Source organism: Pollachius pollachius (assembly GCF_949987615.1).
Source record: "Pollachius pollachius genome assembly, chromosome: 4".
NCBI lineage: Eukaryota > Metazoa > Chordata > Actinopteri > Gadiformes > Gadidae > Pollachius > Pollachius pollachius.
In genome coordinates, this window is record NC_136937.1 from 1,674,440 (window position 1) to 1,744,439 (window position 70,000).

At 47.2% G+C, this 70,000-nt stretch overlaps 4 protein-coding genes across 5 annotated transcripts in view; 2 read left to right on the top strand and 2 right to left on the bottom strand.

Annotated features, from left to right (window-relative positions):
* Positions 1-16,791: 16,791 nt before the first annotated feature.
* Positions 16,792-18,748, bottom strand: rpl18a (ribosomal protein L18a). The gene is made up of 5 exons (XM_079734841.1): positions 18,698-18,748; positions 17,868-18,047; positions 17,600-17,729; positions 17,255-17,364; positions 16,792-16,968 (listed from the first exon to the last, which is right to left on the bottom strand). Exons 1-5 carry the CDS (start codon positions 18,713-18,715, stop codon positions 16,876-16,878), a joined length of 531 nt encoding a protein of 176 aa, XP_079590967.1. The 5' UTR covers positions 18,716-18,748; the 3' UTR covers positions 16,792-16,875.
* Positions 18,749-19,145: 397 nt separating this feature from the next.
* On the top strand, positions 19,146-39,510 carry xpot (exportin, tRNA (nuclear export receptor for tRNAs)). Of its 2 annotated transcripts, none has more exons than XM_079734828.1 (25): positions 19,146-19,275; positions 20,179-20,341; positions 20,852-20,934; positions 21,104-21,160; positions 21,267-21,336; positions 21,698-21,949; positions 22,597-22,781; positions 24,021-24,189; positions 24,808-25,044; positions 25,606-25,644; positions 25,771-25,833; positions 26,398-26,522; positions 27,856-28,000; positions 29,059-29,178; positions 29,715-29,809; positions 30,249-30,318; positions 30,789-31,027; positions 31,964-32,249; positions 33,025-33,214; positions 35,482-35,598; positions 36,250-36,365; positions 36,534-36,581; positions 36,678-36,749; positions 37,014-37,070; positions 37,312-39,510. In XM_079734828.1, the coding sequence occupies exons 2-25, from the start codon at positions 20,246-20,248 to the stop codon at positions 37,336-37,338; spliced, it is 2,958 nt and encodes a 985-aa protein (XP_079590954.1). In that variant the 5' UTR covers positions 19,146-19,275; positions 20,179-20,245; the 3' UTR covers positions 37,339-39,510. The 2 variants fall into 2 exon arrangements, with proteins under 2 accessions (XP_079590954.1, XP_079590955.1); XM_079734829.1 differs by having other exon boundaries at positions 21,698-21,916.
* A 101-nt stretch (positions 39,511-39,611) lies between these two features.
* On the bottom strand, positions 39,612-46,592 carry rtcb (RNA 2',3'-cyclic phosphate and 5'-OH ligase). The gene is made up of 12 exons (XM_079734835.1): positions 46,424-46,592; positions 46,070-46,148; positions 45,899-45,966; positions 45,696-45,795; positions 45,274-45,430; positions 44,565-44,721; positions 42,871-43,030; positions 41,927-42,102; positions 41,209-41,397; positions 40,558-40,668; positions 40,096-40,215; positions 39,612-40,004 (listed from the first exon to the last, which is right to left on the bottom strand). The coding sequence occupies exons 1-12, from the start codon at positions 46,514-46,516 to the stop codon at positions 39,897-39,899; spliced, it is 1,518 nt and encodes a 505-aa protein (XP_079590961.1). The 5' UTR covers positions 46,517-46,592; the 3' UTR covers positions 39,612-39,896.
* A 21,633-nt stretch (positions 46,593-68,225) lies between these two features.
* Positions 68,226-70,000, top strand: part of LOC307075111 (filamin-C-like) — a gene marked incomplete at both ends in the record, with an annotated part of 69,709 nt that continues 67,934 nt past the window's right edge. Inside the window, 1 exon segment of the mRNA XM_079735616.1 lies at positions 68,226-68,517. Within this exon segment, the coding sequence (XP_079591742.1) occupies positions 68,226-68,517 (292 nt within the window).

Below are 70,000 nucleotides of genomic sequence, written 5' to 3' on the forward strand. Positions count from 1 at the left end.
CTCTCTCTCTCTCTCTCTCTCTCTCTCTCTCTCTCTCTCTCTCTACCTCTACCTCTACCTCTCTCTCTCTCTCTCTCTCTCTCTCTCTGGCTCCGGTTTAGGGCCTCTTGCCTGGAAGAGGAAGCCTGATGTGCATGGTCTCTCTCTGGGCCATGTAATCGCGGTCCTCCACAAAGTATGGATGTGGAGCCCCTACCTCATGGATGTCGAACCCCCCATCTGAGCGTTGGCAGCTGCGCTGTTCATTTTCTGCCGAAGAACATAATGCTTACTGTTCTTCTTTTGATTCCGATTTTTGTATTTCTTATTTAAGCTGTTCTATTCTAAGATCGTATCGCGTTATTGCGGTGTTGTTTCCCTAGTCGAGCCCTTTGCATTGCTGCTCGCATGAAAAGCACTTTGTAAATAAAGTTTTGTTGATTGATTTGAAACCATTCGAACCTGTTTGAGTCTCGCTCTGTGGGACGGGCGAGTTTATAACGGTTATGATGATGACGGGTGGGAGGAAATTGGACAGAGGTAGTTGTGCCGTCGTGCCACTAGAGGTCAGTGCTGACAACATTTGCGGACTATCACGGATGGTCAACAGGCCTCTGACTTAGGGCTTTGACACTGAATCATGGGTACAGTGGAGCCAGGCAATATCCCGAGGGAACAGGGGCTCACATCCCATCCTGGGCAGGGACTACATTCAAATCAATCTATCTCCTCCTAATGGGCCTGTCCCATTTATTCAGCCGGGACCGGCATCAAATCCCTGCAGGTAGAGAACAGGCTGGATGGAATTTGGGAACTGAACCCAGGGTGGCGCCAACATAGAAGAAATCCCCTTCCATGCATCAAACTCAAGACAGAGAACATGTGAGGCTTTACATTTAGAAAAGGAACATAAACAACCATTAAGCAAGGTGATGTGTGTGTGTTTCACAGACACTGTCTTTCATTATTGCAAATCAGAATCAGCCAGACCTTTGGAGGGCTTGGGCCATTTAACACGTGTGTGTGTGTGTGTGTGTGTGTGTGTGTGTGTGTGTGTGTGTGTGTGTGTGTGTGTGTGTGTGTGTGTGTGCGTGCGTGTGTGTGTCAGGTTGTGGGCTTCCTTCCAGCGCTGCATGTGTGCGGGTTACATGCTTGAGAAAGTTCAGACCCCCCCCCCCCGTGTAATTATTTCCACTGCTACTCTGCAGTGGACTCTACTCGCTGCCGGACTCACTAAGGGCCTTCCTGAAATGATTTTCTTGGAGGGTGGGGGGTGAGGGGGTGGGGGTGATACCTTGATGTGCTCGGGGAACAACACAGAGCCTCTACAGTACCTGGGGTACCTCCCACCTCCTATCACTCCATGCCTCCATTTGTTTTCCTCGGGGGGTGGTGGGGGTTGATGATTACTGAAGTTCGGGGTTCGCTGTGTGGCCTGTGATTGGTCGGTTTCAGCTAAGCCACATGGTTCGCCGCTGGCGCTGACATCGCTCACCTTGACTGGGTACTCCCTCAGGAGGGAGGTGAACATGAAGGTGCCCTCCCCCCCTCCTCTAAGACCACCGGCTCCGGGAGTAAGCGATGAGCCTCGCTTGCTTCCATGTCTTGTTCTCGGCTGGTGGCAGTGGCAATCCCCCCCCCCCCCCCCCCCCCCCCCCCCATTCTGGATCTTGTTGGTTTTTCCGACGGGTCCACGGTTCTGTGACTTCCCCCTCCCACCCTGGTGGTGGTGGTGGTGGTGGTGGCGGTGGTGGTGGTGGGAGTTTCTAAGATGGATTGGGCCTGTTAAAGTCCCGGGCCGAGGATGCTAAACCGGATGACTGCAGCGTGCTCATTGTTTACGTTCCCCCCCGCGGTGGCCCCGCCGAACAGGGGCTCCATTCAGCGGCCCGACCAGCAGTGTGCGTGTGTGTGGGTGTGTGCGGGTGTGCGTGTGTGTGTGTGACTTTGGGTGTGTGTGCGTGCGTGCGTGCGTGTATGTATGTGAGTATGTGAGTGAGTGAGTGAGTGTGTGTGCGTGTGTGTGTATGTGCGTGTCTGTGTGTGCACGTGTGTGTGTGTGTGTGTGTGTTCCAACCCCTCCTTCGTCGCTCCTCCACCTCGTCTTCGCGTGAGCTCAGGGTTGCGCAGCCAAACGGTGCGAGGGTGTCTTTGATTTCGGTGTTCTCTGCGTTCCTTCGCTTTGGTTTTGCTTGTTGCTTTTAATACACAGCGGGCCTGGCCAGTCCCTTCTACTGATAATAAACTCCCATGATGCATAGCGCCTGAGAGGCTAGACCTCTCTCGGACCCGAGGCGTGGTTCTATTAAGGGAAACGTAATACAGACGCCCTGATTTCTAAACGCACGGCGTAAGGAGATTTTTCCCATTTTGAGAGGGGTTCAAATCAAGGTGTTTTGTCCTTGTGTCTCTCACCATGATTTCCTTTTCCCTAAGTTGTTATTGTTTTGGGCTTTCACCGCGAGAATCAAACAAATACGCAACTGTAAAAGTGCTTTTTATTCCACGGGTCAGAGTTTGAAATCGACTTGATACTATTAGCTTATTATGGTTGTGATGCCATTCACCCTATCCAGATCCAATCAACACGGCTTCCTCCACAGCTGCTTAAAAAAACGCTGCGATGACGTTCACTTGTTCCCGCTGGAAGGCTTACCATTACATCCCATAATATCACAACACGCTCCCATTCTCACAGCTGCCCGCAATGTTTTGTCAATTTGGCACGATCCAATCAAATCCTACCGGATCAAATCACCGTTCTCATAGGTTTTGCCCCGTGGTAATTACCGTTTTTCACCTGGAAGTACGTCACACTGTGGAAGCAATACACGGTGAAACTCCGCTACACGTTTTCTTCATGGCACTTAGGGGGAACCACTTAACTCTCTGAGAGCTTTCTCAGGTCTTTCAGACACTGCTCTGTTTATTCAGACCTTTCCCTGTGATGAGAGTGTGTGTAACTGTGATAACACGAAGCTGTGATAACAAAAGGGTAGCCCTATATGAGAAAATGCTTAGCCGGCACCATATGGGCCGGGCAGGACTCTTTGTACAAACTGGACCGAAACGAGATTCTGCTTCACCTCTTTGTTTCACTAACTCATCAGAAGGATCCACACATGGCTTCGCTGGGAACCGATGGCAACGTTGTCCACTCTCCCAGGCAGTACGGCCCCTCACAATATCAATTGTATGGTATTGTGTATGTTGGGGCCGTCCTTGCATTGATTCATTAACATGTTGATATCTTATCACTGATTGATTATTATTGCTTCCTAAACTCAACAATGAAATGTAATCATCTAAATACGTGTGCCTGTGATTAACTAATTGCGATGGCGTGTACATTGCAATTGTGAGAGTTAGGTTTAATAATACGTCCGTGGGGATATTTGAAACCCTGGAACTTGTTTGGATGCTTGCGGATCGTTTCTTTAACTGTAATGACAGCACAAATGTGCTTAACCCAAACCAACCAGTTTGATTTCAGGAGGCGTACACAGAGAACTTTATTTCTTAGTGCTGGCACACAGACTGGCTTTCCAACTCGAACTGATTCGAATAGCATGTGGTCGACCGAAATCTTTTAAATCCCACTTAATAAATACTGATTCAAGGGAAATACAAGGCTGTGTCCTGTCTTAACAAATAGGTCACGTAATCACGGAAGAATGGTCAGGCATTGGCATTCACACACAGTAGAAAATGCAATCCCCTCGCCATGAAAATCATACGCATAACCTTTCTCTAACGTTCATTCCCCCCCCGCCCCAAACCCAAAGCAGTGTTTTGGGTGGCAGCGAGGGTGTCAGCGTCGATATCGGGTAATTGAACACGAATAAGAGTTCTTAAACGCACGCATTTTTATGTAATCACTGTCATTATTGGGGCAACTAAAATAATCTGGCCCCATTAAGAGCTCTTTCGAGGCCCTCGGTCTACGCCGGGCAGCCTCCACCTCCAGAAAGCCTTTCCCCGCGGTGGATTCCTCCGCCCGCTGGCACCGTCCCCCCGTCGGTAACCGCAGGCCCCGGCGAGACCCTGTGCTCCGGGTGCAGGATGGGGGTTGGCTCGGGTGGGGGTGAAACCGCTGGGGTGGCGGGTGGGGGCCGGGGAGGGCGGGGATGATCAGCTGTCAGGACCTTGGCCGCTGGGAGGGCAAAAGCACAGGCACCACTCAAGCTCCCCCCAAAGTAAACCTGTCAGGAGAAACTCATTCTCGCTTCTTTTTTTCTTTTTTTTGCGCGCAGACAATATTTATAGTGTGCGGCGCGATGCGCTCTCTTCCACACGTCCACCTTCCCGACCCGGACGATGTCATGGGGAAGAGAAGGGGCGCCGGTGCCGTGCAGTCGTGCACTGCGTGTGTGAAGTAATGGACTCGGATCTGTTGGAAAAACATCCAACGGGAGTTGTTTTTTTTGCCGGAGTTGCGTTCGGCTGTCATCTGGTGATTTGACAGAAAGGGGGTACGTAATTTAGGAGAGGTCTTGTTCAGTCGTGCGCGCGCACACACGCGAGTACATGCGCGCGCACGCGCACGCACGCGCGCGTACGCCCACATGCGCACACACAGCGTCAGCCCTGGGCCCGAGGGTTTGCGGTGCCCGATCGCTAACCACACTCTCAGCTCGGTGGGAAAGGTAGACAGGAGGCAGCGCTACACGGCCGCAGCAGGGGCTTTCAATACCACAGGAGCGGAGGAACCCGGCGTGAAATACGACCGAGGCTGGCTTGATCATCCGTCGAGACTCCAATGTGTCCAAAGTGTTGCTCCGGGATCTGCCAAAGCGCTCTTTTCATGCACAAAAACAGAGCCAATGAAATCGTGATTATAAAAAACAAATAAAATAAAATATAATGTCCACATGAAAAGTTTCTTTGTGGGGGGAACCTTGGACCTCCAGTGTTGTTTTGGGTCATGTTTTTGGGGGGGATCCAGCTACCTCACTGGTTGTATTTGGAACATGACAGCCCCCTCACTCTGGGGTCGGTGGCGAGGGCGATCAAGTTATCGGCCCCTGGGGGGGGCTGGTGTTATCGTTCCTTAAGAGGCAGAAACCAAATTGAATTCAGGGGTTTGACCTGAATAGGAGAACAGAGGTGCAGGGGTTCTTGCGTTGCCCCCCCCCCCCTCCCGTACTTTGTCCAGTCAGGTTTATTTGTATAGGCCTTTCTCATGTGGCTCAGGAGGTAGAGCAGGACGGCTGGTAACTGAAAGGTTGCTAGTTCGAGGGTCGAGGTGTCCCTGAGCGAGGCGCCTCGCCATGACTGCTTCCGACGAGCTGGCTGTCGCCCTGCGTCGCTGACACCACCGTCGTTGTGTGAATGTGTGCATGAATGGGTGAATGTTAGGCCACATTGTAAAGCGCTTTGAGTGGCCGCTGGTTAGAAAAGCGCCGTATAAATGCAGTCCATTTACAGTTTTCCATCAGAGTTTGTCTCAAATGGGGCTTTCCCGGGCTTTGTTAGATCCATAGGGGGGATCCTTCCTTCCAGTGATGGCTCGTGGTGCCGTTTGCAGAATGAAGGTGAAAGCTGCAATAACTATTACAGTCATGGAGCCATTCATCTGAAGTCCGTCAGGACAGAGCGTGCAATTAGGAGCGGTGGATTTTCAGACCAGAGAAGCTGAAGAACAAACACAATCAGGCCCAAATCTGATAATCTGAGTAAATAGGCGTTCCTGGGCTGAGATCCACACCAGTCACATCTTCAGCGTGTGAAAATGACCCCTGTTCTTGGGTTTTAGGTGTTTTTATCTGGGTCAACAACATCGACAAATCCCTGGTATGCGCTTAAAAAACCGAACCTCCTCGGTGGTCCCGTGGCCAATAGAGAGCGCCACGGCACAGCAGGTCTGGCAATCATACCGCACTTTCTTCTAAGTGGAGCAAATTCTTCAGAGACGTCCTGTAGATTGGGTGTTCCGGGCCATAAGAGAAAAGCCTACTAAACCAGACCTGGCCAACGCGATCTGCTCCATTTGAATCCTCTGTTTGTGGTGCTTTGGCTGGCGCGGGCCGCGTTATCCATCAAGCTAGCGCTTAAATTTTAAGGTTGTATTTATTTAGTTGAGCGTAATTCACTTACTCTATGCTGAGGGTAGGAGCTCTGGGAAGTGCAATGGATGCAATGTTTGACTAATAATGTTCAACTGATGGTCATCACGTAACAATGCAAATATGCTACAGCAGTAGCAGAATTTTGTTGCCATAAACAAGTGCAAGGCTTTTCCCTCTAATTTTGGAGCACGTATTCAGAGAGGACTTGTCCAGTCCTAAGCCTGACAATGACTGATTTATGTGATTAATCCACTTTGGTTATTTAGCAGGCTTTGTTCCTACATAAATATAAACATTTACAGCGTGTCCGAATACAAAGAGTCCAACGAGGCACCTTGATTGAAACATCGATTGAAGCTGATGAAATGAGCGCATATTTGTGGTACTGGCTGAAATTTGCGTGTACTGTATTTAGATATTCATTCTTTTTTTTCTGAGACGGTTTATTTTGCCTTCTTTCAGCACCTGAAACCCAAAGAGTAAAAAAAAGTCTAAATTATCCCCCATCTCTCTTTCTCTTCACGGGGAAACGTCCTTCCACAAATCAGTTGCACAAACATCATTCTCAAAATTGGGACAAATTGAATAATTTGTCCCAATTACCTGAACAAACACACACTTCCACGCATGTAAAATGGGATTAACGAGCTGTGCTCACTGTCTGTTGACGTTTTTAAAGGGGGTCCATTTTAGCTTTCCACCTCTAAACCAACATCCTCTCGTCCTCAGGTCTGGTAAGTGGTTCCTCCACTCACAAACTCCCAGAAACCCAACCAACGAGAGCCACCGGATCCTGGTCCGACTGGGTCGCTTGGATGCTTGATGCCGCTCCTAAAACAACCTTCAGAGACTTTGAAGTCTGAGAGGACACACACACACACACTAACACACACACAACAAGATTTAGTACCTGTGGTGTCAAGCCAAGACCACCAAAGTAGACATTTACACACACGCTTCAGAACCAAAGGTCAATGCCATGCAGTGGCACTGTCTGCACACACCCAGGATACTAGGCCTACAATAAAACATGGACAACGCGTTCCTTTATTAAGAACTCAGATATATGGCTACTTTTCCGCCCTTGGTGGCAAGTTTACTGCATAACATTGTTCGATTTATGAAGCTGATTTGCAGTTTGTTTCATTATATTTTGCCAGGGTGTACCAATTTTGAGTAAGTTCTTCATTCTTGGAGCATGTCTAGACACAAATCATGGGAACAATACCACATTACAACAATGAGCATGTATGATTCAATGACATGTAGCCTGTGTTTCCTCGATCCTCGGACCATAGTCTTTGTAGAACATATTTTTGTAATCAGGGTGTTTCAACAAATAAATAAAAAGGCCTTACTTTAGAACATTTCCCTGCATAATCTTTTATGATATTCCAATTATATCTCATACTAGGTTACCGTTTCCCAGAATTCCAGAGAACTCCGGCCAACACATTAAAATATTACGGAGAAAAACGCATGCGATTAGAGAAATGACATTAAGCAAGTAGTACACACGTCAGGAGCGATAAGTCCATCACCCCACCACCCGGTCCAGTGTTCTGCTCCTCATGGCTCCTCATTAGCTATTGTTAACGTTCCACCGCTCGGCCTTATGGGAAATAAGGCAAATATTTCCAGGGCTAGGATCAAGGCCTTGTCTTTTCAACTGGCAAGGGGCATGTGAGGAAAGAAGAAGACAAAAAAAATAAAACCTTGGTACAGTGAGAAGACAAAACACATGTTGGAACCCCGGCACAGAAAGGCCGACTGTGGAGTTCCTTGATTTTTTCCTGGTAATGATTCCGCTCTGGGGACCATTCCAAAGACTAAAGACGTCGGCCATCGAGAGGGATTGTTGTATATGTGTGTGTTTGTGCGTTTGCGTGGGCGGACAGGCCCCCTTGTTTCTCATGGTGTTTACATCCTGGTGTCAAGTTCCTTCGCTCACTAACACCTAAACGCTCTCCGTTTGTTTGGCCTTCAGCCTCTCACATCGGGGCGTCCTCTGGATCCGAAGCGTCCACTCCAGACAATGATAGATGACCTTCATCACACCCCCCGGACCCCCCTGAACACCGTTCGGCTCTTCCCGTTCTCCTCTCCTTCATGATGTACTTTTTGGCCCCGTCTAAACGCGTCCAAACGCGTACCAACAGCGCGATATCTTCTGTCCAACTTTACCCCGGGGGAAATAGTGCCTGCTATTGCTCCAGGCAACGTCTGAGGCCGGGTCAAGGTGTAGGTGGCCAGAGAGAGAGAGAGAGAGAGGGATGGAGAAAGAGAGGGAGAGGGCGAGGGCGAGGGATAGAGAGAGAGAAAGAGAAAGAAGGAGGGAGAAAAAGAGAGAGAACGAGAGAGATTGAGAGAGAGAGAGAGAGAGAGAGAGAGAGAGAGAGAGAAACTGTCTCAACCTGCCTCAGGAACAACTAAAGCAAAGCCAGGGACCTCTCTGCCTCTTCTCAGCGTCTGACAGCTCTGCGTAGAGGTGGTCCCTGGGTTGCTGGAGTACACTGCGTTTTGTGACACAGCAGCGAGTACAGAAAGCCTTCTCATTTCTGCAGCGCAATATGAGCGAACCGGCAAGGTTAGTCGGTTCACTTTGTCGTGTGCTTATGGAATGAAGGGTCGGGTCTGGTGAGAGCGAGCACATGACAGAAGACCACGGAATTCATCTCCTGTGTTTTTTTCTATAGCCGCTGTGATGTGGATGCAAGTTGTGCGTGTTACGGCTTGACTTGCTTTTCCATCAGTGTGCTCAAACCCGGTCAGAGGAGTAATCGTCACCCACTGGGTGATGATGACTGCTGCTACTTCTGCCAGGAACCAATCCATGAGTCCCTGTTTGAAACATGTGTGTGTCTATGAAGTCTATAGCCAAGGGGACCAATAACTGAAGCCAGGACTAGCATGAGCTGGATATTCATTTACGTTTGTTAATTTTTGCAGATATTTGTATCAGAAGTGACTTCCAAGGAGGCGTAGCTTATCAACGCATCGATGGATACAATATGCATACTTTTAGGATTATTGAGCAGATCAATCCCAAATAATGAATAGTACATCTAGTGCATTAAGAAGATGCTTTTATGCAAAGTGACTTAAAATAAGTACATTTGTCAGAAGAAAGAGAAACAATAAATCGGTATCGCTTTTGTGTAATATAATATTGAGAATGGCTGCATCATTTTATTGATATATATTTCAGGCCAAAACCCAATACCTTAGGTTCCCATGTATTATACAGGCCAAATGTCGTCTGATTGATCTACGCTGAGGAAACAAACCAAGAAAAGAAGAAGAGAGTAAAAGAAAATAAATCGCATTCCGGAAAGAAATCACTGAAGGCCTTTCAAAGACATTGTCATCGCCTGTCTCCACAAGCAGAGCGAGCCCCAACCTCTCTACTCATCACCATTCATACATTGTTCTGTACGCCATATTTCTGAGCCAGTCTTTATTGGTCCCAAAAAAAAGCTGACACAATTGCAAATTGCGTCTGGTCCTTGTTATAGTTTGGCTCTCTGACCTATTTCAGTCCTCCCCTTGGACCGTATCCTCCTCTGAACTCGTACCCACTTTCACGTCGGAGGCTAGTTTTCGATTACAGTTTATGCGAAGATATTTCATCCTCGTATCACCACACCAAATATTTATTCAATATTTAAACCTCCAATATCTCAGGTTCAATTTCAGGATACTTTGCTGCCGTTGTTGGATTTCAACATTCACATGATTTGTCCAACATCATCCGCACGCGCCAACACGCACTTGGAGACTGGGGCGAAATGTCTTCAGACGGATAATATGGTCGCGATCCCCGGGCGCATTCGTATCAGCCCGAGAGAGGTTTGATCGATGACAACCATGTGTTACAGACCTCTGCTGTCATGAGAGCCAAACACTCGCCAGCACTTCCTGAGCGTGTGCCAATAGCAGCGATGAGAACTTCACAGGCAGTTAATAAGCAATAAATATCCGACTAAATAAAAACACATTTTGAATTTAAAGCCGCTCCCTCGTGTGTGCGTCTAAAAATACAACACAAAGCGAATATTGCAATTGTTTCTGTGGCTCTCAGAGTTTGGTTGCATTTGTGTGTGTGTGTGTGTGTGCGTGCGTGCGTGCGTGCGTGTGTGTGTGCGCGTGTGTGTGTGTGTGCGTGTGTGTGTGTGTGTGTTTGTGTGTGTGTGTGTGTGTGTGTGTGTTTGTGTGTGTGTGTGCATGTGGGTATGTTTTGCAGAGATCCATACCGTCTTTATCAACTGCATTACCAAACTGCATAAGTTCCCCTGGATAACAATGAAAGCCGTCATAGTTGGCGTTAGTATACCGTGTTATTCCTCACGTGACGGTCGCCATCTTGCCTCACATCTAGACATGTCACACAGCGTCGCTCCTTGAACACAACAAGGCCAATGTATTAGGCTAGTGTTTACACAAGGATGTGTTTTTAATGCCCCATCCAACATCCCTCCCAGCCCCATACCCACCCTCCACCTTCCTTGTCTGGGGCAGTGGAACACTTGCCATATTTCAGCCAGAGTTTGACTACTTGGCGGCCCGTCCTCCCAGCTTTCCTTCTCCGCTTCTCTGGACGAGAGACCAGAGCGGCCCTGACCATACCCCACCCCCAATCCATCTGAACTGGCGGTTTCTCCTCCCAGTTCCTCTCCAAGAATCATGGAGCATGAGCGCACTGAGCCCTAACCAAACACGACCCCCTGTGCCAAAGAGATCGGTGCTTCAATAACCCTAACTCCTACCTTCAATCCCCTTCCCTCCTCCATCTTCTTTTTTTAGGTGACTCTTGTTTGCTCGGCTACCGCTCTGAATTATGGGATCGTTTTTGAAGTGAGTGTGTGGCACAGGGAGAGACGGCCATGGTGTTCGCTCACTTCAAACCTCTCGGTCCTCAAATCATTCAAGTTATTCTTCTTGCACGGTTCTCCTCTGACCTTCGGTGTTCCGCCACCAGCCTGGTCTTTCCTTGTCTCGACTCCGTCCCTGATTTCCACCCTGGCGCCAAGGCTGAAGAGTGTTAAAAAAAAGAAAAGGCAAAAAATACCTCCTCTCCTCTCCTCTCCTGCTCCCTGACACTGCCAAAGCCACTCTCTAGAAGCTTTTGAAGCGCTGCATTGTAACAGATACAGATGGACCATGAGTTTAGAGTCGCCTCTCCTTCGTTGTGTGTGTGTGTGTGTGTGTGTGTGTGTGTGTGTGTGTGTGTGCTTGTGTGCGTGCTTGTGCACGTGTGTGTGTCTATGTGTGTGAGTGCGAGGACCCTCACAGAGAATAATGTGCTCTCTGTAGTTCCAATTTGCCACTTCATTCTGGGGTTTCTAGGAAGGCTGACAGCAGTTTTCATCAAAATTAGATTTTAGATGACAGTTGGCTGGCCTCGGCGATCCAACCCCCCACCCCCCTCGGCCAAACAGGCAATAAACGACAATCCTGAGAACTGATGAACATGGACTGACTTCAAACAAGACTTTCCATTACCCTTCTCTTCTTGTAAAAGGGTTTCGTTGTTATTTAATTTTTTTATGAATTAATGTTGACTTTAGCAGAGATATGCTAATGTATGATTCATTTTCATAATACCCGAATATCCAATACCATGTTTTGCTACAGTTCAAAAACAAATTTTAAATGTTTCATGAAAGGCCTGCAGAGATGCTGTAACTATATAGTCTCTTCTATTCTCTCAATTGCATTTCTTTATTTATTGAGAATAAAAACAAGTTGACATTTGATGGGGTGGGGTATGATGAACGCGCCTTTTTCACGAACCACAGACTCTGACGTCAACCACAACATATACGTTATGTAGAAGACAACTCCATCTTGATCGCTTGTGAGAGTTATCGAGGCTGTATTTGCCTTTGTTATAAAAACCTCACCCACACCACTGACCCTTGATATCACCTTCATCCTCATCCAAATGCCGACAGCCCAGGGAATCTTGGCTGACCGGGAGTCTTGTGAACACAAGAGGAAGGTGTTTGGCTCGTCATGAGTCAGATCTCAGCCTACTTCAAGGCGGTTGTCATAGTGCACTGGTTTGTGTCCACAATCTAGTCCTTGATACATGGGCTTATCTTAAATCCAGTGAACCGTCAAAGTCTAAATTTAAATGAGTGTGAGTAGTTTGCTTCCAAGGTGATTAACCACCATGAGGGGGCTCCTGGAAGCTGTGCTTGGATTCTTGGTCTTTCGATCAAAGGAAGGTTAAGATCTGCCAAAAAAACGAATTTGACAATTCCGCAAAGTTTCTTGCTGATGGTCCCAATCGCTCATAATACTTTTCTTCAATGCATTCCCAGAATCCGATTAGACTTCCCTGTATGTGCTTGCACTTACTATTGTTTCAATTTACTTATTTAGCGGACGTAAGGAAGTTAAGAGACACACATCTTGCTTTAGGGCCCCACACGCAGGGTGCAGACTTTGACAATCGAACCCGTGCATTTCGGCTTTGAGTCTTACAACCTCGGCACGCCGCTACAGCGCTTCTGTACTAATTAAAAACAACCTTTATTGACTCGCCAACCGCTGGACCCCAGCGACCCGACACTAACAGCCCTGTGGACGCTGTGGCTTGAGGCTTGGTCGGCGGGTGGGGAGGCCACATCTCGGTAAACATGGCCTGGGCCCCACTGTGGTCATGTCTGCAGCACCGCTGTGGCTCTGGCTCACGTCTCCCAGACCGGTTGTAGATCAAGCCATGCTCGACTCATGCATGAGCCTTCCTCTCTGGAAACTCTGTTTCAGACCCAACCCTAGTCTTTACAGGACACAGAATTGCCGATTTGTAAATTCGCAAAAAATGCAATACTTTTACAATATCATAGCAACACAAATGTCTTTAATCACATCCCAGTCTGTTATTTTTCTCTCCTGCTAACATTGACTTTATTGAACATTGAACCATAGCATCACACAACGGCACCCAGTTAGTTTACAACGACGTTCCCCACTTAGTCTCTGAGCAACCTCTATGAGTCAAGAGACAAAAGTAGTCGACAGCAGTCGCCATGGCAGTGAGAGTGCATAAATAGTATAACTTTACTTTGTCTGCTATAATTTCCCCATGCTCATCATGCAGTAAAAAAGTAGTATATTAAAAATGATTGCCTGCGGTGTTGGTATAATGTTGCTTTGAACATCCGGCCATACAGTTCCCATCGCATTTGTTAGCACATGCACATGTTGCATTGCACACATACAAATGTGTTCGTACCCTTTTTGCTTGAAAGTGGGTACCCTACGTTTAGTAAGGATTGTATACAAGTCCGACATAAAAGTACAACAATTTATTGAAGTTAATGTAAGAGTCATCAACATCATTCATTTATTTTGTCAACCTTTCATCCAGAGAGACAGAGAGAGAGAGAAAGAGAGAGAGGGACTCGAGTGTAACATTAACTACATCAATACACGCCAATTATACTCAATAACCTCCACGCACATGGCCATGGCCTTTGTGGTGACCAAGACGCACGGGTGCCGGGTTAACGCCAACGAGCTCCTTTTGTTCTGGGAAATATTCCCGACACACAAATCCTATCCTCTGCTTTAATACTGGAGATCTTAATAGATCACAAATGACGGAAAATGGTTACAGTGGGTCCTCTCTCGTAAAGTTGTGGCTCCGCATTAATGTTTTGATTTACCATCTCTCCTTTTTCTATGTGTAACCCCCCCCCCCCCAAAAAAAAAATCCCCCTTCCCTACGTTATTTAATTTAAGTCTTGTTCATGGGATTTTCCTATTGGGTTAATGATAGATGAGCGAATATAAATGTTCTGTGACTCATTGAAAAAAATGCAATTCATAATTAGGTCCATCAGGAGGGTTGTCTCTTGCTCTCTGACCTGTGTGACAGACACACACACACACACACACACTGTACACAATTGCACGCACACACACATACATATACTGTACACGCTTAAACACACACACACACACAAAAACATACTGTACAAGCTTACACACACATACTGTACAAGCACACACACACACACACACACACGACACGCACAAACACACAGATACACTCACAGACACAGGTTTTCTTATGTCCAGCCCATATACTATTCATTGTCCCACCTTGTCAACAGGCACAGCATGTGGTCGATTAATGAGTGAACCGAGCAGTCATAACGAACAGGCCCTGCTTTATATCTTTATTCTGTCCACTTGGAGCAGAATGAGGCAGAGAACATAGTAAAAACCTAACTCTAATAAACAGGGACATGCTCTTAAATATCACTTTTGTACGTAGCTGCCTAGCTGTCTGCCGTACTTGATTGTTTTTGTATATTTTGGGAAAGCTGTTGAATGTGGTTGACTATTACACATATACTATACTTTAGATACATCAGCCGACATATACAGAAAAACAAACATAGTTGACAGTTGTCACCAAAAGTCATGATTAAAAGAGGCCTGTATTCTCCTAACTGATTGCTAGTAACATTGTTCGATAAAAAATTTCTCCACAAAAAAAGAATAGACTATAAAGTGTCAAAAAGACGCAATAAAATCAACTTAACTGGATTGATTTAACCTCAAATACATATTGTTCTGGAATGGAAGACTACTGTTAACAATGATTTGTGGGCTATAAATCTAGCCTTGTGGGAATCTTAACAAATCGGCCAGTGTTTGTGCAATGGACAAGAAACATATGAATTAAATTAAGATAGTGTGTCTCCTTTAGTGATAGTGTGTTTCCTTTTCTGTGTCTATTTGAACATGAATGAACCTAACTGTAACTGTTTATTGTCTAATAACAAATGGTCGTATGGGGAGGATATGGGTTGTTTCGGTGTGAGGGAGAGTTTTTGTCTGTCCCCTCGAAACCGAGATGTTTCATCTCAAGGGGTTTCCTCTGAATAACATTGAACATAAATTGAACATAGGATAAAACAATCATGCATAAAACAATAGTGTCAGATATTCAATCCATTAAAGGATAAGAAAAATTGGCCGGAGCGAATTGAATCAACTGTTAAGTGCTGGACCACCTAGTTTACTAAGCTCATGCAAAGATGAAAGTCAGAGAGCCATCTGGAATATGCTTTGGTGTTTGTGACTAAGGATTCATGGAATGTGCTTGCTAATTGGCCAGCGTCTGGAGACCCATTTATATAGTGTATACAGAAACTTAAGTATGCTCACGTACTGGGGCTCATGCTCTGTGTATACGTTGGCAATGTTAATCAGTATTATCTCCAAGTACCCCAACACATACAGGAATATGGCTCCTAGATTGTACCATTCACTTTTGGTTTAGACTGTAAAGGAGCATTTAAGCGCACTGAGAACACATCTGTATATAAACAGGGGATTGCGTCCCGCTTGGGTTAGTCAATTTCTCCTCATTTTTCAGATGCTTTAATCCAAAGTGACCGAATTAATTCAGACACAGCTCATTAAGGAGCGGTAGAGGATATCAAAGTATATTACTCAAGGATGCATGCATGGTAGACTCTGGACATTAGGGATAACTTCTGTTCTCTCTCCAGGATGAAATCTCTGTATGAGTACAATCAGCTGCACAACTTATCTAGGTCTGAGCATGGCCTTTTCAGCAAGTTTAATGTTTGAGGAACCTGTGCTCCGAAAGGCTTTCAAAGGGAAGAGTTGTTTTTTAAGCAATTACACAATGAAATGGAGTGACTAGGAGTAATCAATTGTAGGACTCTTTGACTCATCTTAATTTAATTGAGGGAGGCGTTCCCCCTTTTTGGTATTTACGGTGTGAGAAGGCAGGGAAAATGCCATGTCTTAGGGAAGACTGCCATCGTGTGGTCCAAAATTCCTGGTCGACGATTTTTCCTAATGGCCTAAGATTGGCTGTTCCTCGGTGGAAATCTTTTTCCTGTAGACCAGGCAAGAGCATTTTGTGCTACAAAAATATATGCACAATGAGGGAAGTGGAGTCTCAGGATTTTACCATAAGTAAATATGCAATACAATGTTATTAATTTAAGTATACCCACATTTAAAACCACACCACGAAAAATGACAAATCACAGAAATGCACTAAAATTCTTTATTCTCTTCATTTCAAATTACAGCCATTGGATTAAAATTCTGCTCATTTTCCACAAAATGCAGACCCCAATGTGGCCTTTACTGTTGGTCTTCCGTAAACTGCATAAAAGAGAATTTACTTTAATCTTGCAGAGTAGCTCTCTGGGACCGGTATTGCCAATGTGAGGTACATCAATAAATCTCATCCATATTCCTAACCACTGATCAACTTCTGCTTTATGCCCACCTACCTTGTGAGAATCACACAGAAGCTCACCCTATATCAAAATAGGGGTAAACCGTACAAACGTAATGACTGTCCGTTATTGCTTTAATGAATCCGATGTACAGACAACGCCCATAGCGCATGTATTCGTCAGGGTGACCAACAGGATTCAAATGGAACCGAGCGTTCTATGAATGTTTAGGCCACGTTTGTTGGACCTTGGATTCACTTTCAACGGCACTGCAGCATCAGAGAAAGGCGACAAGATTCAATGATTGCTTTTTGCACAACGCATTAAGAGCCTGCCACTTGTTAGACAGGGCCTTGGGTTTGTGTGCATACGAGCCTAGAACTACAAGCCTAGAACCTCAGGGATTCATCGAAAACCTGGGGGTTCTCTACAGACAAATCTTGGACGAGAGAACGCTTGTTACTTCTGTGTTTCAGGAAGAAGAAAGATTCGAAAGGCCATTTGTTTTCAACAAGTTTTTATTATATAGATATAACAAAAACGCAAAGTTTTTATGTTCCCGCACAATGTGATAGACAATTCCTCTAGAAGAAGGTGTTTGGCCTCTTGGTGGTGAAGCGGGGAGCATGCTGGCGACGCAGAACTCTGTGGGGCAGAGGGAACTTGATCTTGGAGTCCTGCAGACAAGAAGTTCAGGGGAAACCACTGGTTACGGTCGGGCCAAAGATTTACACTAGGAACAGTACATCGACAGCAACACCCGTAGTTTACTAGACAACATTGACAGGCAGCTGTGCATTAAGACTACATTTAGTCGACATAAGACACACGGAAACCCAGTTAAGGCAGACCCCATGCACTTATGATCCAGGACCAGCCTAGTCCGCCATCATTGTCCTCCAAGAAGAGGAGAAGAAGACGGTGGCTTGGAAAACCCGCGAGTGTGAATGGGGGAGAACTCACGTGGAACTGCTTGATTGCCGGTCTGCGACATTTGTTGGCGGCAATTTCTTGGACCTTCATGATCTGGATGGCGTGAGCACGGGCACGATGACGGGCTCCCATGTCGCGGTCTTAAAGAAAAAGAGAACACGTATAAAAAACAAAAAACATGGCAGCTGGACACTTCTACCGACAGGAACTCTTTACATGGCCATAATCCAATTCACAAATGATTAAAACACCTGCGTTTTAACTCGAGTCAAACTATTCATGAATACTGCACAATAACCGGATGATAGGCGAAAACAATTTGAAGATGGGATGGCACTTTGAACAGTGGTAGATATTTAGGTTGCTTCTACTCACAGCACTGTGTGACAGCTCCAGAGGTGGTCAGATCCCTGTACTCTCTGTACATGTTGTGGGTGCCACTGCGGGAGTCATAACGCAGCCAGATACCGAAGTTCTTCACCTTCAGCGGGGTCTTCTCGTGTACCTGATGACACAGACAGAAGTCTCTTAAGCAACAATGGGATAACGGATAATTGACGAGACTTGCAACAACGCATCCCGCATGGCTCATCAAGTGGTCCCATCACGGTCACCCGTTGACGTGAAGGAGTCGTTCTCTTACCAGGCCACAGTAGACTGTCTCGCCGGAGGCCTTCTTCATCTTCCTCAGCTGGGAGACGAAGTACCAGAAGCGGGACTTGGCCACCACATGATTGGGGGCGAAGATCCTCATGCGGTACAGAGGAGGAGCGATGAGCTTGGCCGAGGGCAAGAGGCGCCCGACCACTTTATATTCCCTCAACTGTCAAAGTGAAGAAAAACCAAAAAGTTAATTCATGCAAGGGCATAGGAGTTACAACGTTGTTCGGTTAGGGCGACGTGTTAAACCTTGGATTCACTTTCAACGGCACAACAGCTTCAGAGAAAGGCGACAAGATTCAAAGATTACTTTTTGCACAACGTATTAAGAGCATGTCACTGGTTGGACAGGGCCTTGGGTTTGTGTGCATTAGAGTTTAGTATAGAGTTGAGTGTCCGGCCGACATCAACACAAAACGAAGCGCTTGTAGCGCGAATGAGGCCACGCAGCTCACGTTAGCATTATCGCTAAAGCAGCTACCGGCTGATCGGGCTCAATAGGTTACAGTGGTATTTTGCTGAATATAGCATTTTCGAGATGCCAGTTGGGCACCAGTAATAACTTGTATAAAGTCATCTCGCATGTGATCGTGATGTGGAGTATAATTTAAGAGCTCCCATCGTCCACATGGCAGAAGAGACGCCATGTTGTGTCGGCAGGAGCCTGGACGCGTTTAACGTTATAAATCTAAAATTAACTTTAAATGTCCATACAAGTCAGCCCCAAACCACCACTGTATCGTTACTCAGCGATATTCTTCCAAAAGAGCCGTGTGAAACACATTTAAAACCACAAATATAACGTTTACGTACTGTTCCCGACGCCTTCATGGTGTCTCTCGCGGACTGCCACAGTAAAAGAGGAAGTAGTTGGGCGGAGACTCCGCACGTCAAGTACGAAAAGGCAGGGCTTAACGAGATGATACTATTTTTTGGCGGCGATAATAAATATATTTTTTGTATTTTTTAATGTTTGGTTGTCAAAAAAAGATATTTTTAAATGCATCATTCTAAAATACATTCATTTTTAATGTCAGTATGAAGTAGAAATGTGCAAATGAAGCCATTCTGACATCCGTTAGTTCATATAGGATTGATTCAATCGATTTATGATTAAAAGATAGGCTATAAATACAACTAAGTTGCATTTATAAACAGCTTTATATTTAAAAAAATATATATCTTTAAGATAAAGCCCAAAACTCTGATTTCTTCCGGCGGTTGTGACCCGAAAACACGTTACGTCACATCCGCTGAGTGGACACGCCGTACGAGATCCGCTCACGCATCGCCCTGGTACTCTGTAACGTACCGCAGATTTCTGGATCAATCTCCACTTCTTCACGATACCTACACGTTGTGTATACATGTGACACGGCGGCCCCACTAAGGTGAGATGTTCAGTGTGCTAGCCTTTGTCTGTATGCATTGTTTGAGAGGGGGAAAGAAACGCCATCGTGAGGTTTTTTCGCCCCACATTGATGGGATTGAGGGCGCTAAGCATGCCGTTAATTCGCAGGGATAGACCCGGTGTCGGCGGCGCCGTGGGTTGGACTGGTTCACACCTCACTCCGGGTCTAAGCACTTTGCTTTGAGGCCACCGTGGACGAGAGTGTGTTCATTTTAGCCCGACCACTCGGTGATCATCGGCTGGTATTATGAACGAGTCTGCTAACGTTAGCTTCCCAAGTAGCTCGACCCGGCTAACTCTAACGTGACAGCTAACTTAGCATTGCGGTGTCAACTTTTTAGGAGTGGCCTGCCTCGTCCCGATGGCCATGTACCCCCCACGCCGCTCACACTGAGCATCTGTCAGATCGCTTGAGAGGAAATGTCTCTTTTTCTTTCTTTTTTTTAACACATATCGACCTGGTTAATTCTAATCATGTAGATGTTGCCTATAGGACACCGTAACTACAGTGTTGAGTCCGCGTTGCATCATTCCCTATCACGGCAGGTCGTATGCACGATTCTTTGTGTGGGTTGAGATAAAGGGACTCGACTCTGTCACACTGCTTCACAAAACAACAGCTTTGGTGTGTTTCCACTCTAGGGTTCTAAGGGTCTTGGTAGTGTTTGTTTGGACCACTCATTCTAGCATGCTCATTGTTGAGCCTCGAGTCTAGTGATCACACCGTAACGTTACCACAATAAATGACTAATAACGTAACATGCAAGACTAGGTATAATTTGTGACTAGTATGTATGTTTTCGGTCGTCTTTTGGAGAGAAATACACACCAACAGCGGTGCAATTTAACTTTCCAGTACTATAACGATGTCATTGCCCTCCAGATGTATGGAGTCTGCCTGATGGTAGCAGAGTGTGGTGAACCTGTATTGGAGGAAAGCTAGTCCACGGATGGCCTGCCAGTCTGTCCAGTCTATCGCTGCAATCATGGACGAGCAGGCCCTGCTCGGGCTCAATCCAAATGCTGACGCCCGATACAGGCAGCGGGTAAGAATTTGGATTTTGTTCTGGTTTATAATCTGTGCTCAGTCACTATGCGAACTAGAGATGTTGATGAATTGTTTTATAATGGAGCTTGACTACAAGGGTTTGAATCTCGCTGTTTCTATCTTGGTGACATTTGGGTGTTGTTGTTAATGTCCGTTCATGTGGATACGACGACCACATAGGTGGAGTTAACACCTAATTTCACTCCACTGGAATGGGCCAACAGAACCAGAAAAACTTGAATATCTATTTCAATGTTTGTATTAACAAACGGTTTCACTGGTCAACATCTATGACTGCATCCTCATTTAAAATCTTCCACTGAATAGATTAGTGAGGTCATGAATCATCTATTCAATCTTCTAAAATGAGTGTTCAAATACCGTCAACCAAACAAGTCATGGCTTTGTTTCCCCTGTGTACAGAGCCGTGCTAAGGCGGAGCTTTGGTCATATCTGGTTTGATAGACTTCAATTCAGGGTTCATGTATCCCTTCTTCTTCCTCCCCAGGCCATGGCCTATTTCGAGCAGCTGAAGGAGTCGCAGGACGCCTGGGAAGTTTGCGCCGAGGCGCTGGCTAAAGGCATTTATAAGTATGTTTTCTAAGAAGACCTCAATCAAATAATATACTATCTAGAAGTCCACACCTGCATAGCACTAGGATATGTTATTGGCATAACATATCGTAAAGCTCAGTGTTTCATATTCACATTTAAATGCTGTTAACAGTACAGCGATTGTATTTTTTCCTTTTGTCTTCAGTGATGACCATGTGAAGTTCTTCTTGTTCCAAGTCCTGGAGCATCAGATCAAGTATCGGTAAGAATGGCGTCGGAGCACTCCTGCAATGGGTTCGGAAATGGATGAAGTTTTTTGATGTCTAAGCCTCTCTCTCTCTCTCTCTCTCTCTCTCTCTCTCTCTCAGACACGATGCCCTTAGCGGGCCTCAGCAGCAGCTCATCCGGGAGACGCTGATGAAATGGCTGCAGGGACAGGTAGCTGCATATAGATACTCGTGTTGTCACGTTATGAAGGGGGCCGGATCATCTAGGGCTACGGCTGTTTGACTCCCAGACGAAAGGGTTCTGGATTCAAACCCTAACGCCCGCTGTAGACTTCTCCTTGAGCAAGATGTCCCACCCCTTCCTGATCATGGTCGGCATGTAGCCAAAAAACAAATCCGCAATCGCTTTGGATTAAAGCAACTCCTAAGGACTAAACACTAACTGTTTAGCCATTCAGGAGGAGTGCTACTTGGGTCTCGGCCCAGCCTTTTCCACCCAACCCCTGAGCATCTCACCCGGCGGTGCTCCCTCCTTACCTCTCGTCTCTCTCCCCCCCCGCCCCCCCCACAAGCTGATGAACAGCCAGCCCGAGAAGCCCTTCATCCGCAACAAGGCGGCGCAGGTGTTTGCGCTGACCTTCGTCATGGAGTACCTGACCCTGTGGCCCAAGTTCTTCTTCGACATCCTGTCGCTGGTGGGGCTGAACCCAAACGGCGTGGATGTGTACCTGCGCACGCTCATGGCCATCGACGCGGAGGTGGTGGACCGCGACACGCTGCACTCAGCCGAGGCAAGGAATCTGATATACAACAGCACCTTTCAAGTAGGCACAAACGCAAACGCCCCCTCAACTCTAACCCCCTTTAAGGCTTTCGAAACCGTGTCATGGCTTGTTTTAAAGGCACGAGTCATAGCTGTACGGTGGTTGGGGTTCAAAGCTCAATGACACCTTTTTGTAACCCCTGACGAAAGTTTTGTTAAATGTTTGTAGTACTTTTAAGTGGCCCAAGTAGACAGGTGGTTAGCGGGTTTGATACCCAGCTGTAAGGTTGCTTGGTTCTAAACTTAATGGCAACTGTTCAAAGCCCTTGCAGAAATATGTATGTTATTAAATACCGATATTAACTGTTTCAAAAGCAGGATAGTCCAGTGGTTAGTCGACGTTTGACTCTAACCCAAATCTCTACCCTTTAGACTGTAGACTACCTGTCCAAACCCCAGCCTACTCATAAATGACATGTATCTAAACAGCATCACTGTAAGGCGCTTTGGATAAAAAAGTGTCTGCTATAAATGGCAGAAATACAAACAGATACATGAAAATAATAAACGTATTCCTGACCTTCAAAGAAAGAATCCACCTGTAACGGGAGGCTCAAAGCTGCTCCCGGGGCGCGTCGCGTTTTGAGTGTGCCGTCGGCCTCAGCGCGGCGTCTCTCTGACTGACGGGGCACGCCTCCTTTCCTCCAGGACACGCGCAGGAACACCCTGATCAAGGACGCCATGAGGGAGCAGTGCATCCCCAACCTGGTGGAGTCGTGGTTCCAGATCCTGCAGGCCTACCAGCAGACCCAGCCCGAGATCACCTGCCAGTGCCTGGAGGTGGTGGGGTCCTACGTGTCCTGGATCGACCTCAACCTCATCGCAAACGACCGGTGGGTTGGTCCTCCCTTCAATCCGGGGCGGATCTGTTGAACGTGGCAGGGTGTCGGTGTTGAGCCCCTGCGTGACTCGAGTTCTCAGCAAAAGCAAAGCCGTGGCACGGCATCATGCAAAGTCAATGCAAAGACGTGAACCGATGCAAATTTGCCGATGGTCAAGCAGGTTCATCGTTCGCTCGAATTGTTTGAACGTGCCCGCTAGTTTCGCTTGATGCTGAATCGCTCGCCAGAGAAAGGTTTGCCCGGGCAACCTCGCCCGAGTAGACTAGTAGCTCTCGTGTGCTAGGCTGATGTTAAACTATGTATTGACTGTTGAACATATACAGAAGGACATTGATTTGATTTTCATTGATTTAAATCAGTAATATTGAGTATTTTCTACACAAACAATCCCTCCCTGGGATTTATGACGATGTCTTCACATATTTCACCACACCTGCTTCAAGATACTAAGAAACGTGTAACTGTAATCTGTCTATATTTGGATTCCTGTATCATATTCAATACATCATCAGATGGCCTGAGGGATGCCATGTGATATCAGTATGCGGTCACCACTTTGTGTGTGAACGCTGGGGCTGTCAAACTCAGGTCCACTGCCCTGCTGTTTAATTTTTCTCTTTATGAACTTTGGGCCCCCTTCTCAAAAGCTTTCAATAGCTTTCTTTGGGGGACCCATTCATACATGCCGAAGGATCTTTGTCTCAATTGCATACGTTTACCATTTTGAGAATGTATCAGTCCCTCCAAAAAAATGCAGCTTTTATTTGTGATTGTTGCGCCCAAAAATCCTTGATTATGCGGCACGTTTTCTTAAAAAATGCGAAGAAATATGCGGCATATTTATGCAATTTTATGTGATGAAATTGCGGAAACTTGTGAATGCAGCTTTTCGATGACGTTCACGTCGCGTAATTACGTCACTTCATAACATTCCCATGGCAACAGGGGGAAATGGCCGCTCTTGTGTGAAGTAAACGCAACATTTTTCAACTTTCTGCTAAGATATATGTGACTTTTTTGCAACGAAAATGCGGGGATTATGAAATCATGCAAGCCCAGCATATTTTGCGCGGAAATCGGCAATTTATGCGGTGAAAGTGCGGCATATTTTAAAAAATGCGGCCCCCGCATGAATATGCAGACTTTGGCTGATTATACGGTGAATTATGCGATCGCATGATCAAATTTTTTCTGGAGGGACTGATGTATGAATACACTTGAAATTTGCAGGTTTGTGAACCTGCTGCTGAGTCAGATGTCCGTGGAGGAGCTCCGGGAGGAGGCCTGCGACTGCCTGTTTGAGATCGTCAACAAGGGCATGGACCCGGTGGACAAGACCAAGCTGGTGGAGTCCCTCTGCCAAGTGCTTCAGTCGGCCGGCTTCTTCCACGTCGAGCAGGTACGGCTTCCCACGCCGTTCTTCCAATCGCGATTGAGGACCAGATGCAAAGAGGCCAACATTACATTAAAGTTGCGTTCCACGGGTTAGGAGATTAGGATATATGGTTGTGAAATAGATAATGATGTAGGGTCAGCTTAGCTCAGGAAGGTAGAGAGAGCGGGTGAGTTGCTAGTTCGATCCCCGGCTCTTCCTAGCGTGTGTCGAGTGTCGAGGTGTCCCTGAGCAAGACTCCTATCCCTCACTGCTCCTGACGAGCTGGCCGTCGCCTTGCATGGTTGACTCCGCCGTCGGTGTATGAATGCCCTAAATGTAAATTGTGTCTAAGATCATGAAGTTGATCTTCTACATTGGAATGGCACTGGAGTCACTTCAATAAACACAAACCTATTTCCGATGTCGTACTTGGCAATTATTGTCGAAATACCAAGATTAAAGGTGACATATTATACCACCAGGTGTGAGTGTGATTATCCATTACAAGCCGTTTTGAAAACGGCTTGTAACGGATAATCACACTCACACCTGGTGGTATAATAAGTCACCATTAAGGCTCTGGCATCCTGTTTTCGTCTGCCCGCTGTGACTCTGACCCCCGTGACCCCTCCACCCAATCAGGAGGAGGACGTGGACTTCCTGGCCAAGTTCTCGCGGCTGGTGAACGGCATGGGCCAGAGCCTGGTGCTGAGCTGGACCAAGCTGGTGAAGGCGGGCGACGTGAAGGCAGCCAACGACACGCTGCAGGCGCTGGAGCGAAAGGTGCCGCTGCTGCTGCAGCTGCTGGTGCACGCCGACGACGACATCTCCGCCAACATCGTGGCCTTCTGCTACGACTACCTTCACGTGCTCAAACAGGTGTGGGAGGGGGGGGGGGGGGGGTCGTCTGTCTGTGTGGGATGTACGTGTCCGGCGGAGGTTAAAGGTGACATGTTATAACACCAGGTGTGAGTGTGATCAGCCGTTACAAGCCGTTTGGAATATCTGCCTCTTCTGACGTCACAAGTGGGCGTGTCCACCTAGATGTGTGAAGGATAGATGAGCAAGGCTTGCTGCAGTCCACTGGGTGGGCTGGTAGACTGATCTATCCACCACCCAGCTCGGTGGACACGCCCACTTGTGATGTCAGCAGGGGCAGGTATTCAGAACGGCTTGTAACTGCGAAACACATCTTTTTAAAAGTTGTATTTTGAGTAAATTGTTGTCGCCTTGGTAATATTCGTGTTTGTGTGAATGGTTGCGAACTATGAAGGGCTCTTTTTTTTGTGCGCACTGTTTTTAATTGTTATTGAAGGCAATTTTGACCCATTTTCATTGATTTGGAAGGATGGGCTTCTTGTATGTGGTGCTGGATGTGGGAAGGGAAGAAATGGAAGCAAGGGGTTAAAACTGTTTTGTGTTCTTTTTTTGCCTTCCTAGCTTCCACAGCTGACGGACCAGCAGAAAGCCAACATAGAGGTGAAATTGTCACGTCAACATTTCATCTGTTTTAGCATTTCAATGATGAAACCATTCAAACATCACGCAGTGTCCCGGATGAGCACCACAGGTGTTAACTGGACCTTCTGGTTTCCCCCCCGGCAGGCGATCATGCTGGCCATCATGAAGAAGCTCACCTACGACGACGAGTACAACTTTGACAACGAGGTGAGCTGTGGTTCCGAGGTCACTGTCACTGTTTCTCCCCCCCACACACACACGTGAGGTATAGGTTTGAGTCCAGAGCTGCTTGCTAATTTGGGACATCCGTGGCCTACTGGTGGAGTTTGACCGGTAACCGGCGGGTAACTGGTTCGAATCCCGACCGGTACCCAAAAAATGTGAAAAAAATTTTGTGTACCCGTCGGGATTCGAACCGGCCACCTCAGCCATGGATGAGGTGCCCTTAAGCAAGGCACCTGAAACCCCGACCGGTACACAAAAAATGTGGACGGCACCTCATCCGCGGGTGAGGTGCCGTCCACAGTTTTTGGTGTACCGGTCGGGATTCGAACCGGCAACCTCAGCCACGGATGAGGTGCCCTTGAGCAAGGCACCTGAAACCCCCACCTACTCCCTGGGTGCCGCACCGCGGCGGCCCACTGCTCTGGGTGTGCCGGTGTGCCCCCATGTGTTCACCTGCCCCCCGGATGGGTCAAAAGCAGAGAAGGAATTTCCCCCCCCCCAGAAAGGGAACTGAACCTCAACGCCGGGTCTGTACTCCTGCTCTAGGGGGAGGACGAGGCCATGTTCGTGGAGTACAGGAAGCAGCTGAAGATGCTGCTGGACCGCCTGGCGCAGGTGTCCCCCGACCTGCTGCTGGAGGCCGTGCGGAGGGTCTTCAACAACACCATGCAGTAAGACCAGCACTCGAGTTGAGGGGGGATGAGGGGGGGATGGCATCCCCCTTTGGAATTAAAATGATCAAAATCATCCCCCTTCTGAAACAGCCATCCCCCCTTCCCATCCCCTGTTATTTTATCAATTAATGTGGAACTATTACCGCTATTTCATTATAGCGGTTTCCTTTTTCAATTCGGCGCAACGTTACTTTTCCCAGGGACAGATTGGACAGCGACACTGCATTCTCGGGCAGTATGCTATTGCGCCTGCGTACTTGCGCAATAGTGCCTTCACGAGCTCTCATTCCACACCGTACGAGACAGACACTGGAAGCGTGAAGCTGTCTCTGCATCTCAGACATCGCTTCCGCAGACAACTCTGTCCCCTTCTCTCCCTTTCATTCCAACCCGTGAGCAACGCTAGTCTCCCTTCTCTGCCGAATGCATTTTTGAAAAAAAGAATAAGAATCAGTTTTTAAAATCCTTAAAAGTGATGCATGCCTCGAATCGTGTGATGCGTCCGATGAGCTGCGTTTTTGGGGATAAAATATATAATAATATAATAATAATACTACTAATAATAATAATAATTATCACACCGTTGGTCTCCCACCATATGCGCTGTTATCAGCACAAATGATCTGTCCCTAAAAGTTAAAATCCACCATCCCCCCTGGCTTTTTTTTTTACAACTCGACCACTGAGTAAGACCCCCCCCCCCCCCCGTGTTGAGTGATTCACCTCACTAGTAGCCCGTAGGCAAACGCAAGGCTCTCCTTGAGTTTGAAACTGCGTTCACAGGTGCATCTTAAGTCGGTTGTTTAGCTTTTTTTTTGGACTGGATGCCTAGCAGCTGAAACAGACGGCAGATACGATCGGGAATTTTGCGTCATAAAAATAAGAATGTAGAGATACAAGCATGCAGAGATACACTGCACTTAAGAGCTGATTATGGTCCCACGTTCACGCAACGCAATAACCACGCGGACGCTTCGACTTAGTCGTGAACCCTTTATGGTTCTGCATCGATTTTGGGGGCCGCACGTCAGGCCCTTGCAATGGACGCAAGGAGGGCCCGCAAGGACGTAAGGGGTCCGTACTAACCCCCTTGCGTTGCGTGAACGTGGGACCATAATCCGCCCTATTGGCAACTTAACGGCCACACAATCTCTCAACGCAAAGATGTTTACCTTCAGGTGCATTCCCTCTACAGCCGCGTCCATAAAGTCCCAGAGTTAAAAGTTGCCAACACCGTGACCTGTCAACTCTGTCCTGATGGCGGGGGAAGCGAGATGTTGCATGTCACGTGTGCTTGGTCCTTCCTCTAAAGTGGCGTGTGTTGCTCCAGGACCTGGCAGACGGCGTCCTTCATGGAGGTGGAGGTGGCCATCCGGCTGGTGTACATGCTGGGCGAGGCCCTGCCCGCCTCCCACGGGGCCCACTTCACGGGGGACGCCACCAAGGCCAGCGTGCTGCAGGAGATGATGCGCACGGTGGGTAACCCAGAGGCTCTCTGGATTCGAGACCCCGTGGTCCTTAGCCTGGCCCTGCCGGACTCTCGACCTTCGTTCCGTTTGCCCACAGAGAGCCTGGCCTCTCTCCATTGACCAACGGTAACTCACTTGAAGGCGGGTGTCTGTTGGAGTTTAAAACGATTGGATCTGCCCGGTGCCACACTGGATCTGCCATAGCCAATCGCTAACGTTCGACCACAACTCAAACTAGCGCACGACCTCAACGTCATTGTTCTCAGCCACTCCCTCTGTTCGCCGATTGGGCCGGCAAGATTTGGCCGGAGAAAACCCGCGGATATACCGCAAACCCAGACGTAGTACTGAAGGGAAATTCAAATTGAGCGGGAGTACGTAGGCGGGCGGAGCCAGGCTACGTTGTCCTCGGTCTACCTGTAGTACGTCCCTCGGCAGAGATAGCCTAACCGCCCAACTGCTCTTTAAAGGTGACATATCACACCACCAGGTGTGAGTGTGATCAGCCGCTACAAGCCGGTTTGAAAACCTGCCTCTTCTGACATCACAAGTTGGCGTGTCCACCTAAATGTATGACGGACAGATGAGCAACGTTTGCTACGGTCCACTGGGTAGGCCGGTAGACTGATCTATCCATCACACATCTAGGTGGACACGCCCACTTGTGATGTGAGAAGAGGCAGCTTTCAAAACGGCTTGTAACGGCTGATCACCCTCACACCTGGTGGTATAATATGTCCCCTTTAAGGATCTGAATCCATCAAGTATTTACGATTCTTCATCATAAAAGTTATTTGCATCAGATGCCTTCATTTAGAAGGGACTTGATGTGTTAGGGGGCTTGTATCCCAACTGAAGGGTCCGCAGTCATAGCAAGATGCTAAATCCCCCACCTGGTCATTAATGCCACGAGGACGATTTATCACACGGCACTTTGGATTAAAGCCTCCTGAATGGCTGACCACTTGAAAGCCTGTTTGACTCAAGCTCTAGTGCTCCTCCTGACCTGACTGTCGTCGTTCCGCCGCGCTGGGTAAAAGCCTCTCTGTTTTGGCCCCGTTCAGCTGGTGTCCTGCGGGGTGAGCGGGTACCAGCACACCTCTGTGTCCCTGGAATTCTTCGAGACGGTCGTCCGCTACGAGAAGTTCTTCCTGGTGGAGCCTCACCACATTCCATTAGTTCTGGTGAGTGGTTTTACTTTAGGGGCGTTCAGCAGACGCTTTTGTCCAGAGCGACTCACAATAAGTGCATTTGTCAGAAGAAAGAGAAACTACAACATATCGCTGTCGGTACAGTAAGGATGTTTATAGAACCAAGTGCCAAGCACTAACAATCGCTAGGTTAAACCGTTCCCCATTCACAACAAAGATAGCTAGGATTAGATGCTACACAATGCTAAGTACTTTTTTTAAGTGCCAGGGCGTACCTCATACATTAAGTACATACATCAAGTGCCAGGACGTACCACATACATTAAGTGCCAGGACGTACCACATACATTAAGTGCCAGGACGTACCATATACATTAAGTACATGCATGAAGTACCAGGACGTACCACATACATTAAGTACATAAGTTTACGAACACCATTATCATCATCAAAGAGCTGAAACACATCTACACACCGTGGGATTCATCATTCAAGGCTTGGGAACGTTTTGGTGTGCTTTCCTAACCTACCGTCTCCTGGTTTCCACCCCTGGTTCTCGTTTCTGTCAGATGGCGTTTCTGGACCAAAGGGGCCTGAGACACGGCAGCCCTAAAGTCAGGAGCAGGGTGGCCTACCTCTTCTCTAGATTCGTCAAAACCCTACAGTAAGACTCCCCATGGCTTTCTTTTGAAATCATGAACGATTATCGGTTATATATAACCTGGGGCTTTTTATCGTAGTCAATGGCTGGGAATCCATGCTTTCAAGTTTTGTAACTGTGCATCAAAGTTTCAATTACAACTAAAATTAAGGCATTTAGTAGACGCTTTTATCCAAAGCAATTAATACACACATTGACACACCGACGGCAGAGTCAACCACGCCAGGCGACAGCCAGCTCGTCAGGAGCAGTCGGGGTTAAGTGTCTTGCTCAGGGACACATCAACACTCAGCTAGGAGGAGCTGGGGATCGAACTAGCAACCTTTCGGTTAAAAGACAACCGCTCTACCTGCTGAGCTAAGCCGACCCATCAATGATGCCGATATAAAGAACCGTTCCCTTTAGTGGTACTGTAGTCACTAGCCGTCCTCTCTGTTCCCAGTAAGCACATGAACGCCTTCATCGAGGACATCCTGCAGCAGATCCAGGACCTTCTGGAACTCGCCCCGCCCGTAAGTGTCGACGCCCTATCGGAAACAGAAGACCCTTTTGTTTACTCACTGTCCCGAGCGGCATTTGATCACCAAAAGCAATGACGCACCAGTCAACACACACTTATTATTCGAACCAACCAACGGTCAACACACACTTATTATTCGAACCAACCAACGGTCAACACACACTTATTATTCAAACCAACCAATGGTCAACCAACGGTCAACACACACTTACTATTCAAACCAACCAATGGTCAACACACACTTATTATTCAAACCAACCAATGGTCAACACACATTTACTATTCAAACCAACACACACTTATTATTCGAACCAACCAACAGTCAACACACACCTATTATTCAACTGTTTTGATCAAAATCTCACAATAAAACAATAGCGCAAGTAACACAATCATCTACATAACACGGCGCACCGCACAAAACTGACTCAACTGATCAACTAACCCCCCCCACCCCCCCAGGAGAACGGCTTCCCAGCGCTGCTGACCAGCGACGACCAGCTCTTCATGTTCGAGACGGCGGGCATCCTCATCGTCCACGGCGACAGCCCGGCGGAGCGGAAGCAGGGTCTGATGCGAAGCCTCCTGGGGCCGCTCATGGAGGCCTTCGGCCTGCTGCTGGACAAGCTGTCGCGGGAGACGGAGGCGGAGCAGCAGGCGGCGCTCGGGGACTGCCTCAGCCACGCCGTGGGCTTCGCCAGGTGAGCTGGACGCGCGCGGCCCCCAGTGGGTCAGATCGTATGCCCCCAGTGGATGATGTTGACGGGGGATATTGAGGGAATCGCCGTTGGATTGGCGCGCGATGTTCGGAAGTATCTTAGTTTGGATCCGATTTGGATCCCCCCCCCCCCCCCCCAAGCAACAAGTAATGATTGGTTGAATCAAATACGAAGACCGTTCACCCAGATTTGAGCTTGTCTGCCATCAGACTTCTTCAGTCTTTTAAAATTGGATTCTTCTCATTTGTGAGACTACTGTACAGCGGACATAACATTATCCCTTAACCAATAACCACACCTGCAAACTTGTCGCTTTTCGGCGACAATCGCAGTTTTCTTGGTAAATTGGGTCATTCGCGTGAATCGCCATGAACCAGAGAGTTCTTTTTTAGGGGGGGGAGGCTGAGGCTTCATATGAAACATTATCGGATAATTGTTATAATTGACATTTCTCTGGGCCAATCGGAATCTCAGCACTTACTTCAGAATCTTGAAGCACACAGCGCCGACTGAGCTCGCCTTTGGGACGCCTGGCTACCGCGCGAGTCTGATGGAAACTCTTAACGTCAATTTGAAGCAGGGGTGTACGGTATAAACGGTATAGAAAGTACACCAGTGTGAATTTGCGCTACGGTATGGATTTTTTTTGTTACCGTGTGACCGGTAGACAGTGTTGTGTGTAAGTAAGTAACGCGTTAATACAGTAACCTAACTACTTTTTAGTGTAAAAAGTGAAGTTACGCGCAACTACTGAAAATATGGTAACGAACCATAGTTCCTTTTTCAATTCGGCGCCACGTTACTTTTCCCAGGGACAGATTTGACAGCGATACTGCCTTCTCAGGCAGTATGCAATTGCGAAAGCAGGCAGCAAGCCCTCCTGCGCTTAAACGACTCCCCCCCCCGCCCTCTGTCCAGCCGCACCAGCAAGGCGTTCAGCAACAAGCAGACGGTGAAGCACTGCGGCTGCACCCAGGTGTACCGCGACTGCCTGCAGGCCTTCCTGCCGGCGCTGGGCTGCCCCGTGCAGCGAGGGCCCCTGCGCAGCTCTGTGCGCTCCTTCCTCCACCGCATGATCATCTGCCTGGAGGAGGAGGTGCTGCCCTTTGTGCCCGCCGCCTCTGAGCACATGCTGAAGGACTGCGAGGCCAAGGACCTGCAGGAGTTCATCCCCCTCATCAGCCAGATCACCGCCAAGTTCAAGGTGAGCGCGGGGAGGCGGTGTGTGTGTGTGTGTGTGTGTGTGTGTGTGTGTGTGTGTGTGTGTGTGTGTGTGTGTGTGTGTGTGTGTGTGTGTGTGTGTGTGTTGGTCGAGGCTGCAGGCATTGGCTGGGAGTCCCGCCCACTGAACGATTCATCCGCTAGTCTTTATTCTAATGGCGAGAGACCATTTGGTGTAGAACCTTGAATGTTTTCTGAAAATGGCTCATAGAAGTACACAATTAAAGGAAATCAGTGATATAGATGCTCTGGAGGGTAGTTGCCCTCTGTTACGTCGTTGGTAGTTAACACCTGTTATATCGTTGGTATTTACAACCTGTTGCATCGTTGGTATTTACAACCTGTTGCATCGCTGGGAGTTGCAACCTGTTACATCGTTGGTATTTACAACCTGTTGCATCGTTGGGAGTTCCAACCTGTTACATCGTTGGTATTTACAACCTGTTGCATCGTTGGTAGTTTAAACCTGTTGCATCGTTGGTAGTTACAGCCTTTTGCGTCGCTGGTAGTTTAAACCTGTTGCAGATAAGTCACTTCATCGAGGAAGATGTATCTAAAAGATTTGGATGCCTCCTTTATACTCTTTGAACTGCTTGCTGCGATTTGAATTGTGGGGATAATGAAGATCTCTCTGCTCTACTTTAGGCAGTTTTGTTAATCAACTCCTTTCACCAATTCTTATTTCCAATCACATTGGGCCAGTTGTAAATATGGCAGCCTAAATCCTCCTCCTCCTCCCCCCCGGTGTGTGTGAACAGGCCCAGGTGTCCCCCTTCCTGCAGCAGGTGTTCATGCCCCTGGTGGTGGCCATCTTCGAGATCCTGGGGCGTCCGGCGGAGGACAACGACCAGACGGCGGCGCTGGAGAAGCAGATGCTGAGGAGGAGCTACTTCACCTTCATCCAGACCATCGCCAGCAGCGGCATGAACGAGGTTATGGCCAACCAGGGTGAGACGCGCCGGACAGACAATGGAAGCACATGGATGTCATGGTTGCTGCTGTCTATATGTTTTTATATGTTTTTCTGTTGTAGATGTGGGAAGAGGGTTTATCTGTGGTGTATGTGGGAAGAGGGTTTACCTGTGGTGTATGTGGGAAGAGGGTTTATCTGTGGTATATGTGGGAAGAGGGTTTATATGTGGGAACAGGGTTTATCTGTGGTATATGTGGGAAGAGGGTTTATATGTGGGAAGAGGGTTTATCTGTGGTATATGTGGGAAGAGGGTTTATCTGTGGTGTATGTGGGAAGAGGGTTTATCTGTGGTGTATGTGGGAAGAGGGTTTATCTGTGGTGTATGTGGGAAGAGGGTTTATCTATGGTGTATGTGGGAAGAGGGTTTATCTGTGGTATATGTGGGAAGAGGGTTTATCTGTGGTGTATGTGGGAAGAGGGTTTATTTGTTATTTGTGTGCTGCACAGTGTTGCCACACTGTGTCGTGCCTTTTTAAATATATTCTGCCCTGAAACCAACTTGACTGTGAACCTAACTAACTAACTAACTACATAACCTAACTGAACTGAGATTACCTTGTTGAATTTTGTGTTTATTGATGGTATGTGACTGTGAGGATTCTTAGTAGATGTGTGAATCTATAGATATCTCATTCTTGGGGACTATGCTTTGAGAAAATCGATTCTCTATCAAAGACCGATTGAAAATCGCTTCTTGATTCAGTACATATGGGGGTGCTAATTCTTGATTCAGTACATAAAGGGGGGGCTAATTCTTGATTCAGTACATATAGGGGTGCTAATTCTTGATTCAGTACATATGGGGGTGCTAATTCTTGATTCAGTACATATAGGGGGGCTCATTTCAGGATCCCCTCCAGTTTGCTCGGTGCTCAGAAAGGTGGTGTGCCAAATGATGTCATGAAAGCAGAGTTAAGTGTGTGTACAGGGTCCAAAACTAACACTCGCCACTCGCCAATTACGAGTAGATTTTGTCTCTGGCTGGTAAACTTTTAAGACCACTCGCCACTCTGGCGAGTTATTATTTTTTTTACCGGCGAAAATTTAATTTTTCCTTACTGGAGGAGAACGACGCTGGTATCTGCTAGTTTCCTGACAGAGTAATGTGTCTTTTCAGCAGAGACGATCTTTTGGCACGTAAGCGCGTGATGCCACCATTCAGCGTACCCATTGGTGTTGTTTGGCGCGCCCAGTAGAACTGCTAGTTTCCTGACAGAGTAACGTGTCTTTCCAGCAGAGTTCTCCAAGTACGTCTCGCTGCGGCCTGCGGGAAGGCGGGGCGTGACATCACGCCCCGCCCACATCACGGGCGAGTGCATTCTGGGATTGTTTGCGCCCGAATATATTAATAATATTTTAACGGTAAATTACGTAAATATATATATAAATATATATATATATATATATATAAAACGGGTGGCATAAATCAAGCGATCTGATTGGTTCCTAACTGTTGTATATTGAGCGTATAGTTGTCTGAACTGAGTGAAGTGAGTTGTCGTTCTGAGTTATCAATATTATGGCTTCGTTCGCTCGTTATCAAATGGAAACCATCCATCGTAACGTTACAACTTACTCCCTGTGATAAAATAATGTATAGACTGTGTGCTAGACCGATCTAACGGGGTCATCCCTATGTTCCCCGCTTTGTATGTGACCGGTGTTTTTCGTAGGTGGAATCCGGAAGAATGAATATTAGGGTTACGGTTATGGTTTTACATGAATTAAAAAAAAAGAACTTTCACTTAAGTCATGTCTTTGAATACTTTGTCCACCACTGGTCAGATATTCATGTTTATATAGGGCTGTTGCAGTCTGGTTGAGCTAAAATCAGAAACAGTGATTCATATTTTAACATACATTGCTACTAGTATTAGTGCATATACTATTAAAATATTGATTGAGAATCGCATATTAGACCCAAATTACATGTTAAATAATACTGATAGCAATTCACAACACTTAAAAGCAATTTTTATTTGGTTGGCTGGTAAAATATCTGCCTGGCTGGTAAAAAATTTCACTTACCAGCCAGCCTGGCTGGTAAGTGAAAAAGTTAGTTTTGGACCCTGTATGTGTATAGGGTTATGGAGTACTATCTTTGAAGAAGGTATAAATCAACAAATTGCAAAGATGTAAACACACAAAGGCACACTAAGACAAAATAGATTAAAAACAAAAAAATAGAATTTTCTGAAAAAAGGTCTCATGTGTTTGTATGTCCTAAACTGTCCGTCTGCAGGGGCGGAGAACATTGAGAAGGTTCTGTTCACCATCATCCAGGGAGCGGTGGACTTCCCTGACCCCATCGCCCAGAAGACCTGCTTCATTGTTCTGTCCCGGCTGGTGGAGCTCTGGGGTGAGAACGCAGAGGAGATGTTGAACAAAATATATTGAATCAGGCGTGTATTTAATACGATTCAAATGGAAACTAGGGCTGGGCAAGTTAACGCGTTAACGCAATCATATTTTAACGCGATAAATACAACTGGAAGCATTAACGCACTCTCTTTTCTTTTTTTGATTTTGAAAGGTTTTGCCCACAGAATGTCAACATTCATATCAGAAATCATTTCTGTTTTTAGTTCCACTTACTTTACATTCAATTACACTTGCAGTAAGTGACAGCCTGTTTACAATTCCCAAATCTGTGGCGCTACTTAACTACACTTGGAGTAACTGTTGGTTTACAATTGTACTAATTAACTACCTGTTTACAATTCCCAAAACTGTGTTGTTCTTTAAGTTTCATATTCAACCCACGCTGAGTGAGTCAATAAAACTCCCTCGAGATCACTTGGTCTAGTTTTTGCTTATGAAGTCCATTTGTTATGAGTTTTATAAGTGTGATTAATCGTGATTAAACCTTTTAATCTTTGCCCAGCCCTAATTGAAACCCATATATTTGGGAAAAGAGGCCTCAGTGTGCTGCAAAAGATTGCGTGCAGCAGTACCACCCTCGATAACGGTGTCATTGTTTTTTATTCAAATTGTATTTCCTGTACTCCAGGTGGGGAAGGTGGAATGGTCGGCTTCCCAGACTTTATCTACAAACACATCGTTCCTGCCTGCTTCCTGGCCCCCCTCAAACCGACCTTTGACCTCACAGATGCCCAGACCATCCTGGTAAGCTTTCATACATTCAAACTCGAAGTTTGTGTGGAGCCACCATTTTATTGCGTTCTACCGTTTTTTAAAGATTTGGGGATTTGCTTTATTTTTTTCCTATATTTGCCTACATTGTGTTTATGATCTTGTATGCTGTATGTAATGATGTTCTCTTCTCCCCATCAGACACTTTCAGAATGTGCACTTACATTGAAGATGATTTATAATAAGCGGGTACGTTCACTCGCGTTACGAATCATGAAAGTTGCGACCTTGGTTGAAATGTCCTGTCTTTAACCTGCTTTGCTTTTTGGCTCATTTGATTTCCAGGGGCCGGAGTTCATCCAGTTCCTGCAACAAGATTACCTCCCCTCACTGCAAGTGGCTCCAGAAATCACTCAGGTATGGCAGATCATCTGGTCAAAAGCAATACAGTAATCCCACAAATAAGGCCAAAAGCGTTGGTCAAAAGCGTTATAAAGTTATATATTCTGTGTATTTTTATCCAGAAGCTACAACTCAACCTCGCATATGGTCAGAGTCTATGATTTAAACAATTCTTTGTTGTTTTCCCGTCCGAGGCTGAAGATTGCGCACAGCAGGCATTACCGTTAGTAACCAGTAGGTGGCAGCGCTCTAACATGCGTCTTGTTGCTCTGTCCACAGGAGCTGTGTCAGGTGCTACAGCAACCAGACGTCAAAGTTTTCAAAAACTACATAAAGGTAAGCGCCAACATCTCTACTCATCTAATCTACATCTCATTGATGTATGTGGAACCTATGAATAATTCATGAAGCACATGGTCATTTAAAAATATATATAAATATCATTGTTTATTATCATTTTATTCGGAGCTGTATTGAGCAAGCTTCCTTTAGCTGGCAGGGTTGTCTCAATGCATCACATTGGAAACCGTGTCTTTTATTTATTACAATATTTATTCCTCCATCTCTCTGTCTGCAGGCATTCTTTCAGAGAGCCAAACTTTAGCTGTGCCGAGAAGGACACAGAGGACAAACGACTGGAATTCATCTGGACTTCAAAGGACACTGCCGAGAGAATAGTTGCCTGTGCCATTTACAGCGAAAACAAATGGAACTTTAGCATAGGAGCTGCTTTTTGCACTTAGAGAAGACCCCCCTCCCCCCAACACACACACACAAATACAGAGTCAAGCTGCAAAACAAAAACCTGATCTAAGTCGGTTGAGGTGGGGGGCACGCTGAAGCCAAGTCGGCCCTGGAGTGGGGGCCCCCTCCAGGGTGACCCCTCCAGAGGCCTGACCCAAAATACGACTGGTCCGTGTGTGTGTGTGTGTGTGTGTGCGTGTGCGTGTGCGTGTGCGTGCCACGGCGATGGGAACGCGCTGGATTGGTGATGAGCCACTCGGCGAGACGGAACTCCATATATTTGGAAAAAAGGGCGACCGGAAAGGAAGTAGGAAAAGGCTTCCTCAAGAGCTGGAACGCAACGGAAGGAAGCCCAGGTTATTTTTTTGTTCTGATCGCGCATCTCGGATGATGTGCTGAATATGGCCTACGGTTCGATTTTGTGAAAGCTAGCCTTATTAGTTTGAAAGTTTTTATTTAGAAATGATTAGTTTCATCCTTTTGAACTGGTTTGGTGCCACATGAATCATTTTGCATACATTTCATTTTTTCTTTTTAAGGGCTGAACTGTGTTTTATGAAATGTGTGTTCCTTTTTTTTTATGCGGATGAATGCTTGAGAAATTGTTTAGTTTCGAGTGACATAATTTGGGAGCGCCGAGCTTAATGACCCTGGGTCATTATTGTACACCGATTTACGGAAGAAACAAAAAGAAACGTTCTGTCGTGCAAATGCAGCAGCGGCCTTCTGACGTCTCATTTCCCTGGTCCGACCCCCTCGTTGATCGCTTGACAATTCTATTTTTGTTACGGGGGTCAGCTGTAGATATCCATGTGCTGTTTATCTCCTGCACGGTGTAGCCCCAGAAGGGTTCTTACCCATCAGCCACCTCATCGATCGAGTGAACGGTTCGAGACCAAACCGCACCTGGTGGTCGATGCGTTGGTCCAGGGGGAGAGGAAAACGGTAACCCAAAACGATGGAACTAAAATGTAAATAAGAGAATACGATGTACATACATTGTTGAGGTTTAGCTTTTTTAAAAAAAAGAAAGAAATGCAGGGCGATAAAGGAAGGATTCTCATCAAATGTCACTAATGCAAATAGTGTCAGAAACTTGAACCGGTTGGCCCTGTATCTAATATCCACCAAGTAGACTCAATCTCTACCGCTGTCAGGACCCTCAATGAAAGGATTATGCAATACTGTGAAGCTACCGGTCAACTTGCAGCCAATAGGAAAGGGTGCTTCATCTAACGCTACGTAGGTGTTGAGGGTCCACCAATCAGTGCTGCCTTGGGATCTAATTGTGTTTTGTTTAGATTTACTCGTCCGTAGTGTGTCACCTGCTACTCATCTACATCCTGGTTAACTTGTAAACCTTTTACTTTGTCAAAGCAGCGCTATGCTCCACTGAGGGAAAACCTCCATGCATTGCTGTGCTCACACACTCAAGTGTGTTGTCTTAATATTACATTTAAGTGCATCTGAAATAACCACACATCCATGAACTCTAATTGCATCTGAAATAACGACCTCTATTAACTGCACCCACTCCACCATCTGCACTCAACTGCTTTGGAGGGGTATTGACGGGCTATTCATATGCAGCAGTGGACTAGGCTGCTCTTAGTCATAATTTAAACTTTCAAGCACATTGTGGAATCGGATTCAAAGACTATTTCCCCCCTTCTTCGAACCATTCAATAAGCTTGTTTGAAGTCCTGTCTTACCACAGCAGGTAGATAAGTGCATCAGTGGGTACTTTGAATAGAAAGCTCTTTGCAATTTTAAAAGTCCTATGCAAACACAGGAATACTTGTCTTAACCACCTGTCTAGTTTTAAACCACCCTGGAGCGAGTGTACACAGGTTTGACTAGATTAGCCGATTTCAGTTTTCTTTCGATGGGTGCTCACTTTGCAGGGGTTCATAACGATGAGGTTACAACATGGCACGTGAATTAATTTGGACGGCAAGGTTTGGCTTGGTTTTTGATATTGCAATGAACTTTTTGCTCGACCATCTGAGTACCAATAAAGTGTTAAATAATCTGGAGGAATAAACTCATTCAACATTGATACTTATTGTAGTTCTAATTTGCGTTTGATTATATTGGAAGAACGCGAAAACTGCAATCTTTCATTGCGTCGGCTGTAACCAAGCAGTTTATTATAAGGCGTGGTCGCTCTCAATATGGCATTGATTATCTACACATACAGAAAAAAAAGGGAGGACTTCATTTTGTTCCGCTCAAATAAAATGTTTTCAAAATAAAGTTTAAGAATAAAAAGAAAAATCAAAGAACATCTCTTTGGGATGTTTGAACATCAGTCTTTAGAGGCCTTTTCCCATCCATTCATTAGTTTTCCAGCCGCTCCTCCTCCCGTACGTCCCGGTTTAAGTGCATAGAGTTCCCAGTGGAAGCGCGGCGGCCACCTTAGCCCTTAATCACCGCGATCGGCCGGAGTTTGATCGCTTTCTTGCTGATGCCGGCGTCGTGGCACGTGTTCACGACATCTGTGACGTTTTTGTACGAGTCGGGAGCCTGTGGACACACGAGTGTTACGAAAACCTTGAAAAACAGAAACGCGTGTAGAACCATCTGACTGTAAGCTGCAGTGCATCGATGCCCCTACCTCCTCCATGACGAGCTTGGGAGACGCGACCCTGATAGCGATGCCCTGGTCGGCCAGTTTGTCCAGCACGTCCTGGAAGTCGAAGTTACGACGGGCTTTCGCTCGGGATAGAGCACGACCCTTTGGAACGAAAAAGACACCACAGGTTCAATACTTCAGGTTAAAGGGTCTGTAGTGGGACACTCTTTCAACTGAGGGATCGCCTGCTTCACGATACATGGTAGAACCTCAGAGCTTTTATTAAGTTCTACCGAAACGAAGAAGGCAAGTTTATTTATTGTAATAGTAGTTGTAGTAGTACTGTTGTACTTTTCATACACGAGGCAGACTCAAAGTGCTTCACATAAAAACATTGTCATATAATCTAACATAAATAAGTAAAATAGATGCATTGTAGAAAGTGCAATGTATTTAGGATTTAGCAGAAAGCCAAAGCAAACAGAACAGTATAAAAGGCCGTACCGCTCCGTGACAGGTGGTGCCGAAGGTCTCCGTCATGCCCTTCTCCGTCCCCGTCAGCACGTAGCTGCAGGTGCCCATCGTTCCTCCGATCAGCACCGGCTGGCCCGTGAGCTGGAGGGACAACAGAACCCAGGACGGTTAGCGCCGGAGCCTCTGAGGGCCACGGGGGCGTCTCCAACCAGGGCGTCTCCAACCAGGGAGCCTCCAACCAGTGCGTCTCCAATCAGGGAGCCTCCAACCAGGGAGCCTCCAACCAGGGGGCCTCCAACCAGGGGGCCTCCCGGCAGGTACTGGTGTGCAGGGACATTTGGTGGGTTTTAAAGCATCTCCCTAACCCTTATTTACCGGTCTGGGGTAAATAAAGTACACCTCGTATAATCTGAGGTTATGACCAGGCCAGTGAACAAAGTTGTTAAAAGTACCATTTTGATTTGCTTCAATATGGTTTGTGTATTATCCGTCATTCCTTTGAAAGATCTTACTGCCGTGTGTGAACTATTTTGAATAATAAATCCAATTAACAGTTTTCCTAATCCCTAAAATATGCCCCTATGCCTTGGATTCCCGGCTGAGATGGTGGCTCAAAATGCTCAGTAACCGAGCGCCTTCCCGATGCGTGGACCCCCTGGTAATCAGAAGGTAAAGCCCCACCTGGTAGTCGACGGCGATGAGGGGGTGGTGCGGAGGGAAGGCGCGGGTGGAGCCCTTGCGGTGGACCAGAAGCGTCTTGGGCCGGCCGTCGACCATGTGCTCCTCCACCTTGGCGATGTTGTGGGACACGTCGTAGATCACGTGCATGTCCAGGTCGTCGGGCGTGGTCGCAAACACCTTGGAGAAGGCCTGCGGGCGGAGGGGTGACGGAGGAGAGCGTGGGGGCTGCTATGATTCAAGATTCAACATGGTTTATTGTCATATGCACAACAACTGCAGCAGCAGTCACTGGCAATGAAATTCTCTCAAAGGGAGTGCTTTGCCTGTTTTTGACTGCTCCTTTCCTCCTGCTTACTGACTACTAAGTGCTGCTGCTGGGAGTGCAGGGAATGAAGCAAGGCGTAGGACGTTCCACTCCCGACATGCTTTTAAAGCTAGGGTAGTTCGTTTGGAGAGTCCAGCCCGAGTGAGCTATCGTTTGAAAGTCTCCAACCGAATGCGCCATTAGTGCCTCGGCCGACGTGTGCGCGGGTCGCGATATTAAGAGGATTTCAACAAATATGACCACAAAAATACTTCCTAAATAAATTGCCTTCTCTAGCTTTAAAGTCAAACGGTGACTCATCAGTTTGAACGCTGACACAACAGATCTGTGGTGGGCATGCTGGTCTGACTCCCGCCTTTATGAGGACCTGGTCTGAGCTGTCGGGGGGTCTACCTGTCTGGTGAGGAAGGTCATGGAGGAACGGTTGACCCAGGCGTAGTTCCCGGCGGCGGCCATGCCCTTCAGGTAGTCCTGGCCCTCGGCCGAGTGGATGCGGGCGCAGGCCAGCTGCCGGTCGTTGACGACGATGTTGTCCCTCTTCATCGCCTTCTCCATGGCAACCAGGGCGTCTTCACCAATGACGGATACAAACCATTCGGTCACTTCGTGGAAGTTGATTGTGCCGTGAATGCATGCATTCTATAAATCACACATGGCTACGCAACCCCAACCTCATCTCTTACTTTAATCTCGTTACCTTTAGTGAGTTAGACTTCCATCAGCACCGATGCCGTAGGACAATACGGGTTACATAACCGAGAAACTTAAGCTCTTATTTGGTTTGTTTTGACTGTAGGCGTATGTAGATCCCTGTAACCCTTTAGTTAACCCAATAACCCTTAATTAGTTAGTAAATTAATTAATCGTGAGTAGTTAATGCAGCCTATTTCGGTAGCTTTTTTATTTAATGGACCGACTTCTTAAAAGGGGACATATCATACCACCAGGTGTGAGTGTGATTAGCCATTACAAGCAGGTTTGAAAATGTGCAGCATTGTGACATCACAGGTGGGCGTGTCCATCTAGATGTGTGCTGGATAGATCAGTCTACCAGCCTACCCAGTAGACTAGCAAACACTGCTCATCTATCTGTCACACATCTAGGTGGCCACGCCCACCTGTGATGTCACAATGCTGCACATTTTGAAAACGGCTTGTAATGGCTAATCACGCTCACACCTGGTGGTATGATATGTCCCCTTTAACCAAAGTGTCTGCATAATTGTAGTATTACGGGGAAGCTTTATATGTCCCCACCGTACTAATGTATCACCCCAAAGCATTGTGGGTAGTGCAGGTGTGGTAACGGGTCTATCGAGTGTGGTGACCACGCCCACCTGTGGCCACCTGGTGCCCGAGGCCTCGGCTGCCGCTGTGGATCATCACGCACACCTGGCCCTTGTGGTCGATGCCCATCTTCTTGGCGGCGTAGTCGTCGTAGATCTCGTCCACCACCTGGATCTCGGCGTAGTGGTTCCCCGCCCCCAGGGTGCCCAGCTGGGGGGGGGGGGGAGAAAGGGCGGATGGATCAATACTGGGGTTGCTTATAGGGACACATAGGGACATGTATCCTGATCACCGGCCTATGAATTACAAACCGCATCCATAGGCGTTTTTTTTTTTTTTTTACAATGAAGTAATACTTATTTATGTGTACACAAAACATCTCAACATATGGCATATTCATTTTGAGTTGAAGAAAAGACCATCTAAAAACGAGAGAAAACTCTTGTGTTACATTATCAACAATGATAAACTGAATGATCTGCTCCCCACTCAAGTCAGGGATCACCTTATCACTAGGGCTGGGTAAAAATATCGATTCATCAATGTACTGCAACTTATTTGTTCGCGATTCAATTTCGATTCAGAATTTTTTTTTAATCGATTATTTCCATTAGAAAAAAAGAAGCATACTCAGTCATTGTAATCTAGAAGCGGGTATGCCTAAATGTACATACTCTTTTACATTTGTCTATGTTATTATTTATTTAGTTTAGCTCAGGAACAATACTATACAATGGTGTATTCTCTTTTTGCTAGTTAAAGCACAATGAAATGGTTCATTCATTTTGAGGTATTTTTGATGTATTTTTGTCATCTGCACGCATTATTGAATCGATATCGAAGCAATTGGATCACTATCGAAATCGAATCAAAACCTAAATAATTGAATTGAATTGTGAGGTACCTGGCAATACCCAGCCCTACTTATCACCTTTCGGTTTGCTTATACTCGACTACTGGATAGAGACTTCAATATTTTTGTTTCTCTAGGTTTCATGTTGACTCTTTGGGTCAATATCCCAATTCAGTCCATAGGGGGGCTAATTTCAGAATCTAGTTCAGTCTGCTGTGGGCCACGAAAGGCATTATGGCAAATTTGAAATCAGATTATACACAGAGAAGGATGCATACGATTTCGGTCACTTGATCGCAATAATGTAAACACACAAAGGAAAAGAAACAACTCTTGAATAGATTGCTTCCTCATCTTATCCTAGCTACTTTTGTTGTATACAGAGAATGGGTTAACCTAATGATAGTTAGTGCTTGGCACTTGGTTCTATGAACATCCTTACTGTACCGACAGAGATATATCGTTGTTTCTCTTTCTTCTGACAAATGGACTTACTGTAAGTCACTTTGGAAAAAAAGCGTCTGCTAAATGCCCTGAATGTAAATGCACATGTTGTGGCGGTGTGATAGACTGGGTATCCCCAGGCCGTTCTGCCGGCGATTTGAGTTCGCCCTGCAGAAGGGTCTGGAGAAGAGCAACACATTTCTTTCTGCTTCCGATATGTTTTTGCGGGAGCCAATCACCAATTCCCCCTGGCGCGCTATTGGCTGGTCTAACACGATGACGACAGGGAAGCGACGGCAAGCAGCCAATCGAGTACAGAGTCAGTTGAACTAGTCCCGTTGATCACGGCCTATTGTGCTGAAGGAAACGACAGCAGCCTCCCCAGACCGACGTGCGATCTGCGAGTGAGCTTGGTCCGGCAGTAGCCGGGCTAGCGGTGGGGCGTACCTGTGGCAGGCCCCTCTTCTTGGCCTTGGAGGAGACCTTGTTGGGGTCGGCCTGCAGCATGCGGCCGTACTCCTCGCAGTGCTCCTTGTCCTCTGCCCAGGCATAGCCCTCCCTTAGGGACCAGTCCACGCCCATCTCCAGAGCCTCCTCCAGGTCCCTGCACACACACACACACACACACACACACACACACACACACTTTAATTATAATGCACATATTCCCAGTAGACATGCTGAACTGAATTCACTGTACATGGCTCCTCACTAAGAGGTACAGTCTCCTGCTCGTCATATCCTGTAATTATCTTAAATAAATGTGTCAGTTTGACTATAGATGTGTTGTCCTCTGAATCAGTTTCAGGGAACCAGCAGAATAGGACATAAACAACAGCTCTTACGTACAGAAAGGCCCCGAGGTGAGAGACCGCCAATCCTTCTTCTCTACTGCCCCAGCTTGGGCTGCAAGGGCTGTGATCGGTCCGCTCACTAAAACCCGACGCAGAACCGAAACGGGTCCACGACCGCGTCGGAGCGTCTGCGTGGTCGTTGCGTTGCGTCAACGTCCAACCATAACTCCACCTTTAGCCATTGTAAACTGAACCTATCATCTATCATGTTCCTATAAGACGGCTCCAACTATACCCACTATCAGAAGGCAGTCTGCCCCCCCCCGATCACCCTCCCCTCCCCATCCCACCCTGGGGCTTACTTGGCGGCCATGGGGATGACGCCCTTGGAGCCGACGCCCACGGGGATGTGGTCGAACAGTGCCTGGGCGAGCTGCTCCTTCACCGGCTGCACGTCGCCCTCGTCCAGGTTGGTCCGCAGCAGACGCACGCCGCAGTTAATGTCGAACCCCACGCCGCCTGCAGGGAACCAATCACATAACACACACAGACACACACACACACACAGACAGACAGACAGACAGACAGACAGACAGACAGACAGACAGACAGACAGACAGACAGACAGACAGACAGACAGACAGACAGACAGGTATATGAACATTAGCATACGAAAACCGAGGGAGCTTGTGTGTGAAATATGTATTGCGTGCTTTGATTGAAAGCTGTCTCAAGATTTAAGATACAGAAAAGTATGAAATGATCAAGTAATGCCATGACTTGCCAGGTGACACAACAGCGGTGGGGTCACTCATGTCGAAGGCGGCCATGTTTCCAATGGCAAAGCCGTAGCCAGAGTGGACGTCAGGAAGACCGATGGACCTCTGAGGACGATCACCGAACATTAGGTTAGACATGAACTAACTTGTGCTTGCGGATTCATTGTGTATTGCATAAGTGTATGGATGGGCATTCAAATCCACATACGTTCACTATTCCGGGCAGTGCGGCCACATTTCCAATCTGTTTCATAGCTGGGAGGAAACCACCAAAGCCTATTGGGAAAATAATAGAGCACGCAAGATTTTGTCACATACACGATTGTACGAGATTAGCGTTTTGTTGACATGGTGTATGACAGCCGAACTTGCCACGTACCTCCTCCACGACAGGCATTGCGGAGCTCCTCAAACATCAGCTTCTCAAGGGGATCATTGACGTAGAAGATTCCTTCAACCTACAGCAAGTGACGAGCTGTCAGTCAGAAACCTGATTTGATCATTGCTAGAAACATAGTCATCCATTCAGGGCATGTCACATGTCTCTTATAGGGCTTACTGGTTCTAACTAACACATGTAATGATATGTCAATTTGCGACCTGTATATATAAACTATACTGCATGACGTCCATGTTAATTATACGCCTATTTGATAAGATGATCGCAAAGAACAGCTGACAGGGTCCAGCTTTAGCCCAATGCTAAAGAGCTAGCCTCGTATTCGTTTCCTACCTTCATATTGGGCACAAACCCCTTTTTTATCCGCCAACAGGTTTTGTCAATTTTCTCCAAGTATTGAAACTCGTCATTGTAGGATCGAGCCATTTTGAAGCCCTTAAAGAGCCGGTATTACACGTGGAAATACACTCAGTGAACAACGCAACAACCTGCCGACACGCAGCTACGGGGGACTCTGTGACAAAATAGCTACGGAAAAGCGATTGCCAAATCATTTTGTAAATGATGAATAATGATCCGTTCTTAAATATGCGATGAGTGCCCCCCAAGCTAACAAACTTATTACAATTAATATTTAGATGTTTATTAATGAGTATTGACAAGTGGATCGTACGTGTCATTGCTAATCGCTATTTACAGTTTTCTCTTAAAAAACGCGTTCGCAACACACGCATCAAAACCGCAACGTCGGTACAAACCTGGGAAAAAAAAGTTTTTTCTACAAATATAGTTGGACACATTGATTTGCGTGGCTTTTTGTATCAGCAAAGATACGATGATTTTTATTTTTATTTGCACAACTTTGAATAGGCTACCTACTACTCCTACTACCTTAAAGGTCTAAACACAGACCGTCCAATACATTGCATTTGGCATTGCCTGAAAGGTGTTTGGTGTGTATACCCCAGGTATACACACATTAGGTAGAACACAATTTGTTGCAATACAGCATTGCTGAACCCACCATTAACCATCAGGTTCAATCTTCTCTCTCTCTCTGGAAGCAGTCCCACAATCATTAAGTGATACCTTTTATTTCCTGATACACCTCTCTGGTGAGCGGTAATGAGCCCCACTCGACTCCACTGGGGCTGTGTTTTATTAATGAGCAGAATCTGCAACAGTACGGATAAATCCAGGTCATATCTCGGTGCCTGGAGTGCCCACAGACAGACACACACTTTCATGGTTGCATGCACACACACACACACACACACACAAACATAAACACACACTGATGCATGCATGCACCCATATACACACACACAAACTTTCATGGTTGCATGCACACACTCACACACACAAGCACACACACACACACACACACACACACAAGCCCGCACTGATGCATGCACCCATACACACATACTATCATGGTCGCACGCACGCACACACACACACACACACACACACACACACACACACACACACACACACACACACCCGACACATTCACTCAAGTGCATACTGCAGCTGGCTGAGCTGTCTGAGAGAAGCCTTTCACTGACATTATTATGGGACAAGATGAGACATGTCATTCAACTCGTCCCATCGTTCAGTCTGCAATCCTTGGAAGTCTACATAGATATGTCATTCATTCATGCATTCGTTCATTCATTCATTCACTCATTCATTAATTCATTTATTCATTTTGCCTTTAGGTCCAGTGTTTGCTTAAACAGTAAAAAAAAAAAAAAAAAATGGGTGTGCGTGTTTGTGTGTGTTTCTGTGTTTAACCCCTCCATAACCTCCATTACACATTGTTGTACTAAATGAGACCATTCCCCTGTCATTACGTTCCGTGGCAGCCCCCCTCCCCCAGAGAGGCCCGGTGCAGCTGTCATTATGTAAGCGGTTTCCGAGGTGTTCTGGTGGTTGTTGGGGCACCGTCTCTCTCTCTCCATCCTGCGGGATGCACAGTCATCATCCGCTTCCAAGGCCCTTTACATAACTCATATTGCAGTGAGGCAGAGGGCGTATGAATAGAAGTTCTTGTCATTTCGTATAGAATTCTTGATTATGTACACATATGTATATATATATTTATTTCCTTCTTATTTTATTATCTCTGTTATGTTATTATGTAACAATAATATCAAAATGAATATATATATCATTATATATTTGTTTATTTTATTTTTTTCTTGGGGGTAGAAACTAGATCAAGATTCTTCCAGAATTACTAATTCATAATCTATTAGCAGACCTTTGCAATAATTTATTAACTTGCCAGGTTTCTTCTGCAGATAGGGGGCAGATACATCAGAAAAACTTATCTTTCAGTGAATGACATGAAGAAACTATATGATCTAGGTCCTGGTCATGAATGCCTCCATATGGGATCTGGTATAGGCCTACCCAAAATCATGTATGCATGGCCACATATATGAAATATTAAATAATATGACATCACTATTAATATTGCTTATACATAACAGCATAACTTTGTCTCCGAAAATGAATTAAAGCCAGCACCTCACATGCTTTTAACAGAACATGGTATTCTATTTTTAATAATGTTTTTGGGGGATTTGGGCAGCTTTCAGCTGTGGCTGTACCCACTGGCCTCAGCTAAGATGAGACACATGGCTTAGCTGTCAGGGGTGTTGCGCTACGCACGCATATTCATCTGTTTCAGCTCTCCGATCTTTCCGCACTTTCATCCAGCTTGCCTTTAATGTTATTGGGGCAGATTTCTGTTGCCTAGCGACCGCTTCAAAGGCACGAGGGATACTCAGAGTTCGTCTGAGCGCTTCCCCCCCCCCCCCCCCCCCCCCCCCCACCCCGATGGTGGTGGTGGTGTGTGTGTGTGTGTGTGTGTGTGTGTGTGTGTGTGTGTGTGTGTGTGTGTGTGTGTGTGTGTGTGTGTGTGTGTGTCGGGGGGGGGGGGTTGTGAGTCATCACACAACTTCCTGTCTGTCAGTGTTCGCTACCTGCCCTGAGTTCGTCACGAACATGGCAGTGATTATCCTCAGATCACTTGGCAACGCTAAGTGGATTGAACAACACCATTGAAAAACGCACGGCTTTGTTGAAGGCTCGATTCTGATTGGTCAATTTGCGGCATTTAGCAGCCTGTTATTTCTGCGGACCGCCTCTATGAATAACAGCCCTTTGATATGGATGCTGTTTCCAACCCTAGAATTGATGACTAGGTTTTTTTAAACAATACCAATAAAAACATTTTTAAATCCATAAAATAATTTTCTCGGTTCGATTTCGTCTCAAATCAATTACGGTGAGAGATAATTTACAGCTGTATACGTTATCCAATGTAGCGTTATTTATGTTGCTTGTTTCTTTGTTTGTTAATTCGTTGTTTGCTGCCTGGGTCTTTCATAAACTCTGGTAGGCCTCACGGGGATAGCAAAGCATACAGGGACGACAGGAAGTGACTTGACGTTGATTCCCTTTGAGTTCATTTCCATAGTCCCGCCCCTAAGGGCGATAGCTGGCAGCGGTAGGTCGAGCTAACTAATAAATGTAACTTAGTGGGGGAGGGAGGGGGTTGAATGGAGCCTGGGTGCATTGCCCATGTCTCCATTTTTGCGGCATAATATTTTTGATAAAAATGATATTTGTGGATAAAACATAACACAGGACATGACCTCTGTGATGATTGTGGAACTGAGATGTGGAATATTGTTTTTCAGGTGTTCCAGGAAAGGTGTGTGTGTGTGTGTGTGTGTGTGTGTGTGTGTAAGGGCACATAGATGGGGAAAGTGGTGTGAGGGTGGCTTTGGGTGAGACATTTCCGGGAAACAGCGCAGCACACAAACACACCGTCAATAGACGTGTTGGGAGCAGAGAGAGAGAGAGAGAGAGTCAGAGAGGGAGCGAGAGAGAGCGAGAGGGGGGTGGAGCTTAGCCGACGGAGAGGAAATGAAATTCTAAACTGCAGCACAATCAGCTGTCTGTACATAGCTGCATGATCTGGATTTCATTCAAGGTATTTACCCTGTGCACTTACCCTGTATTTCTGTGTGTGTGGCGGCTTGTGTGTGGCATGGTGTGTGTTTGTGTGTGTGTTTCTAGCCATGCAGCATGCCTAGCAGATACATCCTTGACAACTGCAGGAGAGCATAAGGATCAGGTGCACTATCTGCACGAGAGAGAGAGAGAGAGAGAGAGAGAGAGAGAGAGAGAGAGACATTTAGGAGAGATACCTAGCAAAACAACTAAGCTAAATTATTCAAACACACAGCAAAGCAAAGGATTGAGAGATAATTGCAAAGCAAAAAAGACTGTGATAAAATGTACACACAATGCAATACTCCAATGACAAGAAGAACAGAGAAGAGAACACAAAGAAAGGAAGGTCATATTCAGAGCGAGTGAGAGAGCACGCAGGAGAGAGAGAGAGAGAGAGAGAGAGAGACGAGTCAGAGAGAGAGAGAGAGAGACCATACATAGAGAGAGAGACAGTCAGTGAGAGAGAGAAAATGGTGCTGCATCCTGATGAGCTGGAGTGACCTGCGGACGTGTTGAGCTGATATGTCGCAGTTATACCTGCCCGGTGTGTCTAACCCTCTCCTCCTCCTCCCCCCCTCCCTCTCTCTCTCCCCCCTCCCCCTTCATCTTCCTCTCCCCGCCGTCTTCCTCAGCACTCTGTCTGTCTGTCTCTCTTGTTTCCGGAATGACAGGGCTTTGGCGGCCGAGCGAACGGCCCGGAGAGTGACGCACAGACCCCCCTCTCTCCCCCCTACCTCCCCCCCCCCCCGCCTCGGTCTCCCCCCTCTCTGTCGGTTCCGTCCGTTCCAACCGCCCAGCCTCCATCCCCCTGATCAGGGACCAGCTGACCCCGGGGGTCCTGTCTCCCTGACGCGGCGCTGGGGAGGCTGTCGTCGCTGTCGTCGTCAGGACAACGTCCCGGCTCGTCAATCACCTCAACGTACCGCCTCTTCACGGCATGGACGGGCTGCGTCTGCCCCCCCTCATAGAGGAGGTCGTGGATCCCTCTGGTGAGTGTGTGTGTGTGTGTGTGTGTGTGTGTGTGTGTGTGTGTGTGTGTGTGGCATTCAAAGATTGACAGCCTTACTGAGCAGAGATGTTTTTTCTTTCTTTCATGTCTGTCCTAAAATAGAGACTGTTTGTTTGTGTGTGTGTGTGTGTGTCTGTTTGTGTTTGTGTTTGTGTGTATGTGTGTGTGTGTGCATATGTGTGCGTCTGTTTGTGTTTACGTGTGCGCCAACTGTGTTTACTGAGCAGAGGATCTTAAAGCAAAAACGTAGGCGGGTTTCCTCTGAGTGAGGAAGACTAGAATAGACAAATGCTGACGGTGCAGTCGGAGATGATGAAGACGATTAAAGTATAGCCTACTTAAGTACTTAGAAGAGGGGCGAGAAAATAACCTGTAATTTGAGACCTAACATGAATGCTAGTTATCGCTTACAACAAAGAAATATTCCAAATCTGGTTACACAAAGTGTATTATGCCATAACTGTTATTATTTGCAATGATATTTTTATCGTTATGGGGTATGATACTAATTGCGTCAATGGCCCCAAATTGCTTCAGATCCCCATCTGTTGGTACGGAAATACCCCAAACTGGTGAAATTGATTCTTTCCCTAGCTTAATATCATAACACACTTTTCCTCGCTGTGTCGTTTGCTCCATTACCGACCTCCACTGTTTGTAAAATAACTAAAACAATCCTCCCACTGCCTTATTACTTCCGTAGTATTTCCTCCCAAAACACAATCGCTACTTGTTCTCCGGCTCTAAGTTGTTCCATAATGTCTCAACCGACGTCTTTTATTAAAAGAACAAAAATCGCCCCCATCACTCGACACACAAAGTGTGTGGCGACACACAAGTGTGTGTCTTGAGAACGCAATCGCGATTCAGCGTGTTTTTAAGTGTAGGTTCAACTCCATCTCACCTCCTCCTGTCTCTCACAAGAAGACCTCCAGAACCTCGACACACACTTGTGTGTCACCACACACAAGTGTGTCGCGACACACAAGTGTGTGTCTTGAGAACGCAACCGCGATTCTGCGTGTCTTTCAAGTGTATGCCGTCCTCCTCCATCTCACCTCCTCCTCTCTCCCCCCAGAAGAGCTCCAGAAGGAGGAGAAGCACCAGGAGGCGCTCGAGGACGACAAGGAGAAGAAGAGGAAGGAGAAGGAGAAGGAGGCGGAGCAGACGAAGGCCACCCCGGGGGAGGGGCTGGGGGGGGTGGGCAGCTGGGAGAAGGCCCCGCCGGAGGAGGTCCGGGATGAGGAGGAGGAGGAGGAGGAGGAGGAGGAGCAGGAGGAGGAGCTGAGGGGCCAGGTGGTGCAGCTCCTCCTGGAGCTGGAGGCCACCAGGGAGGTGGCGCAGCGGCACGAGGAGACCTTCCTGGAGCTGCAGGGTGTGTGTGTGTGTGTGTGTGTGTGTGTGTGTGTGTGTGTGTGTGTTGGGGTATGTGTGTGTCTGTAGATATGTGTGTAAAATGAGTGTGTGTGTGTGTGTGTGTGTGTGTGTGTGTGTGTGTGTGTTGGGGTCTGTCCGTGTCTGTCCGTCTGCGTGGGTGTGTGTGTTGGAGGGTGTGTGTGTGTGTTGGGGGGTGTGTGTTGGGGGGTGGGTGGGTGTGTGTGTTGGGGTTTGTGTTTGTGTGTGTGTGTGTTGGGGTATGTGTGTGTCTGTAGATATGTGTGTAAAATGAGTGTGTGTGTGTGTGTGTGTGTGCCTGTGTATATTTGTGGTCTGAATCTGTTCTGCATGTGTACTGTAAAATAAGTGCCGGATGCTCGTCTGACTGTCTGTCTGTCAGTCCTCCAGTGTGCACCTGCTTGTGTGTGTGAGCGTGCGTGCGTGTGTGTGTGTGTGTCAGTGTGTGTGTGTGTGTGCGTGTGCGTGTGTGTGTGTGCGTGTGTGTGTGTGTGTGTGTGTGTGTGTGCGTGCGGTGGGCCCTCTTTCTATTCATCTCCTCGCCCCCCTGACACCAGGTCTATTGGAGGACGAGCGTCTGGCCACTGCCCATCAGGCCGAAAGCTTCACCAGACAGATCCACCGTCTGCAAGGTAACCCCCCCCCACACACACACACACACACACACACACACACACACACACACACACACACACACTCCTTGTCCTCCCACTGCGTGTCCAAACCGTCGATGCGTGGTGGACTGGGCCGGTAACACGGTGTTTGAGGCGCTGCACCAGACAGGCTTCGGCATTTGTTGATTTCTAGAGTGTGCCTTTGACAGGTCGTCGAGAGAGAGAGATTTATTTTTGGTCGTCGAGTGAGAGGCGCCGCCATTAGGTGACATATCCTGCTTTCACTACTCTCGCTATCACCCCCCCTCTCCTCACCTCCTCTCCTCCCTCCTCTCCTCACCTCCTCTCCTCCCTCCTTTCCTAACCTCCTCTCCTCCCTCCTCTCCTCACCTCTCCTCACCTCCTCTCCTCCCTCCTCTCCTCACCTCTCCTCCCTCCTCTCCTCACCTCCTCTCCTCACCTCTCCTCACCTCCTCTCCTACCTCCCCTCCTCGCCTCTCCTAACCTCCTCTCCTCACCTCCTCTCCTCACCTCCTCTCCTCCCTCCTCTCCTCACCTCTCCTCACCTCCTCTCCTCACCTCCTCTCCTCCCTCCTCTCCTCACCTCCTCTCCTCACCTCCTCTCCTCCCGCCTCTCCTCACCTTTCCTAACCTCCTCTCCTCCCTCCCCTGCTCACCTCCTCTCCTCACCTCCTCTCCTCACCTCTCCTCACCTCCTCTCCTCCCTCCTCTCCTCACCTCTCCTCACCTCCTCTCCTCCCTCCTTTCCTAACCTCTTCTCCTCCCTCCTCTCCTCACCTTTCCTCACCTCCCTCCCCTCCTCACCTCTCCTCACCTCCTCTCCTCCCTCCTTTCCTAACCTCTTCTCCTCCCTCCTCTCCTCACCTCCTCTCCTCCCTCCTCTCCTCACCTCTCCTCACCTCCCTCCTATCCTCACCTCTCCTCACCTCTCCTAACCTCCTCTCCTTTCCTAACCTCCTCTCCTCCCTCCTTGCCTCCTCTCCTCACCTCCTCTCCTCAACTCTCCTCACCTCCTCTCCTCCCTCCTCTCCTCACCTCTCCTAACCTCCTCTCCTCCCTCCCCTCCTCACCTTTCCTAACCTCCTCTCCTCCCTCCCCTCCTCACCTCTCCTCACCTCCTCTCCTCACTTCTCCCCTTACCTTCCGCTTCCCCCCGCCTCCTCTCCTCTCCCTCATCTCCTCTCTTCACCTCCCTAACCTAATATCCTCCTCCCTCCTCCTCTCCTCCCCCACTCCTCCCACCCCCCTCCCCCCTCCCCCCACCTCTCTCCCCTCTCCCTCACCTCCCTCCTCACTTCCCCCTCCCACCCCTTCTCCTCGTTACATCTCCCCCCGCCTCATCAACTCACCTCTCATCTCTCCCTCCTCACCCCCTCCCCTCCCCCCACCAACCCCTCTTCTCCTCCCCTCCCTCTCTCCACCCCCTCCTCCCCCTCCTCTCCATCCCCCCCCTCCCCCCCCCCCCCCCCCCCCCCCCCCCCAGCCCAGCTGCGGTCGGTGCGCGAGGAGCTGGACGCGCTGGAGGAGGAGAAGGAGAGCGAGGTGGCGGAGGCGCAGGAGGAGCTGCGCGCGGCCCAGGAGGAGGTGCTGCTCCTGCAGCAGGCGGCGGACGAGGCGGCGGGCGAGCGGGAGGGCGACATCGCCTCGCTGCAGGAGGAGCTCTGCCGGCGGCGGGCCGAGCTGCAGCGGCTGCGCGCCGCGTCTCAGGCCTTCGAGCTGGAGGTCGCCGCGCTGAGGGCCGAGGTCGCCATGAAGGGCCGCGCGGCCGGGGGGGGCGACGGTGAGGAGACGGCGACACGCACGCACACACACACACACACACACACACGCGCGCGTACCTGTGTGTGGGGGTGTGTGTGTGTGTCTACACGTGTGTCTGTGTGTGTGTGTGTGTGTGTGTGTCTGTGTGTTCCAGTGATGTGGATCAACAGAACTAGACACACACACACACACTCACACATACGTGTGAGTGTGTGTGTGTGTGCGTGCGTGTGTGTCTGTGTATACACTTACGTGTGTGTGTGTGTGTCAAGGTGTGTTCTAGTGATGTGGATCAACAGAACTAGACACACACACACTCACACATACGGGGGCGTGTGTGTACACGAGTGTGTGTGTGTGCGTGTGTGTGCGTCAGTGTATACACTTACGTGTGTGTGTGTGTGTCTAGGTGTGATGCTATCATGTCGAGGAACACACCTAGACACCCACACACTAACACATGTGTTAGTGTGTGGGCATGCGTGTGTGACCGTGTGCACGAGTGAGTGTGTGTGTGTGTGTGTGTGTGTGTGTTATCATGTGGAGCTACCTGCTCCACTTCACGATACATGGAACGTCATAATCCAGAATGCTGCAGTGACATCAGTCTGTTTTGAACGGCCCTCTTGGGACAAAAGTGCAGACTTACTGGAAAATGATACCGCGTTGTCGAGCTGTAGAGCGGCGCTTTGGTTCTTTTAACGTTCAGTCGGTTTGGGCGTCCTCACTGCAACAAGAGATTGGGATTCTGAGGCTCGCTTCTCAAAGTCATTTGAGTCCCGTCTCTTAACCGTCTTCTCGGTCAGAATAAATTGTATTAAGGAGGAGCTGGGAGATTCTCAGAGGGAGGCCAACCCCTTTTAACCAATTATTCCCCGGACCCTCGTGTTAAGGAACCTCCAAATCCTGAGTTAATGCCAGGGTGGCAAAGGGGGCTGAATCAATTGTGTGCTGAAGCCGTGGGCTCTAACCACTCCCAGCCTGGACGATGAGAGGGGCGCGGTGTGAAGACTGGAACCACGCACGGGAGCTCTGGGTCAGGGGAGGTGATATGAACAACAATACGCTCCTGAGAAGCCTGAGTGCAGGGAGAAAACAGACCGTGAGCGATGTTGAAAACATGACAATAAACTCGGTCGATGTTCTCAGTTCTGCTCCCATAACCCATTGGAAAAAATAATGAATGAATTGTGAATTTCAGTTGTTTCATGTTCCCTCCATCCTCCCAAACACTGCTGTATCTGTCATTAAAGATGGATTAATGGGTGACTGGGCTAATGGAGGCTTTAGAGACAGACCGATAGATAGAGAGGTTTTGTTTGGTGTAGCAATGTCGGTGCTACACGGCATTTGGGTGGCTGTCACCCCCTGCCTAGGCGGCTTTTTTACTGGAGACACACAACACCTGTTGTGTGTGTGTGCGCACACACACACACAACAGGTGTGCAGCCTCACCCAGCCGGGTCCAATCAGTGACTCGTGGCCCGGTGAGGCTGCTTAAACCAGCCTTAAACCTCACACACTCACTCAGTTATATAAATACAGATCAATAGATCAATAGAAACGTAGACCCTGCAGTAAGTTTGACGGACGTATGCTAATACTTCCGCTTCTCCAGACGCCATGAGTCAGCTGAAGGAGGAATACCGCTCGCTGAAAGAAGACTGTCTGTCGTTGGCCAACAACAACCAGGAGCTGACCAGCAGACTCAAAAAGCTGCAGCAAGACCAGGAGCAGCAGCAGGCCAGGTGAGGGGAGCCAGCAATATAATCCGCCTGTCAGGTGTTGCCAATTAGTGTTAATTGGAACTGTCAGCACATGCTCAATTTCGGCACTGTGAAGGGCAAGCAACACAGGCTGGAGGACTGAAATTGAGTGTATCAAATCGTCTTAATGTTGTTTGTTAGTCGTGATCTTTGGATATCAACAAATAAGAGACTTGGGGGCGTATAAGGTTGCGAGTGTGAAGACAATAAAAATATGGACCACTTTTAACTCCTCAGCCCAGCCAGGAGCAGAAAAAAAGAAAACTGTCATACAAATATATATTCAGAGGACTTACATTTCAAGGCGTTTGATTGGTCGAGCCATCCGCCAATCAAATCAGCCACCGAATCAAGTGTCGCTTATCCCAGTGTCGGTTTTTTGTGATCCGAAACGTCAACCGCCGTTCCCCCCCCCACTCTCTCGCTGACCGGCAGCCGCGCTGACGACATCTACATGGCCCTGAAGGAGGAGCCCTCCGACGCTGAGGACCTGGTGAAGACCGACGGCTACATCACCCTGTCCCAGGCCGAGCCCCCCCGCCAGCCCAACGCCCGGCCTGCCCGGGATCCCCCGAGCAGGCCGGGGGGGGACGGCCAGGAGGTCAGCGCTCTGAAGGCCCAGCTCCGGGAGGCCGAGGAGAGGGCGCAGGAGGTCCAGAGGGAGGTGAGTGCAGGGGTTCTCCACCTTAGCCGGGGTCGTTCTCACGAGACCCCGCGTGCTCTCGCGAGAACACGGGTCACGGGAACTTTGCCTTTATTGGCGTCTTTGCAGAGACTTTGTGTGCGTTCGCTCCTCGCCTTATTCTTTGCTGTGAACGTACCTTTAGTGTCGGTTGTTAATAATCGTTATTCATGCTTTGTCCAACCGTCTGTCCGTCAGTGTGAGGGGCTGAAGGAGGAGCTGTTGGAGCTACAGACGCTGTATGACAGCAGTCAGCGGGAGAGGGCGGGGCTTGACCAATGCCTGCGCGGCTGCAGGGCGGAGCTTGAGGAGCTGGTGGGCCACAGGGTAAAGGTAAGGGGTCACAAGGGAATGATTGGAAAAAAACATAAATCTCAATCGAAAAAGGGTAGAAGATGACTGAACTAAGTTGACAATTAATCTGAGTACAAATAAAGTAAAAGAAAAGAGATGGGAGTCATAACTAGGTTGAAATGTTATAGAGTAAAGGGCTGAATATGTTTCCACGTTCACGCAACGCAATGACAACGCAGACGCTTCGACGCAGTCGTGAAGCTTTATGGTTCGGGTTGCGTCGGGTTTTAGCAAGCGGACCAATCACAGCCCTTGCTGCTGCATCACCTCGAAGGAAGGTTATCATTTTTTTGGAGGCGGGCGTCAGGCCCTTGAGGTGGACGCAATGAGGGTCCGCGAAGACGTAAGGGGTCCGTAAACCCCCTTGCGTTGCGTGAACGCGGGACCATAATCAGCCCTTAACTGTTGCAGTAGCTTGTGGTTTCCAGGATGCCACACATCCTTAAACAAAGTCAGTTTTGACCGAAGGTAGGTAGAAGGTCGCATTGATTTGATAATCTGCTAATGAGTTTAAATGACTGTGAGGTAGTTTAACTACTGTGTTTAATAGCGTTCTATGAACTCATGGTTGTTCCGCCATGGCATCAGTTGCTTTCTGCTTTTGCGCATGTGGGTCAGTGACAGTTTGGTCAAAACACTGTTGGATGTCCACACTTGTTTTTGTTGCTTCATTGTCTGTCGGTGGCCACCATGGTTCTGCTGGTGTATGTAGCAGCTGGGTGTTTGTACGGAGCTAAGCCAGGCCAGGCTGTCCTTATTCTCCCCCTCCAAATGTGCCTCGCTACAATGGGCAGTGCGTCGTCTTTGTCAAGAAGCCATCCATCTGTCTCGGAGCGGGCTCTTTCTTCCGCAGGGGACGGTGCTAAAAATAAGACTATTGACAGGCGGGTTATTAGCCGGGCCGGTGGCTGGCTAATCAGATGCCATCGGTTGGAAATGAGAGACCAAACCGGAGACGGTGACAGAGATCTACTAATAAACCATTCAGTGAGGCGGACCGGCCCTGCACTGGTGATTCCAGTCTCCTGCCTGATGGCTCAAATTACTCGCCTGCACCTTTAGGCTTTTAGCTGAGGCTAATCCATGGCTAACGAATAGCATGTCTAAGCTAAGTGCTAGCATTCCTAGGCTGAACGCTTATCTTCTTAAGCTAGACCATTTGCATCCCTAGACTGACAGAAGGGCAAAAATGGTCTTTCGTTTAGCCTCTCAAAAGTCAAATTTTTGGCGTTGCTCTTGAGCCATCGGGCCCCTGAACATTGGCATTGACTCTCTCCCACCTTGCCAAGCTAGGGGCCTGTGGGTGTTGTTGTTATTGCATATTTTGGGAGTTACAAAAGTAAATCGTCAAGAATCAATCTTCCGAAGTTCGTGGGCTGGAAAGCTGTCGCGGTGTTTGCATGAGGCTTACTGTGAAACGTAACTGCTGTCTCACGTCTTTCTTCGCATCGCAGTGACCCGCATTGCGTCTAATACATTGTAAAGGTAGCGTAGAGGATAGCGTTTATTTAAATTCTGTTCACTCCCCCAAAAGCAACAATGTCGTTCGCAGATGACTCCAAAAACAGCCCATTCAAATCATCCGGACACCACTCTTATCACATCATGCCATGGTAAACATTACCTTTGGAGATAAAAACAAAACACCCTCCAAGCTCAGAAAAAACCTTCACCCTTCAAAGCACTCACACCTTCATCATCACACGCCAGCGCTGCCAATCAGCCAAGCATTCCCTGTGTCTTTGACACGGGAAACATTGGGAAAAGGCGGCACTAACGAGCATCGGCGATAGATTCATGTAGCACAAGGTGTAAGCTTTCATCCGCACGTGTCGCCGTCTTGTCCTTGACTATCTTTGTCCTCTCTGCTCATGCGTTGCCTTGTCATTTCAGTTGCTTTGATCCCTCCCCTGCATTTTGTCACCTTTCCGCTGCAGAATATCCATTAGGCTGTATGTTTGTCAAAGTGCATGACCTCTTTCTACCTCTGTTTTGATTTCCCTTCCTCATTCTGCACTGTGCTGCATTTATTTTCATTAGTGGTCAATATTTCTTTTCATCTTAAAGATGAACTAAACACTAGACTTCTGCTATGAGTTGGACTTGAGAAATTACTTGCTGTATTTCATCTAATCTAGTTTGATTTGATGAGCCTTCTAAAGGACAAACATTGTATTGAATTCAATCTATAAATGTAAAGTAATCCATCAATAATTTTGATATCCATACTCAAATGTCATACGAGTGTGACGATGCCTCACGTTCAACCACTAGGGGGCACCAAACTCACAAAAGAAGCCTAGTACATAGTGCCTCTTTAATCTCGCAATTCTGTTTGTTTTTATCCTTTCACCTGTTATCCTTCCCTCCTATATCCTCATCTCCTCCCACCATCCCTCCCCTCCTCCTTGCACTCCACCTCTCCCCTCTCCAGAACTGTGCTCTTCCTCCTCCTCCTCCTCCTCCTCCTCCTCCTCCTCCTCCTTCTCCTCCCGAGCCCCCAGTCCTCTCCGTCCCCTTCATAGGAGTGATTGTAATAGTGGCCTTGATATGGTGCTGTTGGGAGGAGCTGGCGTCCTAGAGAGGGGGTGGGACCAGGTAGGGCCACGCCCTTTCTTCTTTTTCTTCTTCCTCTTCTCCTTCTTCTTCTTGTTGGTGTAATTGCAAAGCAAGAACACTATTGTGATCAGATTTTTTTATCTTTACACATAATATTCTTCTTCCTGATATTTTTCACGCCTCCTCCTATGCTTTTCGAGCTGTCGCGAACCAATGCCAGTGCGCCTGGCCCCGGTCAGGTGCAGTCTGCTTTTGTCACGATTTTGGAAGCCATTAACGAAAAAGTGGGTTGTGCTGATGCAACAAAATGTCTCCATTAGAATTCATACTAAGCTGTGTTGATCCCTAAAAGCCTGTTCAAGTTTGGCAAGTAAGGTGTGTGTGTGTGTGTGTGTGTGTGTGTGTGTGTGTGTGTGTGTGTGTGTGTGTGTTTGAGAGAGAGTCACTGTAAAAGGTCTCGGGCACAATGCCCCGTTTATCCCTCCTTCGGCCACCACTGCTTCCTTACAACAGCAGGCCTTGTGTGAGCGACAACAAGTTGTGTTATTGGTTGGATGTCGGGGTCAGCGGGCCAAAGTATTGTGCGGCTGAAAGGTTGGGGCAACTTGTGACCGAGTGTTCTGGTTCTTGTATCTCACCGTTTGAGCCTCTGCTATTGAATTAATCTGTATTCCCTGATGCTGCCTTCCCTCGTACCGTTTCCTGGTGGTTGCAGACTGGTGCTGATCTAGTTGGAGGCTCACCCCGTTTGGCTTCATGGGGAACTTGGCATCACAGCTCCTGCCTAAGTCAACACTTATGATGACTTAGGCAGTGATTATGGAATGTTAAAGGCACTCTGATTGGCTGAGGATGTGGCCAAAGAGTCACAGTGAATCAGCAGCGTTAGGACAGTAGAGTTAGGGTAGATAGATTTAGGCAATTATGCTATGAGGCTAACGATATGCTAGACTAGTAATGAGTAGGATTACACACATATTGAGCACATTCATAACCTCCCCTCGGACATCCAGTTCTATGCTCAACCTTCGACCTTTCGCACCAGGACAGCAAGCTTGGTGTCTATAGAGACGTAGTGTTGTGATAAACCCGCCTCTCTCGGCAAAACTGAGTGTCGCCCCAAACTGCCTCTGTGATCACTGAGGTCTGCTGCATAGAGGAGATCAAGAGAACGTTCCTCTGGATGGGAGACGGGCTGTTAAAGAGGGATTAGGTGTTAGCTCGCACGCTCCCTGGAACGCGAGAGCTTCGTTTGTTTGAGGATCCACGCCGGTCTGCTCGGCTGTCGCACCGCTATCGAAACGCAGCGGCGCCAGGAAAACACTACGAGCAGAGCTGCACGAACACTTCATGTGAATTTCAGGGGCGGGCTCGCAAGGGGGGAGTCGCAAGGGGGGAGTCGCAAGGGGGGAGTCACAAGGGGAGACTCACAAGGGAGGCCTCACAAGGGGGGACTGACAAGTGACTCACAAGGGCGGTCTACGTCCACGGGTCGGAAACAACAGACCCCAAATCCGTCCAAATCAAAGAATCCAAAATCCAAACTATTGGTGTGTTTGTTTTAACCGTATTGCTTCGCCAATCTCTTCACGCTTTGCAAATACGGCGAATGCAGTTGCAGTTGATGGCGAATATCACATCAACTGCACTTCATTTGAAATCCATTTGAACATTTCAGACCACGCGTCCGTGCAGTCATATGTTGTTCCCGGGGGGAAAGAAATGCAATACCTGATGCTTATGAATTCAGTGGAAAATGTGCCGGCCCCACTGAATAGATCAAACAAATAACCCAGAAAATGTGTGTGGATGTGGTGAACTGCTAAGGGTACGGCTTTGAGGCTGCTGTAGTATCCAGTATATCATGTCTATTATATAGGTGCTGTAATAATTATATTATCAATACATTATAATGATAATCTATTAGGTTATATGTGTTGAAAGGGCCAGGTTTGGGCAGGCTTTAATTGAGAATAGAAAACGTTACTGTCGGAGCGTAGGAGGAAGGTGACCCGACATGACCACCCCCACCCCCAAGGCGGTGACATCAATGTATCATCCCTTTTTTTTTCTTTCATATATTTGTTTTTGTTTGCAGGGGAACAAGAGTGAGAGCTGGCATCTGGCGGTGGCGGGGGCGGTTGCCATGACAGCCGTGGTCGCCCTAGTGGTCTCTGGCATCATGCGGGCGGTGGCGTGAGCGCACGGCTAATCCCAACGGAGCTTTCCGGCAGCGCGACGAACAGAGTACTTTTTTTTTTTTCTTTGTCACACATTTTTTTTCAAAGCTGCGTCGCCGCGTCATGCTATCGGCGCTTCGCGCTAAACAGCGCTAATTGCTCCAAAAGGCTACGCGGCGCTAACCGCTAACATAGGCTACCGCGCATGGCCCCCGAGCCTCCCAGCGTCTCCCACGCCTTCCATGGTCTCACGCTTGTCTTCCCGAAGTCGTCTTCAGCCCGCAGCGTAGCGGTCAGTGTGTTATGTCGTGAGTGAACGTGTGGTAGAAGTACGCTAGGAAAGAATTATTAGGTCAATTACATTACAAGTGTATGATAGACTTTATATGTAGGCCTATATATATATATATATATATATATATATATATATATATATATATATATATATATATATATATATATATATAGTAGGATAAAACTTGTTTATTTGATCTTACAAAACTGTACACAATTTATTTATTTTTAGCAGTAAATAATTTCCGGGTGCCATTGCAGTAAAAAGTTATGGTTGTTGAAGCAACCCATGGTTCGCCTTATATTACTTTACTGAATTACTTCACACTTATGATGGATATAGCCCAGAAGGCCTTCTCGTTAAATTAAAATGCGGTGGAGTGTGAAGACTTAAGAAAATGTTCCATAAACTGTTACTTATCGTGCTATGGTGTATAAATCCCTACCCCTCTCTAATCTTTACCTATTGGCAATTTATAATCCTCTCAGTCTAAAGAACAACAACTCTAGCTAGAGCTAATATTTATACGCAAGTACTAACCGCAACAAATTATAGAAAGCGATTTTTTTTAAGCTTTAAAAAGTCTCCAGTCTGTAGCCTACTGGAATTCGCTCGCCCAGTTTTTGGAGTGGAAATGCAGGGAAATACGAAAATGCTTTTAATAAACAGAATTCACTGTCAGCTTTAAGAGTAGCACTGTCCCCATTTCTACGGTTATTTGCGCGTACATTTTCTTAAATATACGCCTTTTATTATCTCTTTTTGCGTCACATCTGACGTATTTTGGCACAGGGCCTACTAGAGTATAGGTTCATTGCGGACCTACGCATAACAGTCAAACTCTCAATAAGGCCAAACTGTTTGTACTCAATTCAACCACTAGAGGGTGTCATTTGGCGCCAGATTTGTCTGGGAACATAAATACCGCTAACTTCACGTTTGTGTTTAAGATGTTAAATTGAAAAAAAAAATATAGTAATCAAATTCATACATAAAATATACAAGTGTGGCGTGACTTAAGCTTGGACCAATACCCAGAGCTGCCTAAAGATTCAGATGGATATTTTTGTATGGCTTATTTTCTGTGGGTTTTCAGAGTTTTCGGTTGAACTAATCTTTTTTAACATTATAATTGTTATTTTGAGGTGAACACAATCATAAGGTTACCAAATAATACTGGACGCTGTGGCAGTACCTCTGTGGGATCATACCTAGTTCTCCATGAACACAAAATATAGCTGAATGTAGCCTACAATTGTCTGCACTGCATTGCAAACGGAGACTTTAACAAACAATAAAGGACATTCCAATTTTCTATTGAGTTCCAGCAATAAAATGCAATCAATACGACCCGACATTTCCTACTGTTTCTACTAGCAAATGGTGTTGAATTTAAAATTGTACACAACTTCCAGTTTCTTTGTTTGGCTTGGTATTCGTCTTATAAACATTACCTTATTTGTGGCATTAGCTTCTCACCAAACACCGTATGGCTCCTCTTCTTACATCCTCTACAGACTTGAATGCCGTTGTTGTTGTTGTTGTTGTTATTATGATCTGATTTGTATTCTGTTATTTATCTACTGTATGACGTTAAATTTCTGACGGGATTACGTGATTATGCTGCCAGGATCTTCTTAGATAGTGCACCCGAGATATTCTCACGGTTTTATTAATTTTACCGCACGTTTTATTAGAATAAGCCTGTCCTTGCATGATTTAATCTGTATTGTTTCATGGATTTAGTTACTTTACGTTATATCTTATTTTGGTGTGTAGCTTTCTTTTTGCTTGAATTTGGGTGAAATCGCATATTAGCACAAAGGCATGCTTGGCTCAATCCGATTATAATCAAAGGGTCTCCTATGGTCTCAACTATCTTGCATACACTTACCTTAAGGTACCCGCACAAAGGCATACTCCAGTAAGGCCTATGCTGCATGTCATGCATCTCAATATCTTATCCACTTGCTCAAGCATTAATGTATCCGACAGTTAATACTAGTAAGAAATGGCAGTATCTCATGCTTGTTGTCATGCACATCCATCTGTATAATATTCTAAACTGATATGTAGCATTTGTACTGTTTTGTAAATAGAGTGAAGATCAAGTATATAAACGCATTACTCGAGAGGAAAGGACATTTGCACACGGTGTTTGCATACAGCTCAATACAGTATTTTTTCCCCAACCACTGTGTTGGTTGCAGTAACCTTATAGATCCAGTCCTTTGGAAGCGACAGACCCTCTGTGTAGACCTATCTGTTGCATGTTAGACCCAGAGAAGCATCATTGCATGGCCCTTGATGAGCAGATACCCTGTGTTCGAAGGCCATGAGCGTGAAACAGCATGCATGGTGAATGCATCTACATTCAGTATTTTTTTACCTCAGCTGTAGGGGTATTCATTGGGTCGTAGAATACATCCACTTGCACAGATTTGTGTTTTATTAGTATTACTGCCCATCAGATGTGTTTCCGTTGTCTAGTTTATGTTGAGTGTAATCTGGTCAATGTAATCCAAATCTGCAGTTATCTTTTTGTTTCCCTCTGTATCGAAATCTGGAACAGATTGTTTGAGTTTTATTAGAATTTATGTTCGTTAGATCTTGTGAGTTGCCCTCCTTGTTACTTTTGGGGTAATGTGTACTAGAACCCGGGCAGTGTATATTTACTTCCGGTATATCAAATACAACTGGTTAGTGTTTAATGAGACGTGTGTGTGTGTGTGCGTGTGTGTGTAGGATAAATCTATGCTTGTTGTTTTGACGTTTGAATCAATGTGTTGTGTCGCTGTCAAAGATGAGTCAGTCATATTTCTTTCTGGGAGAGAATCATTTTTCTTGGTTCAAGAATACACCTGGATTTTGTGGCATTTAAACAAATATTTTTGACCCCAGGGTCATGTTTTGACATGGACACAGGGGGTCATTTTTCTTTCTGTCGCTTGTTCTTTTCTGTACTTTTGAATGTTATTTGTGTCTGATCCTTGTGTAAAACAAGACTTTGTCAAAAGAACTCTGTACATTTTGTAAATGAAACTGAAAGATTAAAGACATTTTATCCTTGTGTGTTTGTGGGTGAATTCCTTCAATATTCACTGCAATATTGCTGGTGTTAGCCACAAGGTGGCAGCAAACTTGCATCTCTAGGCGAACGTGTTTTTTCAAACGGTTGCGTTTTTAGACTATTATCAAACCATAACTCAAACTCAAAACAGTCAGTTTATTTTTGTTTCGTCCACGAACTCTCGAATGTATAATTATTTACACTGAATTAACAAATTGACAGACAACCACACAGATGGCACAGAGAAGTTGCGCCAATATCGTCAATAGCTGACGACGTGCACGCTATGTTTCATCCAGCCACGCCGCGGTAGTGCAATGTGCTGGCTCTGTGTTTTAATACGTCATCGTTCTTTTAGCGGGGTTCCCTAAATACATCCTGAGTCTCTTTATGAACTATAAATATAGCGAAAGCCCTCACTCTGAAGTACTTCCACACAAATAGATTGCAGGACAGTGTGCCACCCCACACGCACACACACACACACACACACACACACACACACACACACACACACACACACCATCATGGGACCTTGAGGGGACCATTCCTTAAAAAAATAATGTTATCTATTTTACAACAAATTCATAATTTGACTACTTGATTCTGCTTTTTTTGTCGTTATTTTAGGATTTGCTAACTAGAGAGATGACATCACCCAAACAAGAGGGGTATGAATGTTTTTTTTTTGGGGGGGGGGAGGGGGGGAGGGTATTAAAGTCTGTGAGAGTGTGTGTAACGTCTATTAGAGTGTCTGTGTGTATTAATGACTCTCAGAAAGTGTGTGGATGCACACGTTATGTCGCATGGGTCTTTCCTTGTTCCAAAAGCATTAGGTCAGTGTCTGTAGTAGACACTGACCTACACACACACACACGCGCACACACACACACACGTTAGACTGCTGTCAGACTGTTATGCTTCCCTCTCTCCCTCTTGTAAGTGCTTGTGCATTCCATCCAAACAGTTATTTTGATCAGAAGCTTCCATGGTCTTTGCCAAAGAGGTATCTTATTATTTAGGCTCAACGCTAAACGTCGATGCTGTGACACAGTGAGGGCTATTATAACAGACAGCGTTGCAGTGCCAGTGTCCTCAGGCGAAGACTCTCTGGGCAATGCACGGTAGGTCCACTTCGCGTTTGTAGTGTGATGTATCACACAGTGAGGGTCTACACACCGCTAACACAATCCGTCTGTTCCTCTCTCATTATACACATCTGAGGTAGGTTAAAGGCCCACCATCCATTACACAGATGTCATTTGTATCATGGTGTGTGACACACACACACACACACACACACACACACACACACACACACACACACACACACACACACACACACACACACACGTGCAAGTCTGTCTGTGTACGTGTGTCTGTGTGTGTGAGTGCACGCTCCAATAATGGATTGCTTTGTTTGTAGAAGTCCAAAGATGATGTCATGCCTTTCGCCTACATAACTCATTTTTGTCTTCTTGGGGCTCAGGGGAGTTTACGACACTGGAAGCCACCCCCAAACCCCACCTCCCTCCCCTTTTCGCCCAACTTGGGGAAACTAAAAATAAGTTGAGGCGTCACAACTGTTAAAAGAGCGCTGGGCCGCCACGCCCACTTTGTGTGATGCCACCCAATGGGGGTGCGTTTCACTATCTCCCTAGGATTAAACAGCGTCCCATCCTGTTATTGGATATAGGCATGACAGGGGCATTCCTGGAAGTCCACGATCGTGACGTGAAGTCTCGCGGCGCCGAGCTTTTTTTTTTAAAAAAACACCCTCTTCGCTCCCGCACTTCATTCAGCCCTCTCGCGTGAAACGGTCTTCTCAGGCGGACCCCCCCCCCCCAACCCCCATGTGCGCTGTCGACCTCCAGCAAGGCACAGCGCGGAGCCGCCCTGGCCCACCCACCCACCAGGAGAACCAGCGAACCAGTTCATCATCGGCTCTCTCTCTCGAAGCCTTTTCTAACTTTTCTTACTCCATCAGGGGGACCCGAGCCGAGATGAGTCGCAGTGGACCAACACTAAACTAAACTGATCCTTTCAATTCATAAGCAACTCACAGCACTGGCTTGACCACTTGGCCTCCCCCTCTGAAAGCAGTGAAAGACAGCCTCCTTCCCCCGGTGTTTTACTTTCTCCCCTTTTCCCTTACTCTTGGCCGGTTCACGCTGTTGGCACCGTCCCATCCGAGTTTTTTCCTTTTCTTTTTTCCTCCCTTCTTCCACTTTTACGCGCTCAGCCTGCGTCCACTCAACTCCGAAAAAAAAGGTGGTACGCAAACCGCGAAACATGCTGAGCAATACGTACTACGAGCAGCAGCAGCAGCAGCAGCAGCAGCAGCACCCTCCGCAGTACTACCAGGGCACCACCAACAACGGCGAGGAGGAAGAGGAGATGCCCGCCACGGAGAAAGACCTGGCGGAGGACGCGCCGTGGAAGAAGATCCAGCAGAACACCTTTACGCGGTGGTGCAACGAGCACCTCAAGGGCCTCAGCAAGCGGATCAACGACCTGCAGAAGGACCTAAGCGACGGGCTGAAGCTCATCGGGCTGCTGGAGACGCTGAGCCAGAAGAAAATGTACAGAAAGTACCACTCGAGACCCAACTTCAGGCAGATGAAGCTGGAGAACGTGTCCGTGGCGCTGGAGTTCCTCGAGAGGGAACACATCAGGCTGGTCTCCATAGGTGAGTGGATGTTTCCAACGCGCGTTTATGGGCCAACGCGTCTACTAGTCTGTGATTATGCGTTACTTAGGGAACGTGGGAGGTGATCCAAAACTCCCCAGAAAAGAGCCGGGATTTACCTCAGCGTGTGATGAAGCCGATGTTTAGAGGGCGTGTTTGAGGCGAGTGTGGATGCTGAATGAAAGGCTGTAAAAGTTCCCATAGCACAAACAAAAGGGTCGCTCTGTCAATGGTGCACGTTGAGCCTACACATTTGGATTCTCCCTCTGACCCTGGGACTGTGTGACTGTGGCCAGAGGCGCCTTCCCAGGAGTTATCCCTGCTGTTAGCAGCGGAACGTGGAAAATATCTCATATTAGGCGCCTGCTGCTCCTCGTGCGTCGCTGCCGTCTAATCAAAGTGACGCATGCGTAGAGCAACGCAGACGCGCTATGTATAACTAAACACACCGATAATAGCTTGGTAACGAACTGGACCTTAACGAAAAGTATAGATTGCAAATGACACGACACATACGATGAGTTTGAATACGGGCGGATAAAAGTATCTAACAACAGCTCCCTTGCAAATCTCTAGTGCCTAACAGACCCCATAATTAGATTCCACACATGATTAATCCAGTTATATTTCCACATCTTATAACACTCTACGAGGCTTCTGAGCTGCACTGTAGAAAATTACGGGATGGAAACTTTAATAACTAGCAGAACGTCTTTCATGTTTTTAGAGGTAGGACTATAGGCCTATGCCTTGATATTATGAAGCCTTTCATGATATTGGGTCAGAGATGAACTTTACACACTGATTATTAGGTTTACTCCTGTCGAGACCAAAGACAAAAGGAACAGGTTGTATATTAGTATGATTCAAACGTTGTTGCATGGCAAAGGACAAGTCACTGAACCTAGTGGTTATTGTGTGGCTCGGTTCAGTCTATGTTTCTTCAGTCATCTTTTCACTGGGTAATTCTGTTGTCACAATACTGGATTTTCTAACCTCAATACATAACTTATGATATTCAATGCCATTGTCGATACCACAGGGTAAACTTTACTTTCTGAACTTTCTGAAAATAACACACCAAATTTAATCTTGACATCTTGTTGCCAAAAAAACATGGTTGTGCAAGTGAAATATTCAATGTGGTACTAAAAGTAAATAAAGTACTTGGTTAGTACTTTATTAGTACGTAGTTCTAGGACCAGTGTGTTTGACAGTACATGTAATGACGCTGGTGTAGAAACTGGTCAAACATCTTTTCTTGCCTTTGTTCCTTACCCTCTTTGTTCTCTGCATGTTTCCCTGCATGGATGGAGCCTATGTTTTGTGTTGTAGCCACATGCAAGGGCGTGTGTGTGAGTGTCAGTGTGTGTGTGTGTGTGTGCGTGTCTGTGTCTGTGTGTGTGTGTGTGTGTGTGTGTGTGTGTCCTTGTCTGTGTCTGTTTCTGTCTGTCTGTGTGTGTGTGTGTGTGTGTGCGTGTGT

Bases quoted from the DNA above. Each gene is read 5' to 3' on its own strand.
- rpl18a (XM_079734841.1), bottom strand. The intron at 17,730-17,867 runs GTAAGAGAACGA...CTGTGTCATCAG, and splicing joins AGACAGTCTACTGTGGCCTG to GTACACGAGAAGACCCCGCT. The intron at 16,969-17,254 runs GTGAGTTCTCCC...TCTTGTCTGCAG, and splicing joins CGGCAATCAAGCAGTTCCAC to GACTCCAAGATCAAGTTCCC.
- rtcb (XM_079734835.1), bottom strand. From the start codon at position 46,516: ATGGCTCGATCCTACAATGACGAGTTTCAATACTTGGAGAAAATTGAC. The intron at 42,103-42,870 runs GTGGGCGTGGTC...TCATTGGTGAAG, and splicing joins CGGGCACCAGGTGGCCACAG to ACGCCCTGGTTGCCATGGAG. The intron at 41,398-41,926 runs GTAGACCCCCCG...CTCCGCCCGCAG, and splicing joins TGACCTTCCTCACCAGACAG to GCCTTCTCCAAGGTGTTTGC.
- xpot (XM_079734828.1), top strand. From the start codon at position 20,246: ATGGCCTGCCAGTCTGTCCAGTCTATCGCTGCAATCATGGACGAGCAG. The intron at 29,810-30,248 runs GTAAGACTCCCC...CTCTGTTCCCAG, and splicing joins AGATTCGTCAAAACCCTACA to TAAGCACATGAACGCCTTCA. The intron at 36,582-36,677 runs GTACGTTCACTC...TTTGATTTCCAG, and splicing joins AGATGATTTATAATAAGCGG to GGGCCGGAGTTCATCCAGTT.